Genomic DNA, 60,948 nt, shown 5'->3' on the forward strand with positions numbered 1-60,948 from the left:
TCACACCAGCTCTACACCCTCTTCGTCGTCTCTTAAGTTCCGTAGGAACTTCCATAGTAGGTACCGAAAACGTCGATGTATGCCGAAGTGCCAGGAGTTGCTCTCTTGAATAAATGACAGCGTCTGCATTTGCTGGACTAGTCACGGCATCCGACTTTCCAATTAAAAACGCCAGTATAAAAATAAATATGATCCAGTGCTTTCTGATGCTCTCAAACTGAAAATTGTGCAAGTACAAAGTCCTTAACCATTGCAAAAAATATTTAAAAAGTACAACAAGTACACAAAGTTAAAATCATCCAGAGCTGCTGCAACAGGCTGCCACAAGTACGGCGCCATCATGCCACAATAAATGATGTCAGCGCTTTCATTATGGCGAGGTCACATGTGGCACCGAAAAGACAATTATCAGTGCCTCGCCTCCAACTATGTGCAGCATTATCTGGAGCCAAGTTGGCAAAAACATTGAACACAGAACTCACGCTGCCTATCAGACACACTATCATGTGGTCAGATTCAATGACTGTTCTACATTGGATAAAATCCGAATCGTGCAACTACAAAGTATTCGTAGGCACACGAATTGCAGAGATTCAAGAGCTTATAATCCAGCTGACCATATAACCCGTGGAAAAACCCTCACGGAGCTAGCTCACCTTTGTAAATGGAACCAAGGTCCACAATTCCTACTCCAAACCCCAGATCACTGGCCAACTTACCCTGTCACACCCATTAACGAGTCAGATGAGCTGCGCAAATCTTCATTCTGCGGTAATGTGTCACTATGCCATGATAACCAACCTAACATAGATAACTGCAAATCATGGGACGACCTCATCATGATCACATACAATTTCTTACATGGGCCATCAGCGCCCTCTATGTCAGCTACAGATCGAATAGAGACAGAAATTGCTGTCCTCAAGCGTGCTCAAGCAGAAAGTTTCCCTGACGAAGTGCACGCTCTTAAAGCTAACAAAGCTGTGAATTGAAATAGTGGACTGAGTCCTCTTGCTCCAATGCTAGACCCTCACTCTAACTTTATTAGAGTTGGAGGCAGACTACGTAGAGTGGCGACACTACCCGAGGACACAATCCATCCTATCGTGCTAGCACCAGAACACCCAATAACCAAACTGCTAATTCAAGACTTTGATAATAAATTGATGCATTCAGGACCTGAACGGATCTTCGCTGAGATGAGACAAATCTACTGGGCTATCAAAGGTCGACAAACAGTAAAAGCCCATCAAAGACAATGTTCTGAATGCAGGAAATGGCGAGGCAAGCCTATTATACCAAAAAATGGCAGACATTCCTACTTTACGTCTGAGGATTAATCAACCCCCCTTCTGGTCAACAGGAATGGACTGCTTCGGGCCCTATACAATCAGACTTGGTAGAAGACACAAGAAAAGATGGGGTATCATCTTCAAGTGCTTCACCACAAGATGTGTTCATCTGGACTTACTATGAAGTATGGATTCAAACTCCTTCCTACTAGCCCTTAGACGCTTCATAGCAAAGAGAGGAAGGTCAGAAGGAGGGGAACGCTAATTTTCCGAAGCCTTCGCTGAAATGGAACAACCTCTTCATGAGCAACTGGCCAAACAGAAAATCTCCTTTAGATACAACCCACCTAATGCACCTCATTTCAGCGGAGCATGGGAGAGAGAAATAAAATCAGTAAAGGCTGCCTTACAAGTTGTCCTCCAAGACCAGGTTGTATCCGAAGAAGTTTTGAATACAGTGTTAATTGAAGTCGAGGGGATACTGAATTCAAAGCCACTTGGATACGTATCATCCGACATCGCAGATCCAGACCCTATTACCCCCAATTTGCTGCTCACGGGGCGGCGGGATGCCTCTCTGCCTCAAGTGATTTATGGGCCCAGTAGTCTGTTTGGATGGCGTCGTTATCGCCACAGTCAAGTAATTGCTGATCACTTCTGGACCTATTTCCTCAGGAACTATCTGCCTAGCTTGCAGCTAAGACAAAAGTGGCGTGATGTCACACCAAATCTAGCTGTTGATCAAGTAGTACTGATTGTGGATTCACAACTACCCAGAGCCCAATGGCCAGTGGGAAAAGTTACTAAAGTCATTCCCAGTGATAATGGAGCAATCAGGGTGGCTGAGGTGGACATCAAAGGAAACCGATACCTCCGTCCTGTGGCAAAACTAATTGCACTCCCAAAGGTCCCTGAAGGATAAATACAGAACTAGACACTGAGTTAGGACAATCTTTGGTTTACAAATTTCCATTTAAATTTGTGGGGCGGTTGTACAAAAACTGAACTTGAACCGAACTTGTTTCACTGAACTTGAAGAAGTACACTAAAAACATTAATTTTCACTAGTTTTATTATTTTTTTCAATGCTTTTAAAAATAAGTTAAATCTTTGTAGACTATATATATATATATATATATATATATATATATATGTACTAAATATCATTTATTTAAATATGTGGGCAACAAATTATAGATTCATTTTATTTAAAAATTATTATATTATTATTATTTTTTAATTCAACTATAGGGGTGCGGCCAGGCAGGGGGCCTAAAAAGACCATGTGCCCAGGGGCCCCTGAGTTCATAATCCGGGCCTGCAAGCAGCTCAAACTTGCTCATTTAGAGGTGGGAACTGGCAGACATGCTACAAATTTAACTATAAAATAAACAATTCATCAAAGTCGATCGGTACATGTAGAATTAGTTTAGTCTGTTGACTCAATTTAAGCAGCTATTGAGTATTGATGTTTTACAGTGTGAGACTATAATGAATATGTGTTTTTTTTACCAATATGTTGTGTGATATACTATACCTGGGAGATCTGATCAGAAATAAACATGCAGACAACAGAGTCAGAGCAGTTGAAAGACAACTGAAATCTGTACAGTAGACTCCAGACTGCACATTTTCCTATCCTACTTGTGTAGTGAAATGTTTTTAACCAATAAATGTGGTGCAGTGGTGGGACCAAGTCATTGTTTGGCAAGTCACTAGTAAATCTTAATTCATTGCCCTTAAGTCCCAAGTCAAGTCCCGAGACAAGACAGGCAAGTCCCGAGTCAAGTCCTGAGTCAAAGGCAACAAGTCTCAAGTCAAGTCCAAAGTCCTACAGTTTGATTTTTGAGTCTTTTAAACAGAAAAATAAAATATATACAGATTATGTGTGGTTGTAAGATCTGTATTAATTAAACAAACCTTTTTTTATGAAAGAACATTGCTCAGATATATAAAAACACAAATGCAATTTTCTGAAAAAGTGCTGAACAGTGCTGTCTCGTCTCCACAGCATAATGCACAAGAAGGAGTTCCACCAAAAAAAGACTCCATTTTGCCTCACATCACACAAAAATTGCAGGTCTACTGCTGTCTAATTCATTAAGTTTAGTTGTGCTATGTTATGTCTTCGGTGATCAACTTGTGATTCACCAAAATTACATAACCTCAATGTGGTAGCAGTAGACCAACAACTCATGTATGCTGCAAAGTTAAATTGAGTGAAATTGGTATTTTGTCAATTGAATCTCGTGTGTGCTGAAGAGATGGATTTGCAAATCCGTCTAGCAGCAATGTTAAATGGTAGCACATATTCTAAATGAAGTAGGTTACTTCATACAAACAATAACGTTGTTTTCTTCACATAAAGTTGAAGAGCTTTGCTCTCTACCTTGTGTGATGCTCGTGCACGGATTTCCTCTGTTTGTGGACAAAACTAATTGCGAGTTTTCAAATATATGCTCACGCCCAAATTTTCTCTCGCTCTCAAATATGCACTGCTTACACACAAATTTTCTTGCGCACTCTCAGAGATTATATGCAGACACAATTTGTGTCGTGTTCCCTCTTCCTTTTATGTTTTTGATATGATTTATATTGGTGCACTGTTTATTAACAATAACCAAAATACTAAAATAAACTTACATATAAAATTTTTAATCTAATAAACCATAAAATTTTTGGTTGTGTTATATGATGAGATATTTTCCATGTCATCCTCTTCGTTTTGAGGAAAGCTGTTCCACAGGGCCCTGAACACGTATATTGGCATGTACTGTGTTTTGAACAGTAGCCTACTACAGTAAAGTACTTCAATTGATCAGTTGTGGTAATACTATAGTTGCTATGGTAACACAAGTGTAATATAAACAAATTACCCAGTGCTGTATTATTTTACAATATAGGGTATTTTATACTACAATTCCACACACTTAACTGTAGTAAAACTACACTTTGTATTTTATTTTATCTGTTCACTATTGTTAATACTACTGTATGCTGAAGCATTCATTAACAAGTTGTAAATAATACTAGCCTAAAACATAGGCAGTATAACACTCAAAAACACTAGAATTTATTAAAGAATTTACCTTAACCTTATAGTTTTTCATGTATTGTTAATAAATAGTATAGCAAGAAAGAAACCATATCAAAATTCTTGGAATAACCGTTCACTAAGCCCCGCCCTCCTTAGTTACTGTTGCTTCGCCTGTCAAGCTTTCATGCCTGGCACATCTATTACAGTGTGTATGTGCTGGTGTCAGACATTCCCAGAGATATAATTAGTAATTTTTGGCGAACAGGTGAGATATCTGAGAAAGCCAGACAAAAGAGGACTGCAGTATACATTACAGGGGTATATTCACAACATAATAGCAACTGATTAGAGAATAATTTAATCAAAATTGAAGCAAGGTTAGCCTAGCCACCTCATACGCTGAACATTCAACAGCATAGTTCATGCACAGCAGGAGAGGTGAAATTTAGGGTTTAAACGGAGCAGTGCTTATAATATCGAGTGGGAAAAAAGAAAAAGACAGCTGGGAAGCATAACCTGCTTTGTTTTGTTTTTTTTATAAGAAACACAGTTTAGATCTGTTTAGGATAATAGGAATGTGAGTTATTGCCACCTATCACTGAATGTGAATATCGAAAACAAAACCTTAGCTTAACTCCTTTAGCGCCCCTCACACAGCTTGATCCATGCTGGCATTTCTCCTCTTGGGCTTTAGGTTTTGAAAAGGGAAAAAATCCCACCACCCAGTCCAAACTTTAAGGATAGTGGGTGTCAGATTTGAACAATCCAATAGGCTTTTTTACGGACGGTAGTAAACAGTAACAGTAAATAAACAGGGGGCTAATAATTCTGACTTCAACTATACACACACACACACTCATATATACACACACATATATATATATATATATATATATATATATATATATATATATATATATATATATATATATAAATATATATATATATATATAAATTTAATGTATTGTTTTCAAGATTCGTATCCTACATTACATGATATACATTTGTTGACATCCATACGTGAGCATATATATATATTGTAAGGCTTGAAGCTTACGCTGCTATTCTGAACTAATAGTCGGAAACAGAAAGCAGTTGAAGGATGGCGTGTTTAAATCCGTTATTTATCTGACTCCATTGTAATTAATCTGACTCCATTAAAGTTGTTATCATCATTGATAAAGAGAAAGAATATCTACGTCTTAAAGCAGGCAAAGTTGTTTATTGAGTTACATGATCAAATATACAGACATTAGAATGAAACAAACTAAGATACTGTATAAAGAAATTAGCTGTAACATATGCACTGCTGAGCAACAAAGACAGTGAAACTGCCTTTGTTAGCATATGAGGCTACACACTGGTGTGCGGGAGATGCAGAGTTAAAGCCATTCTCCCAGATCAACAGTTACCTTTCCCTATTATACCCTGAGCAAAGCATTGTCAAACATGAGTGAAAACCAACCCCCAAAACCAGCTGAACATGAGAACAAAGTTGAAGAGATGAAGTGGGGGAGAAGTACATTAACATACTCTCCTCAGGCCATGACCCAACAATAGTAAATATATTGTAGATTGAAATACAATTAATCAATGTCTCTGTTGATTTCATCACTACAACACTGAAGTCATAAACTGTCAAATGACACCAAACATGACAAAGATATCAGAAGGAAGAACACAAGCAGATGAATTGTGTATGGTGAAGAGCACATGGTTGCTGTAAGCAAATGGCAGAGATGTGTATCGGAGCTGTGAGGAACTCTGCCTCACCAGGAGGACCCATCCCATGCTTGGAATGTCTCAGTAGTCCTTCATTAGCATAGAAGGAAAAATATATAATATTTTCTCAGCTTACAGTCCCCTTTCAGGTTCATTGGACCTCAGAAATTATAAAAGGTCCACATGTGACCTCAAATAAAAGCTGAGAAGAGTAATCCAGTGTCTCCTTTGGCAGAGCAGTGCAGACTGATGATGATCATTGTCAATGACGCTCAGAAGATATACACACAGAACACCTTTTCCTGTCAGGTGTAGGCATAGTCAGATGATCACATGGGGACACTTGTCAGGAATTCTTGTCTGGATCCTAATGTCCATTTCACAAGATGTATGTCCGTCTCTGGCTTAGCAAGCCAAGTAATCTCTGTTAACTGTGGGATTTAGTATATCTTGTGGAGGGCGTCTTCAATTCTCCGCTGTTTGTGTTCCTCGTGGAAGCCTTTACCTTCATGCACAGAAAATTATTTGCAAAGGAGAGCAACCCATGAAAACTGAAAGAGGCATTCATTGACGATGTATAACTGGTGACAGAACAGCAAAAGAATAACCATGGCAATGAGAAGAAAAACATATCTGCAAAACTGGCATATGAGGTTATATGGCAATATAAGCATGTAGTAGTTCAAATATAAATATAATGGCATTTCAAATTAAAACTCAATGTCCGAAGACAAAATAAATGACACAATTGAATGTTTGCTCAGAATATAATGAAGGGAAAGTAACAACATGATAGGGATTATAATCTTTCTGATGTTTAGAAAGAAAGCAAATAAAAATAAAATAAAAACAATTTGGTTGATTATGAAGTGGCCAAATTAAATCGGTTTATGTTAAAAAGATAAAGTATATGCTTTGATATACCTGATTTCAAGAGTAACTGAAAAAGAAAAGTCATAAACTGTCAAATGACACCAAACATGACAAAGATATCAGAAGGAAGAACACAAGCAGATGAATTGTGTATGGTGAAGAGCACATGGTTGCTGTAAGCAAATGGCAGAGATGTGTATCGGAGCTGTGAGGAACTCTGCCTCAGGAGGACCCATCTCATGCTTGGAATGTCTCAGTAGTCCTTCATTAGCATAGAAGGAAAAATATATAATATTTTCTCAGCTTACAATATATATATATATATATATATATATATATATATATATATATATATATATATATATATATATAAATATATGCTCATGTATGGATGTCAACAAATGTATATCATGTAATGTAGGATATGAATCTTGAAAACAATATATTGAATAAAAAGCATGTACAAACAATTCCAGACTGACTTATTTCAGCAGTATTAACATGTTTCACATTTACACAGTGCATGAGGGAAATGAAGCCTGTTGCCCTCCCTTCAGATACTCATACATGTACGTACAGATATAGTAAACATCCAGGTTCCCTCTCATCAAATATTTATTATATCGCATATTTATTATACATTTACAAATTATACATGTGTTTAAACATGTATTACTATATACGTTAGCTCCCTTATATCTCTTATCCGTTTAAAACCAAGAGCATATGCTATGATAAAGGTACATTTCACACAAATGTAAACAGCCTTTCCTAAATCATGCTGACCTACAGTATGGACCGTCACCCACCTTCGTAAATAAAAACGCAATTTTTGTGGAAAAACGTATATCCTTTATTACGTTTAGAGTGTGGAGCGATAGATGTCGATCCACAAGACAATAAACAGCTGCTGTAAATGGTAAATGTTGGAAAAGTTTTAAAGTGGTAGTGAAAACCGCAGCGTCTCTGATGTTATTGCTCAGGCCGGAAGTAAGAATACGCAACTACCGATCAACCGGATGTGCGTGCTACCGTTCGTGAAAAAGGCCTATTGCGCAACGATTTGGCTTGTTTCCCTTGCTCGAAAGCTTGACAGAACCCCTGCACGTAGCTACGGTTGCTAAGCCGCGATTGGTGGGTGGCGGTTTTTGGGCGTGGCTTAGCGAAGGGTCAGTTTAACATGAGGATCTCTGGAGACCAAAAGCACTAAAGGTATGAGATGTCATCGTAAACAAAAGTCAAGCGAACGCAGAGACTGAATACACGCGCGAGCGCGAGAGAGAGAGAGAGAGACCGAGTATTGGCACGCGAGTATTGGCTCTTGTTCTCTCTGCGTTCACTTGACTTTTGTCCACTCCAGCGCCTCATAGTAGTCACGTTGGACGCTGTCAAATCAAAACAATCTACCGTGCTTTGATTGGATGTCATGCCGAAAGCGTGCATGCTGTCACACACACAAGCACACATATATATATATATATATATATATATATATAGAGAGAGAGAGAGAGAGAGAGAGAGAGAGAGAGAGCAGTCCATGTCAACATACTTTTTATCTTTTGCTTTTCATGGGAAGCAGCAAGTCTTTACAAGTCAATAAAGGCAAGTCCTAGTCAAAGTCCGAGTCATTCATGTTCAAGTCCAAGTTGAGTTGCAAGTCTTTTTATATTTTGTCAAGTCAAGTCTAAAGTCATCAAATTCATGACTCGAGTCTGACTTGAGTCCAAGTCACATGACTTGAGTCCACACCTCTGATGTGGTGTATCACTTCTCAAGCATTATATTTCTGTGCATTTATTGTGTTTAAATGTGTGCATGTCTGTATTTAACAACCTGTCCAAATATAAAAAGAGCCTCCATTCATTTCCTATAAATAAATAAACCAGCTGTCACTTTATTATGTCTTTATTAGGAAATACACATTAGTTTTGTTTTTCTTACATCATGTCATGTGCTTTGCTTTACACAATATTAAATGCTATAAATAAATAAATAAATAAATATACAGTGAAAAAAGCAACGCAGGATCATTCTGAAAATGTAGCCCTATATACATTTCTGGAGATCGCGAATTATGCAGCCAGAGGTAAAAGTATGGCTGCATTTCATCTTTAAAACAAACGCTACAGGCTGGTATGACACTGTTCCTTTTCGCGCTACAAGCTGAACGCTTATCTTCGTGTGGACTTAATTTTCGCTGTTATGTTTGTCCAGTGGCTTGACAAGTACGTCAGCGGACTTGAGATACAGAGCGAAGTTGACCACGACAACAGCGGTTAAGTCTGGTGAAGAACGGGTCCAGAAAGCAGGTAAGACTAAAACAAAAGCCAAAAAAATTAAATAAACAAATAAATAGCAGCGTGAGAATGTGGTAAAATCTATAAATGTGGTAAAAATAAGGCGAGGCTTTCTTTTTCACGATTGCTTTTTAAAATACTGCTGTTGGGTTAAGGGAAGGAGATGAATAGGTCAATTGGTGCTTTTGAAAACACTATCGGTTGGGTTTAGGGAAGGGGGAGGGTGGGTCAGTTGATCGGTCAGTCAGTAGACATCGACCCTTGCACAAATGGCACTCGCGAGAGAAATTTGACATCTGAAAAGCGTGCACAGCGGCCTTTGGTGGATTCACAACAAACAAAAGGGCAAAACAAATGTAGCTACTGGGACACATTTTGTCGATCTCCAGAAATGTATATAGAGGTACGTAATCAGAATGAGCTTAGATTGGAAAAAAGTGCAACAGTGCAAAAAAAGTGTCTATAGTATCTAAAATATCCTCTAGTCGTGATATTTACAAGTCAAATCATCTTTATTTACACAACACTTTCCACAATGTAGATTTTAACAAACACAGATAAAGAAAAACAACAATAATACAGATCAACAATGTCAGTTCAGTGTAATATAAAAGTCTCTGCTGAAGATCAGTTCAGTGTCAGTTCAGTGTGATGCTGATGGTCGATCCACTGAAGAACAGCTCCACCAGTCCAAGTCCAGCAATCCAGGGCTCTTGAGCTTTAGTTCTGGATCAGGAAAAGCTTCTTTATGGTGATTTTTGATAATTTTGTAGATTTTTTTGTAGGTTTTTTGATTTGTTTGTGAAGTTCCTAAATGAGGAAAAACAAAAGAAGGAAACATTAAGCCATATTAGCAGCACATTTAGACCAACACAACGGTCAAATCATCTGTGAGCGGCCTCTTAAAGCTCCATCAGTCAACTGATAAAACTGTTCATCCACGAGAATGTGCATCACAAACATGCAAATATCTGCTTATATGCAGTAGAGTTTAGTAACACACAGTCATATGTGTGTTCAGCTTTCATTGTCACAGTGACCATCTTCTAACATTGTGTTTCTTCTACATGAACTGTATTGCTGAAAATCTTTAACGCTTGTTTATTTTGATGAGTGTAAAGTGTACAATAGCATCCTCGCTTAACTGAAGATGATTAAGAAAACCAGCAAAACTAATCAGCTTTGTGTGTCTTGCTATCATAACTATAGTCTCCTACAGGATCAGTGGTGTGTTTACCTTCATCCCCTCTTCATCAACAGCTTCTTCATCCATTCGTGCTGTAAGATGTCCTCCAGTGTCCACAAGTTTTCCTCCAGACACTTTTCTATCAGATCACAGCACTCTGTACAAGGAGAGAGAGAGATGGTTAGTCGAGACTATAAAGGAGCCATTTATGAAGCTACTGCAGGGTTCTGGAGGGCCGGTGTCCTGCAGAGTTCTGCTCAAACCCTAATCAAACACTTCTGAAACAAGCTAATCAGTGTATATATCTGAAATTACCCCCCTGTACCCTTAAGTAGTGCACTGTTTGAAGGAGCAGCCATGTGTAGTGGTCTCCAACCATAGTGGACATTCTGAAGTGCACTCAATCAATCCCACAATAACGAGTCTACAACCCATGAACACTCAAAGACTAGTAAATACCCATAATGCACTGCGAGAGTTCAAACACCAAATTAATTTCTGTGTCTGAGCACAAGATTGTGTCCACAGCAGAATGCAACCAGTGTAAGTTTCTGAATAAATTATTATTTAATTGTTAAATTTACATTAGTAAACCTGATAGAAATTAAACTACTGGGATACTAATATGCAGCTTGTTATGTGCTCAATAAAATGCTTTTAGCTTAATTTTTGTCTTGTTTTCAGTTCAAATAACCCAATTGGGTCAGCAAATTAATCTAGTTTACCTTCTGACATATGGTTATTTGGCTGACCCCATTGGCAGATTGCTTAAAGATTTTCTTAAAGCAAGTCAATGTGTTGTGCTTGTCTAGAAAATGCTTCTTGATTTAAGAATTTGTAGGTATTTGGACTGAAAACAAGATAAAAAATGTAAGTAAAGTAAAAAGCATGTTTGCTGTGCTCTGAAGAGTTTATCAACCAGCAAAACCCAAACAAAACTGCTTCAGTTCACTTCATTAGTAGATTAATGAGGGAATAGTGAATGAGGGTATGGGGGGGTCAAATAACTTCAAGATCACATGAAGATCTTCAAGATTTGAGTTGGAGGTAAACTCTGAAGGACAGTGGCCCTCCAGGACCAAAGTTGCCCATTCCTGAGCTAATACAGATGGTGATGTTAGATTCTGTAGTGTCTCTCTAGGTTCTGTCCTGGTATGAGACAACAACATGTTGAGGTTTTAGCATGTGTATTTATCAGTGTCTGTTCACTCACCGCTGGATAAATTGGGGTTAAACATAAGTTGTCTTCTCTCTCCATGCCCGCTGTACAGTAGCGCTTTAGCATTCACCATGTAGTGCAGCAGGTAGCCTAGGTTCAAGATGCTGCCCCTGATTAAATTCTCATATTGGTCTTTCCTTATTATGGAAGCACATCCGAAGTCGATCAGCTTGAGGTCCAAAGTCTGCGTGTTCACCAGGATGTTTTCTTCATGCAGATCATTGTGAGAAATGCCATGGTCAATGCAGTGCATGACTGCCTGGACTAACTGGTGCAGCAGGTAACGTGCGACCTCTTCTGTCAGCTTGCCATGACTCTTTACATATTCCCGCAGGGATACGCAAGGTTTGGGGTACTCCATGACGAGTGAGATGAATCCTTCTTGATCAAACCACTCGTACAGTTCTGTCAGGTATATGCTCGGCATAGGATCTTTCAGCATGAGCATATACGCTGCTTCTTTAAACGCAGGTTTGGAACAACCAGGCTGAAGAGAAAAAGAGAACAAGGGTTAGTAGCTGTAGATCAGCGTGCATCATAAAGGCTGCATCCAGATACTATTGGAAATATCAGCATTATTTAAAGCATCAGTTCACCCAGAAATTCAAATACTGTTGTTGATTACTTTCCTTCATGTCGTTTCAAATAACTGAGACCTTCATTCATCTTCAGAACACAAATGAAGATGTTTTAGATTAAATCTGTGAGCTCCCTCATCCTCCACAGACAGTAACGATCATATGACACTCTAAGTACAGATAAGGAGACAAAAATATCCTCAAAGGAGTTCACATGTCTTCGGTGGTTCAACTGTAATCATACGATGCTCCAAGAACACTTTTGTGCACCAAAACAACTGAAAAAACCACTTTGTTAGCTCAAGTCTTCCACATCAGATTGGGGTGTGCATTTACTACAGGTAGTATGACACTTGTGTGTTGCACTGCTGACTCTGGCAATCCTTCCTGTAGTAAACATGCACCCTGACCTGATGCAGGAGAGGAAACATTGGCAAAATAATTTGCTTCTACAGTGTTTAAAGCACACACAACTGTTCTAGCAGCCTCGTATGAATACAGCTGAACCACTGAAGGCATGTGGACTGTTCTGTCCTAAAGCTTGAACATCTCAGGACCCTTGCTGTCTATGGAGAATGAGGGAGCTCTCAAATTTCTAAAATAAACTATCTAAAATATCTTAATTTGTGTTCTGATGATGAATAAAGGTCTCAAAGGACTTGAATCACGTGAGGGTGAGTAATCAATAATTGAATGTTTGGGTGAACTGATCATTTAAATGAGCTTTACGCTGCTTTAGTGTTTGTGTATATATGATCAACAACGCTGTCCAGCTCTTTTCTCTAACAGTGCTGCTATGAACTGCAGTAACTGTTTACATTAATCAAAGTTCAACATCAAAATGATTTTCTTCAGCTTAAACATGAGTAAAATTTTCATACAGATTCACATGACTGGATTTTGCTTTTTGAAATTCCACTACGCCTCATAGTTGCATCCAAACCAATAAAGAATTAAATACTGAGTGAAGTTTTGCCAACTTACGGCAGAGATGTGACGGTCGTCCTTTCTCCTGGGAATCCTCTTGATGGCAACCTGAAAAGCAAAAACACAATTATTAATTTTTCACATTGATCAATCTGTCATTTATTTAATAAATACACAAGTTTAGATCAAGTGAACAAGTTACATAAGAAGTCAAATGTACACTGAGAGTTTTACCTCCTTGCCATCAGATTTACGGACTGCTCTGTACGTTGTGCCGAAGCTCCCGGATCCCAGAACATTTCCAAAGCTGTAGAGACTGTGCAAAGGTGCTGAAAAAAGAAGAGATTGTTTAAGTGAGTTCAGTTCTCTCATTCTGACACTACCTCACATTAACAAACATGCTACAGCAGCATTTACAACAGCACTGACTGAATCAACATTGATTAAGAACATTTCATGAATGTGACTCCGCATTTATGTTTGGTACGTGACTTAAAGTGTTGTCAGCAGACTCACCTGTATTTGGATCAAACTCAGAAGATCCTAAGGCAGAGGACGACTTCACATCAGTCGTGTCCTGGAGCCCAGATGGTCCAGGAGCAGGCTCTGGTTCAGAATTGGCCATGTTCTGCACCTCAGGTTCTGGGACTTGATTTCCAGTGTACCTGCGACAAAAGGCCTCAAGGACAAACTCTGGCTCAGGATTCACAGTGTCCCAAAGCCAAGACGGCCCAGGAGCAGGATCTGAATCTGGGCCAAAAGTGTTCTGGAGCCCAGAAACTTCTGGGACAGGCTCTGGATCTGGAACAACAGAGTTCTGGAGCTCAGACACTCCAGGTATAGGCTCTGAATCTGAATCAACAGTGTTCCAAGGACCAAACACTCTAGAAACAGGCTCTGGGTCTGGATCAACAAAGTTCTGGACCACAGACACTCCAGGGACAGGCTCTGGGTCTGGATCAACAGAGTTCTGGATCACATACACTCCAGGGACAGACTCTGGATCTGGATCAACAGAGTTCTGGACCACAGGCACTCCAAGGACAGGCTCTGGATCTGGATTAACAGAGTTCTGGATCAAATACACTCCAGGGACAGGCTCTGGATTTGGATCAACAGAGTTCTGGACCACAGACACTCCAGGGGCAGGCCCTGGATTTGGATAAACAGAGTTCTGGACCACAGACACTCCAGGGACAGGCTCTGGATCTGGGTCAACAGAGTTCTGGACCACAGACACTCCAGAGACAGGTTCTGGATCTGGATCAACAGAGTTCTGGACCACATACACTCCAGGGACAGGCTCTGGGTCTGGATCAACAGAGTTCTGGATCACATACACTCCAGGGACAGACTCTGAATCTGGATCAACAGAGTTCCAGGAACCAGACACTCTAAAGAAAGGCTCTGAATCTGAATCAACAGAGTTCCAGGAACCAGACACTCTAAAGAAAGGCTCTGAATCTGGATCTGAATCAACAGAGCTCCAGGAACCAGATACTCTAAGGAAAGCTTCTGAATCAACAGAGTTCCAGGAACCAGACACTCCAGAGAAAGACTCTGAATCTAGATCTGAATCAACAGAGCTCCAGGAACCAGACACTCTAAGGAAATCTTCTGAATCATTAGAGTTCCAGGAACCAGACACTCCAGAGGCAGACTCAAGAGAGTTCCAGGGAACAGGCATTCCAGGGAAAGGGTCTATATCTGAATCAATCTCTAGGTCCACTATGTGTGGATCCTCTGGTGGTGTTTGGGGCTCCACTCTTGTCCTTCTGAGGAAAGGCTTCTTTATGGCCTTCCACACTCTCTTGAAGATAGAACGGACTCTGCTCCACCTGCTGCCTCGTGTTTCAGTTTCTTAATGGAAGAAAGACAACAAAGAACATATTTAAAACATGACAATCAGTTATTTTTTAAACCTCTCTGAAAATGTTTTCTCAGCTGTGGCAAAAGAAATAATACATTAAACTGCCTCTTTTACATGTCAACTTAAAATTGTATAAAACTCAAATATTACAGGAATAATAGTAAGCTGGAAACATATGTCTACAACATGTTTAAGATTTTTGCTTGTCAACTTGATTAAAATGAGTAAAAACAGACAGAGAGTGCTTTCTCTCTCTGTGTGTCTTCTGTCAAAATGACTGAAAAACATGTTGGAAAAAACAGACACAGACACGAGAGACACACCTGCATAATGCCTGAAATGTGCACTTTTAAATGGGCAAACGTCTTGAAAACAAATGTGTTCTGTAATACGTATGTAAAAATGCAATGCAGAATTCTCTCTCAGAGCTCATTAGCCGGCTGATTATTTCTCGCCTTACGCATTCAAAAACAAATCATGACGACAGCCACTTTGTAACGACTTTCAAGGTGGTAATGAAACTTGTTGTGTTACCTTGGGACATTTGGACTGAACAGGAGCAAAGTGTGCACACGACTCGAACATGATCAACAACATTTATATATATATATATATATTTTTTTTTTTTACTTAAGAGGTCAATTAGTCTGTTTCCATTAATAACATGTTTATATTCTACAGTCAAGTGGTTGCTGACAATCTCACCGGTCGTGTCTTCCTCCACAATGTTTTCAACATAAAGTGCTGTACTGGCATCTGAAAGCATCGTCCAGTCCTCGTCCAGCCACGGACAGAAGCCATGGCAGAAGCTGAGGGTCTCCACATCTAAGCATAAAAAAACAAATCAGAGTCAATTTTCACAAACAAAACATGTCAAAATGTCTTCATTGAACATGATCTCTACTTAATATTCTAATATTCTTAATATAACTAGGCAAGTGAGGATAATCAGGCAAGTCATTTGACAGCAGTGGTTTGTACTGTAGAAAATAATTAAAATAATTAAAATAAACTAAAACTGCTTTTATTGCAGCCAAACTAAAAGAAATAAGACTTTCCACAGCAGACAAAGCATTACAAGAAATTAGAGGAGTAACACATCACAAATCTCCAGGTTTGGATCACATTAGGGTTTTCTGAGTCACTGATCGGCCCATATTCAGATCAACGCAGATTTGCTTTCCATTTATTACAAGCACAGAACAGCAAGAAACATTTATTATCAACAAAATCAACTTTAGAACCGGTGATTTAATAAAAATAAGGTAAGAAATAAGCAGCTGAATCAATAAAATATACTCAGTTGTTAAAGTGGAAATGCTGTCAAACTTTCATTTGTCTGTTAAAGCAGGGTATATACAGGAATCAGAGGGTAAAATTCAGCACCTTTTAAGAGCTTTTTGAAGACTCAGTCGACACATTATTTAGACCTCATTGCCACTTTAGGTCTGAACAGGTAACACTGGTGACATTTTAAATATATTCACTAAATACTGACTGTAAGAAACTAATCCTAAACTAAAACATTACTCACTTTATAAAAATGTCAATCCAGAAGGTTTCACCTACAGAACAGCAAAAATAATGGTGCTGCCTTGGCTTCTGCAGTAAACAAAGCAGTGTGACATCAAATATAACAGGAATTTATTGAGTTCATAAACTACACAGCATCCCAAAACTTCTAACTTTAGCATACAACTATAATTATACAACTGTATAATCAAAGATTATGCCAAATTTAATATCTTGTAACAGCTTTTAAGACTATTTAAGGGCCTTAAAATTCTCTGAATTGATTTAGCAATGTTTTAAGACCCAGCGGACACCCTGTAAACATCACTTGGAAAATTTATTTAGATTTAGGAGGGCTATTCATTCACTTCAACTGTGTATATTTAACTGTATCTACATAATACAATTCATCTTGACTTGTACATATGCACCACACATGTACACTTGACATTACGGTCACATACATCTGCATACTACTGATTATTAATAGCAACCTGTACATATATTCAACTATCGTAAATCTCTGAACATAGTCAACACAACCTGTATATAATGTTCATAGATCATCCTTCTGTAAATATCACCACAGGTTTTCTATAACTGCACTTTATAACTTATTCCTGTCTCCTGCTCTTGCTGCTATTGCACTGGTGTTTAGACCTTAACTGCATTTCCTTGACTTGTACTTGTACATGTGTGATGACAATAAAGTTGAATCTATTCTAACACAAACACACACACACACACACACACACACACACACACACATGCACACACACACACACACACACACACACACACACACACACACACACACACACACACACACACACACACACATACACAGAGCTGAAGGCAAACAAGACTTTAGAGACATTAGAAAGCTGAAGATTTTCTAAATCTACTTGTACTGAGAGCAGATATATATCTGTAATTTACTTTATTATCTGCCGTTTCTCTTTCTCCATTTTAATATAACACATGCTGTGATTGTTTCGGATGTGCATGTGTTGTTTTGGCTAGGCTAAGTTAGTCTGACTTTAAGCCAATTTACCTCACAGGACAACTTGTCCTCATCCTGTCTAAAACCCACAACTGCTCATTTCTCATTAGTGTTTGATATGTCTTGTTCCTTCTTTCTTTTATAAGTTTATTTTTAGTCCCCCAATACTTTCCAGTATCTCTTTACCCTGTTTTATCTTTATTTTTAACTCAATAGATCAAGTAGCCTGTTTCCCATTAATATCATGTTTATATTCTACAGTGGAGTGGTGTCTGACAATCTCACCGGGTGTGTCGTCCTCCACAGTGTCTTCAGGAAGATGCTCATCTGATGCTGTTCCAGCATCTGAATCCACAGTCCAGTCCTCGTCCAGCCACGGACAGAAGTCACTGCAGAAGCTGATGGTATCCCGAAGTGTCCCTAAACAACACAATTAGCCATAAGAGTCAATTTCCACAATCTGAGATTCGTTTATTACAGGATGTCTTCATGGAAAATGATCACATAATATTCTGATGATTGTCGGCACAATAAGGAAATCTATAATGTTTTAGCTTTTCCTAAAATATTTGTTTTAAAGATAGTCTACAAGACACTTCTATACAGCTTAAAGCAACATTTAAAGGGTTAACTAGGGTAATTAGGGTAACTAGGCAGGTTAGGGTAATTAGGCAAGTTACTGTATAATGATGGTTTGTACTGTAGACTATCGAAAACAAATATAGCTTAAAAGGGCTAATAATTTTGATTAATTTTGGTGTTTAAAAAATTTAAAACTGCTTTTATTCTAGCTGAAATAAAACAAATAAGACTTTCTCCAGAAGAAAAAATATTATCAGACATACTGTGAAAATTTCCTGAATTTGTTCAACATCATTTGGGAAATGAGTACAGCCCTCACAACTAATATTTTCATGATTATGAGACATTCAGCTAGAAACGTACATTATCTGTCCCTGAAATAAGAACAAATTTAGTGAATTAAAAGTAAATTTCATCCCAAAAATGTCTCAAATGGACGGATGATTGATTTAATATGTCCTTCATTTTGGATCTCAGATTGTTTTTCTTTATTAAAACACTTCTCAAATGTAGAAACCCTGTCATTGTCCTCGTCCTAAACTGAACCTACAGCTTTAATAGTTCTGTTATGCTAAAATCTGTTATTTACAGAAAAAAAACTTCAGAAAGAGCAAGTTTAGGTTGTCTTCATTCACATCAACTGATTAAAAACATGAAATATTCTATAAATACTTCAAATATATAATAGAAATACATTTACAGCTGTCCTCATGTTTCTGTCAGTCCTGTCACACTTTATTAGATTTAACATACAATGTGTGCAATAGGCTGTGACTCAGAGGAAGTGACATCATGATCAAGGATGCATTCTGTTATTGATTTGTGTGATTTTATGCTTGTTTTGTATAATTTTTTGAGGACGACAAGCTTAAAGTTCAGGCCCTGTCACATTTTAATAAGTGTAAATGTACATTTCTGGTAGAGTGTCCCTTATACATTATATATGAACATATTTCCTCAATATACATCATATATTTGTGAATATACATTACATTAGTTGGGTGATTCTCACGAAAACGTAGTTAAAAATTTTCAAACATGAATTAAAAAAATGTTTAAATAAAATTTTGGTTTTGCAGATAATTGAAACAAAGTCTGGAGCATTTATCAACATCAATTTAAAAATATATACACATCATTTAGTACCTTTTTGAGCATAATTTCCAAAACAAGTAATAAAAAATCTCATTACAGTCTGCTAAATTGATTCTTACAAAAAAGCTAATTCATTTAGACATTTTTTAAAAAGGGATTATTAACAGTGATGTGGAGTTACTTGAGATTCTGCAATAACGTTTATTTTTAAATTAACAGGGTTCTTTATTTTTATTGTTTTTTCTCATTACCGAAACACTGTACATTTTTTACAACACTTTTTTTTAATGTATTTTGATAAAACCTGATGTGTTTTCAAAATAATGTGGCTAACCTGAAAGGACATAATTTGTAGATTATGCACATGCATTAAAAAGCAAACGATTAAAAAATATTAATAAAATACCACTTAAGGAACATTGGTTGCGGTAATGAGAAATAGGTTGCAGAATTTAGGTTAATCATATCAACATTCATTTTAAGTATATTATTAGATTTTGTTAAACATTTAATGTAGAATATTAGTGCTTTAAAACATAACTTTAATTTCAAAGAAAAATGTCCACTTGCTTGGATAAGCTGAAACAAATCATCATCCTCACTAGATAGTGTGGTCTCTAGTACAGCTTTAACCCTCTGGTGTCCCTTGTTTGGGAATCAAATTTGTGGGCTTAGCCAGTTAAAAAGGGATGAACAACTAAAGTACCCACAGATTTTTTAAGCTTATTATATTTAGCTAAAAGGATGTAGCAATCATTTTTATATAGTACATGGTTTCCGCTACATTCATTCTTCCATGGCGGGACGCCACGCCAAAATTCATCCCGCCACAGCTACATTACAGCTTCTCATTCAAAACATTTTATTGTTTTAATAGCAGGTGATACTCGCACCAAAACGTATTAAAATGTAAGTGAATTATAACAGTGCAAACTTTTTTGTAACCGTAGTAGTGCTGTGCATCATTTGTTTACCCTTAAGGTTATGTGCAGACTGTCTGACTGACAGGTGCATGATGCTTGCGGCCATCAAACACGATGTATAGCTGTTTCACTTTACTTCAGGACAAATTAATATCGCTATGTAGGTCTATTAGAGACATTCATAAATATTCCTAGAAAATCTAATAAATGCTAGAGAAATAAACGCACTAAATCGCACTTCAGCAGCGTTTATTTGAGAGTGCACAAGAAGATCTGCATGCTCTTGAAGCGGCTTATATTTGAGGGGGTGTGCAAGAAGAAGGGGATGTGCACGAGCAGAGGAAATCGGCGTGCAAGCAAAGAGATCCCCATGCTGTAGGCTATTACATAAATGCGATCTTGACTTCTAATACTGCGCTTATGACATTTGTCATTGAAATAACGCCACAGGTTGTTGATAGATTTGTGTAAAAGGCCTGCCACCACAGCTGGAAAAAATCCTAGAGGAAACACTGTAATATTTTTATTATTTTGAATTTGGTTTGGGGGGATTGTGGTAAAAATGTATATTTATGCAGTAATTAACATACATTTCCCCAATTGAAAAAAATTGAATTTTTGTAATTTTTATTTTTAATTAAGTTCAAATTAGTGCTGTATTTCCGAGTAGGGTCTGTCTGCGGACTGCAAGACAGGGGCATAACATAAAGGGGGCATAACTTGTAGTAGAGGCAGAATTTAAAGTCATGGAGACTCACATGTCACTCTATGTTGTCGGCATGATGGCGATGTACCCATCAATTAACATCTACACTTACTCCACACCTAAACCTAACCATCACAGTGATTAACGCCTATACCTACCACAACCCTAAACCCAACCGTATACTTCATACTTGTTGTGCTCAAAGTCGTAAACGAGTTGCTAAATGAAATTGAAAAATTGAAAAATCTATTATAGTTTCTCAACATAGCACCGCACCAGCAATGCTCCTCAGAACGCCTTCCTATTTAGAGCAGAAAAACTAAATTATTAACTTAAATGATTAGATTTCCTAACACTGTAGAGTGTTTCTTTTAGTAATTACACCTGCTACATCTCCAAATCTAACCTCTCTCTTTCTTTCCTGCTATACTCCTAAAGTAGTTCTGGGTTGCTGTACAATTTTTTCCAACCTGGCTTTTGCTAAAGATTTTATTTTTTTCATTGCTGACTGTTTAAAATGAAACAAATCAAAGCAAAATAAAAACAGTTAGTACATTTTAAAATTAACATTAAATTCAAAAGAGTTATTTGAATTTAGTATGCAATTTTACTTAAATTCTCATTTCCGAAACACATGTTCTCTCTGCCGTAACTGTCCCTAAATGGTTGCGGTATATGAGAAAAGAGTTGCGGAGAATGAGGTGCCTCAATATGTTTTGCAAATAATAGGGAAGCTATGATGATTTAAAAAAAAATTATCAGTGCATATAATTAAGACTTTAAAAAAGTTTGTTTTCATAAAAATTTGCAAATCTAACAATTATGTTATTGTAGAAAACTTCCTGTTTCGGTAATGATAATCAAAAAGTTGTGTAACCATTTTGACAGGAGAAAATTTTACATTGAACTGGAGAAATATAAAAGATTTTCTTTCCTGGCAGTCATCTTAAAACAACTGGCCCATGTGCTTCTATATACAAAATTAAACTTTATTTAAACTCTTTATGTGTGTTTAAACAGCACTTTAAAATGGTTGCGGAGGATGAGAATATCTGTCATGGGCACCTAATTTTTCATTTTTTTCTAATTGTCATTATACATGAAAATTCTGTAAACTATTTGTTTTGTCATGTAAGATAATCTATTAAAACAGCTCATTTGTTTTTATTCAAAAATGTTTATGCTAATTTGTTTATATTACAACATAACACACGTTCAAACTAGGGTTGTAACGGTATGAATTTTTCACGGTATGATAATCGTCTAAAACAATACCACGGTTTGACGGTTTCGCGGTATACGGTATGTTACAAATGTTACAAAATAATAGAACAGTGAAGCAAATTTGACTTTTTCCAAATAATATATTTTTAGTTACTATAAACAACACCACTTACAATGAACAAATAAAAATAAGAAAATAATAAATAATGTGTCAAAGTCCAAATAAAGTCCAAATAAACATGGTGCAAATCCTCAGTAAAAAATAGATATAAATATTTACTATACTATAAATAGTTACATAACGAAACTAGATTCAATATGGAACATCCTTAGGTTTTATGTGCCAGCATGGATATGGTTGTCAATCGATATGGATTTGGATATGGTTGTCTGCAATGCAGACAAACAGCTGCATCTTCATTTGCGTCTTTTGAAAACAGCAAGAGCAGCAGTTCGTCTTTGCTGTGTCACTGTTTTGTCATGTTTCTGTGCTGCTGTGCATGCAAAAGTACTTAGTATGAGAATTATTTCATGCAAAACTTTTTTTTTTGCGTTTTATTTAGCCGCGCATAAATGTATACCTATCTCTCATTCCGTGTTGTTCAAAAAGCTTGGTCCACAAACAAAAGCGAAACCTATGCTTATTGGTTGTGATATAGCGAGTTTGAACCAATCTGGGCATGGAGGAGGGATAATGCATCAATGTATCATGTCTGATTTGTCCGGAGACACAGTGACGAGCGTTTCTTTGTCAAATCAGCGTTGTCAAATGTTGATGAGTAACCGCACTGATTCCGGAGCCTCTGAAAGTCCGGAATGTTATGTGATACAGCACTGGAAAGCTGAGATTCTCTTCTTTATGCCAATCTTTGAATTGTATGAATCGGATCAGCGGATCAAAAGTTATTAAACATTTAAGAGCAATACTTATTTTTAGCCGCGGGCGGCTGTCTCGGTCTTTAAGGGTTAAAACCGTTGATATGCAATTGTTCATGGTATGATAATCGTGCACGTTGAAATCGTGGTAAACCGTCATACCGGTATATTGTTACAACCCTAGTTCAAACATGCATGGACACGTTTCGGTAATTAGAATTTCAGTAGAAAATGCAGTAAAATTATTAAAAATAAATATATTATGTTGAAATTACACATTGTGCTTCGTAGAGAACAGCGTTGTCTTTATTATAATGTTTTTTTGTTAACAAATTACTAAGTTTTATATTTAAAATCTTAAGTGCCACGTTGTTTTACTGGTTCGTGAGAATAACCCAGTTAGCACCAAAGCCCAAACTAGAGCTAATCTAACACAAAACACAATCACAGTCCAAGAGTTCACCCAAATGAATATGTTGGGGAAAATAATGAATAAATGTTTCATAAACAGGAGAAATCAAGAGAAACTCAAATAAACCGAGTTTAGCTGAAATTCTCTAGTGTGTATATATGTTTGTAGTATCTCATTTGGATTTAAATGTATTTTCTGTCAATTCCTGAACATGTTTGGTGACTAAACTCTTGTTTTAATGGATTTTACTGTTTATATGTGCTGTGACTTATTGTGAGGTAAATTGTCCTAAAGCAAGATTTGATTATGGAGGTGTCAGATGTGAAATTGGCACTTGTGTAACTTTAATAAATCAAATATTACTGTGTGAAAACACTGACAGAGACATTTCTGAGTATTTTACAGTACTAATAAACACAAGTCTACACAAAACACCTAGAAATTGTTTCTCTACTGTGGTGAAAACATCATTATTTATGTCAAGCTGGACATTAGCATGGGACAGCTCATACATATAGGCCAGGACAAAGTCTAAAATTTTCTCACACAACCTATTCTCATCCTAAAGTCTGTTAAAACCCTATTATTGATCATTTCTAATGTTTGTTTCATATACATATGTATATTACATGTAATGACATTTATACTTGTGTTTTAATTGCCCCATACAGTAATTCCATCACGTTTAAACCTCAGGAAGCTGTGGTGTTTGCTGACAGTCTTACCGTTTGAGTTTCCCTCCACATTAGTAGCAGTAGAGGGACCTTCAAGGGGTGAACCGTCCTCCAGCCTGGGACAGAGGCTGGAGAAATTGTCGAGTCTCTCCACGCAGAAACCCGCGTCTTCTTTCTTTCCTCCAACACACACAGATGTTGTTGCCGCCATCGCGTGGTCAAATGCAGGCAGTGTGAGTTCACTCAAGTTTTCACTCGTGTGTTCACTCATAACGGATTTATGTCGACAGATATCCATAGATTTAGTTAAACTCTGTAAACGCGAACAAACAATACTCTTTTCCAACTTCGAACTGAAGCGAGTGACGAGAGTGAGCGGTTATGTTCTACTGAGTGACGTCATTTATGGAATGGAGATTCTCTTGGCGGTTTATTTTCAAATGTCCAGTTTATTGCTCAAATCTCCAAACGGCAAAGATGTGTATAAATGAGCCAATAAGACTGTTTCTATACCTAATTTTGGGAGAAGGGTAATCCTGCACAACTGGAGTGGCTGCACTCTCAGGACCGCATTTTTAGGACCGCATCTTTAGGACCCTAGTTTTTTGTGACAGCGTACCTGTCGGATTGGATCATGGATGCGCTAATGGACGACACGGATGACAAGGAAAGTGTAAGTACCGATTTTTCTATTAAGTTTTATTTTAAACTGTTAAAGTATGTGTTTATTTTGTAATGCTGCTGTTTTATACTGTGAGTTTATGCAGAAATGCCAGATTAGCCTGCATGATTTACCCCACTTTTAAGGGTCTGGGACAAAAATGTTACGTGACGATTTTTTTTCCAGAAGAAGAATAAAATATTATAATAATAAATATGGATAATTTTACACAGCCAGAGTGAGAGCTGCTATAACTGTTAATAATTTTCTAGAGTTCGTTTTCTAGTTTGATTATACGTCGTTCGTAACTCGTGACCATGGTTTAATGAAACATTGTTGATTTAATGGCTTGTTGACTTAACGGCTAATGTGCTTAGTGACATGCATTAAACTAAGATGGTAAAAGCACGTTTGATGTAAGAGTTTTAGATTTATCTATATTTTACTTAATTCGTGTTATTCGTTGTATTACATTAGCACATTAAAAATTGTGCTGACTGCCTGTTTGCCCCACAATACTGTATGTGTTATTAGCCTGATGTTTTGTCATCGTTTTTCAGTGATGAATGAGATTCTGAAAGTTAGGCTTATTCTGCAGGTCTTAACCATATAGAGTCTCATATCTTTAATTTATATCAGGTATGTTTTACCTGGCGAAAAAGAAGTGATGGCCAATATGATTAGATTGCTTAGGCTCATTGTAGGAGGAAAAGAAAACAAACTACAGGAATATTTTCATTGAGGTTATCTCAAACTGTTGAGTAACACTTTATAACATCTGCATACTATAAATAAATAATTATTAAGCATTTAATAACTAGTTAATTTATTAATATTTTATTTGTTTAGCATCAACTCTACATTTAATAGACATTGATAAGCAGTTTATAAATACAGTTACAAATGCTAGCTGTGTTCTTGAGTTTATAGCATATCTATGATGAAGTGCAGATTATCTGTGGTGTTCATTTTCCAGAGGAATGTCTGGCCAAATAAGTATATAAACTGCATGCTGGGTGCTACTCATTTATGAATCCATGTAAAATGATTTGCTGTTCTGTGGTGGTATTTTAGTTCATATTTAATGATTTTTTTTTCAAAGGCCATCGTACATCCTCTGGGTGTCTTGAGGAGCTGGTCTTTGGATGATGCTGAGCAGGTCTTTCTTTCTGGTAAAGATTATCATTACAGGTCAGAATATGGTTAATTTTGCACAATGCTCAAAGAGCCTTTTTGTTACTGGTATATATGTTAACTCAACAGTGGATTTGCTTTTTTTAGTGTTTGGACTTTCAGCAGTGAATACTAAACCACACTGAACTGAACTGAATTTAATAAATGTTAAGCTGCTTTGACACAATCTACATTGTAAAAGTGCTTTAGAAATAAAGATAAAATTAATTGAAATTGAATTGAATATTCAACACATTTCCATTTTTCTCAGAAAACATATTTATAAAGGTGCTGTTGACTTGAAATTTTCACCAGATGTTGATAACAATTTGTAAAGTAATTAGATTTGTTTTCTATTCATATATATTTTTTTCTTTGGTTTTCAGGTCAATAGCACCTTTAGAAATATGTTTTCTGAGAAAAATGGGAACTTGTTGAATACTTATTTACCCCAGTGTGTATGTATATATATATATGTATGTATGTGTGTGTGTGTGTGTGTGTGTGTGTGTGTGTGTGTGTGTGTGTATTTATATGTATGTATTTATGTATGTATATATGTATGTATATGTGTGTATATATATATATACTTGAACTTTCTTCTTCACTCTCATTCACAGGAGCTAAAGTCTACAGCCAGTCTGAATGCAGCAACTGAATAAACAGTGGAGTCATTTTTGTGGTTGAATTGCATTAATAAAAATAAAAGTGTGGATATTTATATAAATGTACATTCTTGAATCTTCCTTGCGTCTTGTCTCTCTAAAACCTTTACAACCTGGTTTTAAATTAGTAACTGCAAATGCTGATCCCATTTGATTTCAATTTATTTTCCTTAATACTGAGCTAATTAGTTCAATGTAATGGGGTTCATCAAAATACAGTATTTTTCAAGGAATTTAAGACTTTTAAGGCACTCAACTCTATTTATTAATTTATATTTTAGGTGTAAATTCATTTGTTTCATTTTAAAATTTTTACTTAAAGCAGGCGTTTTACACTTTAACCTCTGAAATAAAAGTGCCTGAAAGTTTCCGCTATATAATCCAATTCGGTAGGTGGCGCAGTTACAAAACGGGTCCTAGAAATGCAGTTTCACTATGTCATCCAATCCGGTAGGTGGCGCTTTCGCAAAAAACTAGGGTCCTAAAAATGCGGTCCTAAACATGCGGTCCTGAGAGTGCAGCTACTCCAGTTGTGCAGGATCATACTATTGAAATTTTGGGTCAAAATCAATAAACAACAGCCCACCACATGTTCTGCAGCCTCAGAAATAATAAATAACAGCTAATCAATGTCAAAACGCTAGCCAATCAAATCAAAGAAGGCGGGCTTTACAGTTCGCGGCGAAGTTATTTATTTATTTATTTAATGTAAAAATAATTATAAATTAATTTTCATACCTATACAAAATATTAGTTTTAGAGTTGGGAAATAGATATAATTTAAGAATCAGTATGTTTTTAATACTGATTACTGACGCAACACTGAATACATATTAGTATTTCATAAAGAAGTATAAAAGGGCAATACATACAAATATTAAACAATTTATAGACAATCATTTTTATTTCTTTTATATAGATATTGTTCTTTTAGCTTTTTTTGAAAATTTTATTAAAAAATAAATAAATAATAAAAATAAATAAATAAATATAAATAAATAAATATCCGTTGGTGGTTCTCTAAATAAATCCTGCACTTCCTGTGAGGAAAACTGCCGTTGACGAGTCATATCTGTTGTAGCTCCACACACAAAGACTTAAAACATCGTTTAAAGTGAAATGTTGGACACAGACTGAAAAGTGTCGAATATTACAGACATCAAGTGATCTGTAGAGTGAGTTTTACTTTGATATTTGTGCTATTTTGATACCTTTATTTCTGTTTTTATATGCACTTCTCCACGGGCGCCATTTCCCCATGTCCTCGAAAGATTATGCGGTTAAGAAAGGTGGGAATATAACTGGACTTTACTTTGGTCTCCTACTGCAGGTAAACATTTCTTCATCATATATAACAGTGTTTAGGTCTTTACGCGAATTATATCAGGTTTATATTCGCGTTTTTGTCATTGTAACAGGGCTCGCACAAGGTGCCTGAATCTGGCTTGTAGAAAATCAAGTCCTGGAAAGTTGACTTGTTTTGTTTAAAGTGCGTAAAATGTACAAGTAGAATTAGTATGCAATTTTCACGCCGGAAAAATAAAATGTTTGTGATCTTTGGTGACAGTTTAATGCAAGATACGTTACCCGCGGTGATTTGACTGACGTAAAAATATCTAATCACACAGTCACCCTTGTCTAGTTTTGCGGAGATATATCCAGCTGCAGAACACCTGTAAATCAGGTAATTGCAAAATTTTGTGAAGATCAGGGGCGTTGCTAGGGTCGAAAGGGATAAGGGGCTTAGCCCCAAAGACCCCCCCCCCCCACCCCAACAAAAAAAAGACCCACTTTCATAAGTTGATCTACTCTAATCTTAATAATAGGATTAGAGATGGTTTAATGATAAATAAAGGGGTTTTGAGTTGACAGTCTATAACAATAAATTGTGAAACTTTGTGACTTGTAACACTAAGAAAGAAAAAAAAAATTGATAAATTAACGTTACCCACTTCTTATTTACTATTCTGTTATGAGCCATATTATTCCCCTTGAGCCTCCTATCTCCTCTCCTGATTTGTAGTTTCTGTTTGTTTTTTGAAAATTAAAATTTCTGCATGTCTTTAAATCTGAAAATATGTTTTATTTTATAGACCAAGTTGTTATCCAATGTAATACAAAGCTACACAGATGTTTATTTGGACAGAGTGATTAACTGAGGTGTAGTGTTGTCAAGATACTGGAATTACAAATTCAATACCTCGCAAAATATTGATAATCAATGGGCTTTTTTTTTTTTAAAACAATTGTATCAAAAATAGTACAAAAAAATAAAGATTTAAATGCTAGAAATGTGTTTACTTCAAATTTCTTTAGAGGGAGATTTATTTTTTTTTTTTTTTAGTTTTCCTCAAAATAGGTTGATGTGGGCATTGTAGCACTTTGAATGCATGTAATGCCTGTTTCATTCACACTTGAGCAGAAATTCCATGCCTCAAAAAAGTAGTAGAATATTCCAGGAAAACCCTAATATTATGGATGAAGGAATCCAGCTATTGCTAGTTGAATGAAAATAAGACCTGAATAAACATAAAAAAGGCTTAAACTGATCATTTACACGACTGTGACAATAAATGTAGATGAAGTCAGAACTATTTGCCCCCCTTATAATTTTTTTTCCTATTTTAAATATTTTCAAAATGATGTTTAACAGAGCAAGGAAATTTTCACAGTATGTCTGATAATACTTTTTCTTCTGGAGAAAGTCTTATTTGTTTTATTTAGGCTAGAATAAAAGCAGTTTTACATTTTTTAAAAACCATTTAAGGGTCAAAATAATTAGCCCCTTTAAGCTATATTTTTTCCGATAGTCTGCATAAAAACTATCGCTATACAATGACTTGCCAAATTACCCTAACCGCCTTTAAATGTCACTTTAAGCTGTATAGAAGTTTCTTTAAAAATGTCTAGTCAAGTATTACTTACTGTCATCATGGCAAAGAGAAAATAAATCAGTTATTAGAGATGAGTTATTAAAACTATTATGTTTAGAAATGTGTTAAAAAAATAAACAGGGGGGCCCGGGGGCATTAGGTATTTTCATAAGAAAGTCGATTTATAATCCGCTGCTAACTGACATAGCATGTAACTGTAGAATAAAGCCATAAAATAATATGCTAGATACATGAACTCACTGTGATTTAACTATTACAGAAACAGATGTGACTGGCTATATCATATTTAGCCACATAACATAACTATAGGTAAATCAATAAAATGTGCTGCACATTAATGTAAATACATGCGAATTAGTCAGAAAAATGTAAATTGTACTTGCTTTCTATATATATATATATATATATATATATATATATATATATATATATATATATATATATATATACATATATATATATATATATATATATATATCATATCTAGAAAGCAAGTACAATTTACATTTTTCTGACTAATTCGCATGTATTTACATTAATGTGCAGCACATTTTATTAATTTACCTACAGTCATGTTATTTCACCAAAACTACACACATTTTCTGCTGTAAAAACAAATATTAAGCTTCTTAAAGAAATAGAAACATGGAACAGACAAAAAAAAAATAACGCAGAACACACGTTTCAGTCACACACAATCTAGCACACACGATTTAGAGAAACCATATATAGTAACCAACTCCTTAGCATTATCGCCGCCTATTGAATTTCACAAATATGGTTTTCCGTTTTAGTCATTATTATATCATAACGATAATTTTAACATCTCTGCAGTGTCTGAACTCAAATTATATAAAGAAAAATAATTTGTAAGGGTGTCACGATCCTCCAAATCCTCGATTCGATTACATTTTCGATTCTAAAGGCACGATTCGATTTTCGATTATGAATAATTAATTAATTAATGACCAATTAATTATTTGTAGCCTACCGTTTAAACAACCTGACCTGCATGGTCTTTGTTTTACCCATAAACAAATCATACAGTAAATGAATAAAGGCAAGATACACACATAATTACCACCTGTCAATCACTTTTTCTGCGGGACTCGTGAATAGGCAGTGATCTGTGTCGTTATAATGGCGTCGGTAAAAAAGACGCAAAACCAACAGGAACCAGTCAACAGTATCTGAGGTGTTCGCTAAAATGACAAAGTACAAGTGAGTGAAAGATTGAAGCAGTCCTCTCACTGCCTGGAGTCTGCTGTCTCGAGCACAAGGCTGTATATGCGTCTGTGTCTGTGTGGTCATGTGATGTGCATTTTCAGAGGCAGAGAGGAAGGAGGGCTGCTCAGAAGTGCCACACGCCACTGTGGATGTCAAATCGTAGTCGTTCTAAAATGCCATTTAAAAACAAAGACAGTGTAAACAGGGCCTGAGTGTGTACTTTTCGCGAGCGGATTTGCAACGGGGGCGGGCGGAGGGTTGTCTATCGCAGGGGTTTTCAAACTGGGGTCCGCGGCCCCCTGGGGGGCCGCCAGATGGCGCTAGGGGGGCCGCAAAGAAATTTTAGATCAATGAGCCCACATGGATGAATTTTGTGTCCCGCATCATTCTGAAGGTTAATATATTTTTATTATAATTTGAGCTCAAAAGTACTGCAAAAATGAAGCTTTATACTTATGTCATTTAAATGCAGTTGACACTTTCGTGACGCAGGAAAAGAAGCGCAGCGGCCCGCCTCCGTGGACGGGGACTTTTATTGAATAAGCGCTTCTGGCCAGGCGCTTCCTGACTGTGATTTTTGGCGCTTGTCTGCTGCACCTGACGGCGTTTACATTTCACTTACGCTTACCTCTTTTACGCTAAACAACTAAATGAATGCTCAGGTTTGACTAACTATGTTTCAGTTAAAATATATGATCAATAAGAACATTATCGGTGGCTGAAAGCACTACCCTGTTTATGGCTTGCGTTCCTAAGTAACCGATCTGCTGGGTGCGGCTTCACTCATAAGGAACAAATAGCATTTTAAAACACGGCACAACATTGCACCTTGTCCACAGCGCGACAGGCTTTTACACTTTGCATTGTACAAATATCAGACTTTGCAGCATGGTAAACAAACATATTAAAATTGTAAAGCAAAAAGTGCTGCAATAACAATGAATGGAGCTGTCATCACATCAGCGAGTGCTCAGTTTCACTCCTGTTACACTAATGACAGCTGGATGAGCTCTGCAGTGGACCTCTTACTCACATTGGTTCATAACTGGATGATTAAAAAAACTAAATTGTATACACACTGAGTAAAACCACTATAGCCTATAAAAATTATAATGTATCTGTTTGTGTTATGTTATAGGGCTAATAATTATTAAATATTAAAATGTATTAGTGCTCTGTATTTAATGGAGCTCAACATACCTGATCAAATTTTAATACTCTGAATATAAATGCATTTTTGTTCCACTTTTTCCCATATTTGTTTGTGTAACTAATTTAAATGTAATGTTCAGTATTATTTTTAATAGAACACACTGGTATGAACATTTTAAAGTCAGCAAAGCTTCTAAAATTATGCAAAGTAAAACTTGTGGCTCTTTGAACTTGAATACCCAATTCTAGATTGCATTTAGGAAATTATTTTTTTATCAGTGTAAGTCAGGATTGTTGACCTGAGTAAATTATGATATGCACAAAAAAAAGGACACACTGAACCACTACAGCCTCTATTATAGTATTGCTAGTTACAACAGTTAACTGTTAACAGGCTGATAAATGACAAAACTCTTTAAAACTTTAAAGCTTTAAATTTTTAGATACATTTAGACTCTCAGCTGTAAGGGTAAATACAGAAGAGTCTAGCTGTGCATAGGCTGAAAAAAGCATAAAAATGGCATAAAAACTGTGTAAAGTGATGATATAATATGTCTTGATGGAATCATCCAGTGAGAGCAGACCACAATGAGTACTGCGCATCAAGATTTGATCAATAGATTGAAGCACTAAACCATGTCAACTCAACTAACATCTTACAAAAATGAATCCAGATAATGAATAATATAAATTTATTGAATAATATATAATAATATAAATGTATTGAATAATACAAATAAAAAAATTAAGTACAGTTGTTAATTTGAGGGGGTGGCGTCATTTTTATTTTTGGGGGGTCCCCAAAAGAATTCGCCCTACACAAAGGGGCCCTCAGCTGAAAAAGTTTGAAAACCCCTGGTCTATCGGACGAACCGTACATAATACTTACATAGCAGAGCTTGCAAAACTGTGTTGAACGTTGTCAACATAACTCACTGGAAATCCAAAATGCTTAAACACCGGCGACTTCATTGAAAGAGGATAGGGTTTAAGTTCTGTCGACGGGTCTCCTGCTTCTGCAGTTTAACAAGCACTTCAACAAGCCTGTTTTTTTCCCGCTTGGCAAGCCAAGCTGACATGAGGGCGTGGCAGCATCGACGATTTTATTTTTTGATTCGATAATCGAAATTGGGCATAAATTTCGATCGATTTCGATTTAAAATCAAAATCGTTTCACCCCTAATAATTTGTTAAAGACACTTTTAACTTTATACATGTATCCACATATACAAAGAAAACATAATAGACCATCTAATTGTAGGATAAGTCATAATAAACTAATTCAGGATCCTGATATTATCATACTTGGTTAAAATCACCTAGTTGTAAAATATAAAAAGCAAACAATAATGTGTCACATTAAAATGAATTACTATAGTTAATCATGTAAACAATATATAATATAGTTATAAACTGATTGACTTAACTGATTATCTGAATAATATATATCTTCGTAAAAACTACTCAAATTACAAATTACTTTTTTAGCTTGGCGATATTGGTGGAATTATCCATGAATGCGGAGTCAGACAAGATTCAGGCTGTAAAACACATTTTACATAACACATCTAAAGATACTATAAACACTTTTAAAACTGTGTAAACAGCATTAATAATAGATTATAATTATAGAGCACCTATAGAGGAAACCCATGCCAACATGGGGAGAACATGCGAACTCCACACAGAAACACCAACTGACTCAGCCAGGGCTTGAACTAACAAACTTTTTGCTTTGAGGAGATATCAATACCCACTGCGCACCATGATTATTTTACAAAAACAATGTTTTGCTATTTTGAGTATAAAGATAACAGAAATATGCACAAATGCACAACTTTTTATCATTTCAAATGATGCCTCTTTTATCTGTACGATCAATAGATTATTTAATTAGAAAAAAACACTTGCAAATTATGGAGAAACTTTGTTAAATACCTAATTCGCAAACTGAACCGTCAGAAACCACAGAACAACACTGCCTAGTGCCTAAACATATTATTAATAAATTAAATATCACACAAATTAAGTTATGTCTTCTTACCATAATGTATTTTTTTTTCAGATTATAGACTGAAGTCTTGTAAAAAAAAAAAAAAAGGGTTTCTGCAGATGACAATGTCAAATGTAACACTTTTTAAGACTACGTCATATCTTTAATATTGTTCAAGATTTTAAAAATAATTATTTTTCATTATTTTATAATTTATTATGATTACAAAGTTGGGTAACGGGTGGGGCAGTGGGTAGCGCTCTCGACTCAAGGCAAAAAGGTCGCTGGTTCAAGCCTTGGCAGGGTCAGTTGGCATTTCTGTGTGGAGTTTGCATGTTCTCCCCGTGTTGCGTGGGTTTGCTCAAGATGCTCCGGTTTTCCCCACAGTCCAAACACATGCATTTTAGGTGAATTAGGTAAGCTAAGTTGTCTGTTGTTGTAAATGAGAATGGGTTGCAGCTGGAAGGGCATCCGCTGTGTAAAACATTTGCTGGATAAATTGGCGGTTCATTCCGCTGTGGCGACCCCAGATTAATAAAGGAACTAAGCCAAAAAGAAAATTAATGAATATAAAGTTTTATAACTATTCAAGATTTTTTTTAATTAAATTTCAATGACAACAGAACATGGGTTACTCTACAATAAATTTTTTTTATTCTGTCAAGAATAATATCAAAAAAAAAAAAAAAAATTTTTGCCCACTCAACAATTGACACATTATTGTCTGGCTAGTTTCTGTCCTCTACTAATGAGCTGAAAAGGCAATAATGGTCCAACATTCCTGTCCATCATCACCAATAAAGCCTAGAAATTGGGCATCAGTTTACTGTAAGTCGATGGGTTCATATATTATTGTCCAGTTATTAAATACCTAATTTGTTACTTAATTTTCTTAATTTTTGTTACATTGCTTTAACTTCAAAATGATACATCAGTGTAAAACCTATAAATGGTGAAAAAACATATTCTGTAATCTTAAAACCACCTGGGTCTCCACTTTTGCCATGGCCTCTTTTTTGTTGTAACAAACTTATCCCCCTGGTTTTTCCAAACTTTAACAAAACACTTCCTTTCCATGGCTGTTGCAATTTCTAGCCAAGAATTATTGGCCATCTAGTTATCTCTATGCTGATCACGCATGGTCGGATCGTTAAGATGTCTGTACAGTCGTACTGTTACAGACAAAATCTCTTCAAAGCGATTCAAATTCAACTCAAATCAAGCGCGGCGCCGCGCAAACTGTTCACCCGAAATCATGTCGCGCGCATCCAAAGTGAACCTCTGCAAACACTGCGATGACGTCACATTCGCCGCGCGCACTGAGCTATTGCATGCTGGTATTATTTGTAGTTTTAATACTGCAAATCACAATAGGACTAGTGAAATAAAGAACTACACCACCACGAAACCAAGCAACAACAAAAAAATAATTTAAATGAGCATTAGGAGTAGCGATACATGTACATCGGAAAAATAAGACCTGTGCAAACATATTTCAGACCTAGAACAGCGAATTTAAGACTTTTTAAGGCCTAAAATTTAGATGTTTATATTTTAGACATTTTAAGACCCCACGGAAACCCTGTGTAAGCCGGATGGCACAGCAGAGGGCAGGTTTCATCCACTTATTTTTTTGCGCTTTTTGGATATGCACATAAAACGGTTGATGGAAACGCTATAATGCGCATATATTTTGAAAATGTATGTGAATGGACAAACCAGCAGGCTAAGCACATTGTAAAACATCTTAAGTGTTGTTTTGGTCATTCTAAACCGCCTCAACCATTTCAGTATTATATTATATTAATGAGCTCCAGAATTGTCCAGAGTTTCTGCACTCCGTGTCTCGCACCTTCAAACGCCAGCGCGCGTTCACTGCGTGCAGGATTGCCTTCTGATGCGCAAGTCATTTATTAAATGAAGACAATATACTCACGCAGCTGCTCCTACTGATGCAAATTCTGTTTTTACTTTTGATATTTGTCGCCAGTTAATCAGAAGGTGACAATTTTGTTCTCTTTGACTTGATGGACAGAAAAGCTGCTTTATTTGCAGTCTTTTATACAATATTCCAGTTTTGGGCATACATTTAATTAGCATTTTAGATGATAACATAGCTATTCACATCAGCGCATCTGTCCCCTTTCTTCCCTATATACCTGTAGGTGAACAGCTCCTCCGGATGTGGCCATGCATTCATCCTCTGCTATTTCTTCCTCATTTCTTCTGTCTTAAATCTCCATGTCAATTGATAACTTTGTGACTGTATGATGACGGTCACGTAAATCTGCAGTAGCCTGAACTTGTTTTTCGGTTCAAATAATGTACCAGGCTTTTCATTGGTCCGTTAAGATCAGCTTTTTTTATTGGCTACCGAAATGCTGGTCAGTGCGTGGCTGAAATATTAAATTATTTACAGTACTCTGTAACGAATTGTGATTTTAAAAGTAACGAAGTAGATTACTCAGCTTAATTTGTACTCAAGTACAAGTAAAATTACAGGCTTAAAATTCTACTTATGAAAGTACAATTACACCAAAAATGTACTTACAATAACGTGAGTAGTTGTAATTCGTTACTCCCACCACTGTATATATATATATATATATATATATATATATATATATATATATATATATATATATATATATTAGGGATGCAACAATACAGTAAGCCCACGGTTCAATACATACCTCAGTTTTTTAACAAGGTTTTCGGTTCGATTCTCATGGCTTGTTTTTTTTTATTCTATAGACAATAGGAACAGTAAGAGGTTAAGAAGAAAAAAAATAAAAATGATTTATTGCAATACTCATTTTGTTTTACTTAAAAGCCAAGAAAAGTACACTACACACGCACACCAGAATAACTATAGCAGCGGCCGTTCCCATATCACGTCTTTTCTGCTTGCAAGTTTGTTATTTCTAATGTAAGAATGACAATATGCGCGCACGAGCGGACCAACGCGCTTGCCTCTGTCCGGGCCCACGCAGTAGAAATCTTCACATGGTGAGAGTTTTGCGTGGCTTTCAGTGCAATGTCAAGCGCCCTCTAACTTTATAGCATAGTGATTGGATATTTACTCGCGGGGAGGAGTTTCCTTATCTCAGCTCATGGATTTAGAGGCACACACAGTCAATTCGGGGAGATATAAAATGCACAAATTATTTAAACGCGAAACCGTGAAAACCGCAATTCACAAGCGTGTATTAAAACATAAACATACGCTGGATAAGTTGGCGGTTCATTCCGCTGTGGCCACCCCAGATTAATAAAGGGACTAAGCCGAACAGAAAATGAATAAATGAGTAATTTATAAATGCAGGAATTTATAGGTTTATTTACTTATTTATTTCTATATTTGTTTGTTTATTTATTACTGTTTTTTGCAGGTTTCGTTCTCCATACCTCTGACTTGTCACTCTTCTAAATACAGTCTGAATGGCAGCGCGGGAACGCAGGTATTGTGCATTTCCCGTGGGTCCTTAAAAAGTCTTAATGTCTTAAATTAAAATCCGGGAAATTAAGGTCTTAAATTGTCTTAAATTTTACCGTAAAGTGGCTGTAGGTATTAAATTTTCAGCCGGTGTGCTTAATGACGATAGGGAAGCACAGTGGTCCACAGTAAAACATCTAATAGTTGATTTATTTAGTATGTTTGAAACAGGAGAGAAATGACAGTCTGCATGATTTATTAGCTTATTACGGTAGGTCGGCTACAGAGTACAGACGCTTACATTGGTCTGCACCTGCATGCTGTCATTACCTGGTTGTTGATGTGAGGTTCAAAATGCAAGGATAGGAAAGTGTAAATTTAACGACGTGGCAATGAAGCAATGTGTAAATTCAGCAAAAATACCTTTTCGTTAGGGACCATGGGGCTCAAAGCCGTCGAGTCGCACATGGAAGGAGGAAAGCAGCAGCTAGTCATAGCGGGTCCAGGTTAATCCTTGCATTGTTTGCAGCTCAACCTAACAATGTTACTAGTTCAGACTAGAGCTGAAGATCTTTGCTGGGTTCAGACTTTATTTCTATCATTTTAGACGGGGTCGTGCCGGGCTTGGGCTTGCGCAGTAAATGAACAGTCATGTGATGCATTTTGATTAGCGCGAGGAAGTAATCAAATTGTTTGTTACAACATTGAAATCTATCCCTGCAAAGGTATAACAAATGATGACAGAGATGTCAAAAAGAGTGAATTTTGTCAGCGGTCCGGCCAGCCGCCAGTTTAATTCGAACAGTCATTCTAGTCGTCAAAGTATTCCAGCAGTTGCTTATATACTGCGAATTACGGTAGAGCACTAAGGAGCAGTGTCCAGCGAGCTGACAGGGAAGATGACGAGGTCACTCGCTGCATTGAAACCGCTGTCATGGAAAATAAAATGAATGTTCCTGACTGGTAGAAGATGAACAAACAATCCTACCCAAAACATGCTAAATTAGCCAGATCAGTAGTGCATCCCGGCCAGTAGCAGCAGCAGAGAAAGGGTGTTCAGTGCTGCTCAGTAAAGAGCAGGACTGCACTAAAGGCATTTTCAGTGGATTAAATAATGTTCCCCCACAAAAAACACATAGCCTAATCTTGATAAGTAAAGAATTTCAAATTATAACTAAATATTAATAAAACCATAAAATCATAATGTAGTCAAAGTATACAGGCTAATGCTGACATTATTCTTTTATTGTTTAGCTTCACCATCGCCTTATTGTCAGGAGAAGTGGCAAAACAAATCCCACAGAGCCTTTGGGCTCTATTTTGACGGTCCATGTGCCTTGGCGCAAAACGCAGGGTGCAAACGCTTTCAGGGCGTGCCAGAACGCATTTTTGCTAATTTACGGATGGGAAAATGCACTTTGCGCCAAGGCGCATGGGCTAAAAGGGTTGAGTTTATTTTCTTAATGAGTTATTGGTGTGTTTTGAGAATAAATCAATTAGAGTCTCATCTCCCATTTCCTTTAAGACCCAGCTGTATCGCGCCAAGAGCGCATTCGCTATTTACAGGACGCAAAGTAAGTCTAAGTGGAAAAAATTAGCATTTCACAAGCAAACAGTTAACAGTTTTTTTTAACAGAAAACTGTTAAACACAGCTTCTACTGCATGAGAATAAGAGATAATGGATCACTTTCACTTTCGCTCTTGGATAGGGAAACCTTTACGCACAGACATCAATTAGCCTATAAATAATTAATTTTGTTTGTTAAGCGCAAATATTTGTTTCAAAACTATTTCTAAATTCAGTTCTAATTTCTAGCAAACGAATAAATGAACAATAATTACCAAGTGTGATCAAAATACTGAGTTATTTCCAAATACACATGCCATGCTCCATATGGTCCAAAACCTGACAGGTGGGCAAAACTAAGCTTGTTTTTAATAAAACAAATATAAATATGGATATATTAAATAATACTGCTAATAATAATAACATTATACAAAAGCAAATTGTTATGAATGAACTGAAAAAGCCTCCCGAGATGAAGAAGACATAAAACCAGTAATTTTTCGTATTTATGTAGGCTAAAAAATATGTTTTGTAATATTTTAATCCTTTATATTTTTATCCTATATCTATTCTTATTATATCCTATATATATCCTTAATATTAAAATTTTTTCATATGTAAAGATATTTGCCTATTGCTCTCTTGTGTGTATTAAGCAGTGCGTAAGCGAGGCGCAACTCTGCGCCGGAGTTTAGACCGGGTTAGTTTTGGTCTAATGAAAAATCTATTATAGTTTCTCAAAATAGCAAGAAGCCAGCGGTCTGCCTCAGAACGCCTTCCTTTTTAGACCAGAACGCCTATGGGCGCACAAATGAGCGCTAATGTATTTGCTATTTAAACAGCGTAGCGCAACACCTCAAAACGACTCTTGCGCCAAGCTGAAACTACCAAAAGACTATTGCGTCGCGTCTTGTGCCACACTGCGCCGGGTGTATGATAGGCCCCTTTATCTTAATTTCTTTATTGCCAAATACCTGTCATCATTTATCATTCAAATCATTCATTTTCTTGTCGGCTTAGTCCCTTTATTTATCCGGGGTCGCCACAGCGGAATGAACCGCCAACTTATCCTGCAAGTTTTTACGTAGCGGATGCCCTTTCAGCAACCTATCTCTGGGAAACATCCACACACACATTCACTCACACACTCATACACTACAGACAATTTAGCCTACCCAATTCACCTGTACCGCATGTGTTTGGACTGTGGAGGAAACCGGAGCACCCGGAGGAAACCCACACGAACGCAGGGAGAACATGCAAACTCCATACGGAAACGCCAACTGAGCCGAGGCTCGCACCAGCCACAAAGCGACCTTCTTGCTGTGAGGTGACAGCACTACCTAGTACGCCTTATTTTTATTGGTGCGTTGGCCAATTTAAAGGTTAAGTGTATGTACCCAGGCCTATTTAGAGTGTTGAGATGTTAAGATGTTACAGAGGGCTTATTTTATTTTTATGTTCCAACTTGGCCTGTAGTCTATGTTATGTATAAGTATGTTAACGCATATAAACGACTCATTCATGAAAAAAAGACAAAAGAGCTATGTGTATGTGCACATTTGGATAATGTCGAGCTATAAATGAGTTCGGGCTTTTAAAAAGCTGTCAATTAAAATGTACTTGTCGGGTTTGGGCTCTATCGAGCCTAACTTTTATAGCCTGATTACAGCTCTAGTTCAGACGCCTTCTTACAGTCAGCTATAACAGTTTCATTTCACCACCAGACACCCAAAAGGCAGGTACTGTGGGTTATCCATACTGTGACGAGGCACAATTTATTTAAATCTAACGAGAACATTAAAATGAGTAGCCTATTCCAAAGAAATTATAAAATTTTTGGGTCTTAAATTATATTTGTTGAGGTCTTAAAAAGGTCTTAAAAAGCATTAAATTTTTCTTTTAAAATGATGCAAGAACCCTGATTTACTCAAATTGTTTAGTAAAGGATTTAACTCATGGTTTTAACTGAGAAACTCTTCATGCTGTAAACTGTACATGGGTATTGTGTGTTTATTATTCTATATTCAGTGCTTATATTCAGACTATTCCTGCTTGATTTAAAATCACATATAGACAGAGAAAAATGTGATATCGAATTGTTAAAACATCTGTTTAATTATCAAGGAGAAGCATATTTCTGTTTAACATCATCATGTTTCAGGTTTACTGTTTATACCAGCAGAGCTTTAACTCGACTTTACATGTTTCTCCTGCTGCTTTGTGTGCAGGCATCAAATAAACCCTCATCATCATCATCATCATCATCATCATCATCCATGTGCTGAGTGTGTGTGTGTTGATGGAGAGAAGATGAACTGGGTCAGAAGAGTCCAAACTAAGGTCACACACACACACACACACACACACACACACACACACACACACACAGAGCACAGTGTTTCCTCTAAGATTTTTTCCCGCTGTGGCGGCAGGCCTTTTTTTTTTTTTTTTTTTTTTTTTTTTTACACAGATCTACCGACTACCTGTGGCGTTATTATTTGAGAGTTCTTTCACACCTGTGAATCGATTCAGTTGTTCCGAAACAGAGATTACAATTGTTACATTGTTGCTCTTTGCTCTTGGAGAGGTTCGCTTTCACACTGCAAAGTTTCTAATTGGACCAAAAGAGCTAAAACAAGTCAAGTGCGAGTAAACTCTCCTTACATTGGTCAGAGTGTCAGGGTTTATTTTGCAGCGTCCCGCTAAACTGTCAGGAGAGGTGGTGGTTTGGTGGTGATTGACAGGGTGCGCGTGACGTGTCTGAGGAGAGACGCGGTAGGGAGGGGTGAGAAGGGTGTGGGACGATGCCTATTTAAGGACCTAGAAACTTCCCACCCTACTCATAATTCTCTCTTCATATAGCCATAAGCCTATTACATATCCATAAATCACTGTGATATAACCGCACTCGGATTGGATCGCTTTCTCACTGCAATCGAACCGCTCCAGGGTTCGTTTCAATTGAGCCGAGACCACCTCATTCAAGCTATCTCGGAGCGATTACTTTGGCGCGGAACAGAGCGTCATTGCCCTGTTACATATGCCAAACGAACCGCGCTAACTGGGCAAACGAGATGCGTTCCGAAACAAAAATGTAGGTGTGAAAGCACCCTCAATGACAAATGTCGTGAGCGCAGTATTAGAAGTCGGGATCGCATTTATGTAATAGCCTACAGCATACAAATCTCTGTGCTTGCCCGCCGATTTCCTCTGCTCGTGCAAAAAAATTCTTGCGCGCCCCCTTAAATATAAGCCGCTTCAAGAATGCGCAGACCTTCATGTTCGCTCTCAAAAAAAGCTGCTGGGTGCGATTTAGTGCGTTTATGTAACGAGTATGTCTCGAGCATTTATTAGATTTGCTAGGAATGTTTATGAATGTCTCCAATAGTCCTACAGAGTAGCATTAATGCGGCCTGAAGTAAAGTGAATCGGCCATACGTCGGGTTTGCTGGCCTCACGCATCCTGCACCTGTCAGTCAGTCAGCACATCACCTTAAAGGGTAAACAAATGACGCACAGCAATACTTCGATTACAGAAAAGTTTAGGCTTTGTGTAGCTGTACTGTTGGTTAAAATGCTAAATGTAGTATAGACTTGGAATGGTGGACTTGAACAGACTTTAGATTTGTCCTTGTCATTAATGCTGATGATAAGTCTGATGTTGTATTACTGTGTTTGAGACATATGCTTACAATCTGTCATTTTCTGCTTAAAATCTGTCACTGACGTGATTTTTGTGAATGCAGAAAACTGGGTTGGTATTTTTGCATTTCGGCAGGTTTTGGATACTTTTTGGGCTGGAATCAGTTAGCTACATCTTGCAACACTGTGTGCACTTTCGGTTTCATTTTCACTGCTAAGAGTGGACACCCTCGGCAAGGAGTTGCTGCAGCGGAAGGGGCAGTGGGAGGAGCAGTTTTCTGAGCCCGCTAATCAATGACTTCACCCATCGCCTTGGACTGCTCTTTCACCGCGGAGAATTCCTGGGTGAACCCCCCCAACGATGTCACCAAACAGGCCAGCCTGGGATATAGGAGCATTAAGAAAGCGAGCTGTCAACGACACTCATATTCAATTCAATTAAAAATTCAGTTCATTATTTGTATAGCACTTATACAATGTATATTGTGTCAAAGCAGTTTCACATAAATGGTCATACAGGGTTCAACGCTAAGGATTTTTTGTACTGGTCTGATCGGGCCAGTGGTTCAGATTTTTACCTGCCCTGGCAAAATTTTCAATGACCCCACCAAAAAAAAAGAACTTAATAGCTATATTTTAGCCGCATATTTTAAATAATGTTTCAAAAATAAAGTTTGTGAATCTACAATTTTAATACTTAAAAAAATTTATTAAAGTGTTATGCAAGCAAAAAGAGTAGTATGGAAAATGTGGAGGTGTTTTATTACTGTTCGAAATTATTTAACAAAAGGTGGGCTGACTTGTCAAACTGACGGCAAACTGTGCCAAACATCACTTCATTTTTTTTGTCACGTTGTTCACATGTAAATGTCTGCTTCCAAGACATTAGAAACAGACATTTTCTTTTAGCCTTATATTTTGATATTGCCGCCATGTTGCTGTTTCTTCCCTGTTCTGGTTGTTACCAGGTTATGGAAAAAAATTGCATGCTCAAAAAATCAAATCAGAGGAGAGGAACCTTAAAGAAATATGGTGTTTACTACATCACAGACAAGGTAGTGTTTAAAGACTTAAAAGCACAAACTGCACGCAAGTGACAAATAGTCGCAGACAAATTAAATGTTAGTGACAAGGCAGTACTGTCCCAATCGGGCCAGTAATGATCCTGTCTACTGTCCCAAGCGTCTCTCACGCTGGCCCTGGGCCACCGGGCAGTCCTTATTGTTGAGCCCTGTCATAGTAACTGGATCAGGGTAGTTCAGTTTTTAGTGTTTAAGTTCAGTTTAGTTTAGCTCAGTTCAGTGTGGTTTAAAGTCATTACTGAGAGTCCAAGCACTGAAGAGCAAATCCATCAATGTGTAGCTCTACAGATCCTGAACCATGCAAGCCAGTGGCGACAGCGGAGAGGGGGAAAAAAAACTTCACCAATAGGAGAGTGAAGAAAAAAAAAAAACCTTGAAAGAAACCAGACTCAGTTCGGCACAACCATTTTAATTTCTCCGCTGGCCAAAAGTCTTGTGTAGAGCTGCAGTCTCAGCGGTGAAGGCTGGAAGCTAGCCTCAGCGAAGACTCGTCTGTCCCTGGAGCGTCACTGGAATCAGTCTCATGCTCTCCACTCCCTCATGACCACCAGCGCAGCAGCAGCTCCGGATACGGCCTGGTCCCGTATATGGACACCTTGGGATCATCTCGTCGCTGGTCTTGGATCCAATCAGTGACTCCGCTTAATCTGGGGACCTCGGGATGAGTATCCCCAGGTGGTAATGGAGAAAAAAAGAGAATAATTAGCGTAGCTGCTGTCCATAGTGTATATAAACAAGATGTAGAAACTTGTGTGGAAACCCACTAAGTGATGCACTGAGTGTATGCTTTACCAAACAGATAGGTCTTTGATCTAGTTTTGAACTGAGAGCGTGTCTGAGCTTCGAATGTTATTAGGAAGGTTATTCCAGAGTGTAGGAGCCATAAATAAGGCTCGACCTCCTTTACTCGATTTTTCTATTCTAGGTATTACCAGAAGCCCTGAGTTTTGAGATCTTAAAGAGCGAGTTGGATTGTAGCGAGACAGAAGGTTGGTTAGATAAACAGGAGCTAGATTAATTAGAGCTTTATAGGTGAGAAGTAATATTTTATATTTAATACAAAACTTAACAGGCAGCCAGTGTAAGGAGGATAAAATTGGGATGATATGATCATATTTTCTAGACCTGGTAAGAACTCTTACAGCTGCATTTTGTACTAATTGAAGTTTGTTAATAGAGGATGCTGGGTAGCCAGCAAATAGAGCATTACAGTAATCCAGCCTAGAAGTCATAAAAGCATGGACTAGCTTTTCTGCATCAGAGATTGATAGCATACTCGTAATTTAGCGATATTTCTCAGATGAAAGAAGGCAGTTTTTGTGACATGGGATTTATGATTTTTAATAGTTAAATTGCTGTCTAATATGACACCCAGGTCTTTTATAGTAGAGCTAACGCTAACTTTGTATCCCTCTAATTGTAGATTGAGCTGTGAGATCTGCTGTGTACAGGATTTAGGCCCAATAAGTAATAATTCAGTTTTTTCTGAGTTTAAGAGAAGAAAATTGTTGGTCATCTATACTTTAACATCTCTAATACACTCAGTTAGCTTAGACCAGGGGTTTTCAAAGTCTTAGACAATGGGCCTCCCTTTTGACACAACTTATCCATTGGTGCCCTCCTCCTCCCAAACACGCACACACACACACATACACACACACACATACATATATATATATATATATATATATATATATATATATATATATATATATATATATATATATATATATATATATATATATATATATAGTATATATATATATATATATATATATATATATATATATATATATATATATATACTATATATATATATATATATAGTATATATATATATATATATATATATATATATATATATATATATATATATACTATATATATATATATATATACAGTATATATAAAGACACATACAGATGTAAGACTATTAACTCACTTTTATCATCATTTGCATGAAAGTGCGATTATTTACAGAGTAATAACAAGTATTTTAATATAATGTTTTAAACTAGGATGATGGTTAATATGAATAGAACAGATCCAAGAACTGTTAATCCCAGTCAAAACAGTCAAAGTTTAGCGGGTCTCATGCTGTCATTAGCCAAAATATCTTGACAAACCACACTTAAAGGTCGTGGTTCATCAGCTGGTCCTGTCCACGTAAATCCTAAACTCAAATACTGATCATCATATCGTTGTCTTTTGGGTTTAAGCCCTGAACTTGAAGGCTTTGAATCGGGGGGTCTCAGAAACCGATCCATTGCAGGCACGTTCACACATATTGCTCAACCTGTGCAGTGCACATGCCCTTTTTAGTCCTGGATAGAAAGTGCCCTTCCAAAATGATCAAAAGTGCCCCCGCGATGCGGCACACCCTCGGTCCCGCCCTTCAGTAGGCGCGCGACAACACCGCTCGTGAGCACGCACGCGACAGACCCCTCCCCCTGTATTGGCAGGCTTGCCAAACAGAAGCGAATTTACAGCTATGGCCTTCTGGGTAAAAAAGGTTTTCTTATTTTTGATGTATTATTTTTTTTTAGCTTTGTTTAATTAAAACGCTTAAATATAATAAAAAATACATATAATAATTAAACTTAATAATTATATTTTTATTATATATTTTTCCCGCGCCTCCCCTGACATGCTCTGGCGCCCCCCAGGGGAGGCGCGCCTCACACTTTGAAAACCCCTGGCTTAGACAGTTCAGACATCTCATCAGGTTTAGTTGAAATATATAATTGAGTATCATCTGCATAGCAGTGAAAGCTGATCCCATGTCTTCTAATAATGTCTCCCAGTAGCAGCATGTAAATTGTAAACAGCAAAGGGCCTAAAACTGATCCTTGAGGCACCCCATACTTAACTGGGCTGACTTGTGAAGGCTGTCCATTAATTTTCACAAACTGGTAACGGTCAGTTAAGTATGACTTAAACCAGGGGTTTTCAAAGTCTAAGACAGTGGGCCTCCCTTTTGACACAACTTATCCATTGGCGCCCCCCTCCTCCCAAACACGCACACACACACACACATACATATATATATATATATATATATATATATATATATATATATATATATATATATATATATATATACATACATACATACATACATACATACATATATATATATATATATATATATATATATATATATATATATATATATATATATATATATACAGTATATATAAAGACACAGACAGATGTCAGACTGTTAACTCACTTTTATCATCATTTGCATGAAAGTGCAATTATTTACAGAGTAATAACAAGTATTTTAATATAACGTTTTTAAAACTAGGATGATGGCTCAATATGAATAGAACAGATCCAAGAACTGTTCATCCCAGTCAAAACAGTCGAAGTTTAGCGGGTCTCATGCTGTCATTAGCCAAAATATCTTGACAAACCACACATAAAGGTCGTGGTTCATCAGCTGGTCCTGTCCACGTAAATCCTAAACTCAAATACTGATCATCATATCGTCGTCTTTTGGGTTTAAGCCCTGAACTTGAAGGCTTTGAATCGGGGGGGTCCCAGAAACCGATCCATTGTATTAGCAGGCATATACCTGTATTGGCAGGCCAAACAAAAGCGAATTCACAGCTATGGCCTTCTGGGTAAAAAAAGGTTTTCTTATTTTTGACGTATTATTTTTTTTAGTTTTGTTTAATTATAACGTTTAAATATAATAAAAATACATATAATAATTAAACTTAATAATTATATTTTTATTATATAATATTTTTCCCGCGCCTCCCCTGACATGCTCTGGCGCCCCCCAGGGGAGGCGCGCCTCACACTTTGAAAACCCCTGACTTAAACCATTGTAGCTCTTGTCCCTGGACATCTGTATACTTTAAGTGATTTATGAGGATATTGTGGTCAATGGTGTCAAATGCCGCACTAAGATAGAGTAGAACTAATAGCGAGATGGTCACCCTTGGTCAGCAGCTAAGAGTAAATGAATGGTTATTTTCACTAATGCGGTTTCTGTACTGTGATGAGCCCTGAAACCTGACTGAAAGACTTCAAAAATATTGTTTGTCTGCAGAAAGGAGCATAATTGAGTAGAAACAACTTTTTCTAGTATTTTAGACACAAATGGAAGATTTGAAATAGGCCTATAATTAGCTACTGTAAGTTGTTGGGGTCCAGTTGAGGTTTCTTAATAATAAGCTTAATAACAGCTAGCTTGTAAGAGTTTGGAACATGGCCTATAGATAAAGAAGAGTTGATAATGTTAAGCAGAGGTTCTCCTATAGCAGGCAGCAATTCTTTCAGTAATTTTGTTGGAATTGAGTCCAGCATACACGTAGCTGGTTTAGAGCCATTTATAATTTTATCTAGCTCTTCCTGTTCTATGATTTTGAAGCACTGTAGGTTGTTGTTATGATTCAGTGAAACATTTACAGGATTTGGAGTATAAGCTGGTGTAGAAAGTTTAGCATCTCCTATTTTTTGTCTAAAACCTTCAATTTTATCACTGAAAAAATTAATGAAGTCATCACTACTACTTTGCGGTGGAACATTTTGTTTGACCGAATATTTGCTAATTTAGCGATAGTGTTAAATAAAAATCTAGGATTGTTATGATTATTTTCTATCAGTTTGCGCAGGTGCTCGGCCCTGGCAGATTTTAGAGCCCTCCTATAGCTGGACATACTGTCTTTGTACGCAATTCTAAAGACCTCTAAATTAGTTTTTTTCCATTTACGTTCCAGGGTACGTTGCTGTTTTAGAGCGCGAGTATGACTATTATACTATGGTGTAGTTTTATTCTCTCTAGCCTTTTTTAATTTGATGGGTGCCACAGTATTTAGTGTGCTAGTAAAGATGGCATCCACACTGCTGGTTACTACATCAAGTTCATTTGAGTTTGCGGGTGCATTACGAAATAGAGAAAGATCAGGTAAGTTATTTATAAATTCATCTTTGGTTGACGGAATGATAGCTTTACTTGGGCGAAATATTGCAGCGGGTTTGCTAATTTCAAGTAAAGAGCTTATATAGTAAGAGGTAGTGGTTTGTAATATTATCACTTTGTGTTATAATATTTACATCAATGACCTCATTTCCATAAGACAGAATTATATCTAATGCATGATTTAAGCGATGGGTTGGACCCACAACATTTTGCTGTTTCCCAAGCGAGTGTAGTAAATTCATAAACGCGAGCCCTAATGTATCATTAGCGTCATCTATGTGGATGTTAAGTTCACCGACAATTAGTATTTTATCAGTTTTGACTAGTAAGTCAAAAATAAAATTAGAAACCTCAAGAAAATTGACATAGGGTCCTGGGGGTCTATATATGGTGATTAAAGCAAGAGATAACAGGTTTTTGTAAAGTATCTGGAAGCTGAACACTAAGCGCTAATACTTCAAAGGAGCTAAACATAAGTCCGTTTCTCTGATTAACATTAAGGAAAACACTAAAGATTGATGCAACTCCACCACCACGACCAGTTTGACGAGCCTCATGTCTATATAAGTATCCTGGAGGAGTTGCTTCATTTAAGCTAATATAGTTATTTTGTTTTAGCCAGGTTTCAGTGAGACAGAGTGCATTAAGATTGTTTTCTGTTATTATTTAATTTATGATAAGTGCTTTAGGTGCTAGTTACCTGATGTTTAGGAGACTGAGCTTTACGAAATTTGTATTTTCACTTTTTACCAGTTTTTCTGGTTTGATTTTTAATAGATCATTTCTGGAGCACACAGTACGTTTGTTTCTTGATTTAATAATACGAGAAACAGACACATTCTCTATGGGATTAGCCAGATATGCATTACTGATGTTTAAGTGGGACGAACAAGATTCTATGTGTTTATAATGTGAACTTTGTGGATTTTTACTTACTAGTCAGATGGAGCTAAGTAATCTGGAGATGTTGTCAAACAGGAGTTCAGCTCCAGCTCGACTGGGGTGCAGGCCGTCAGCATGGAAAAGCCTAAGACGCTCCCAGAAAAGATTCCAGTTATTAGCAAAGAGCAATTTCTGTTCTTTACACCTACGATAGGTAGGAAGTGGCCCAGAAACAATGATCTGCGTGGCGGGCAAGATGCGTCGAACTGCCTCGATCAGGTTCCTGAAGTCCTTCTTCAGGATCTCTGACTGCCTGAGTCGGTGTCGTTCATCCCCACGAGGAGGACGACGGCACCAGGGCTCTCGGCAGCACCCAGGATCATTGTATTCTGTGTAGAAATGTTCTTAACTCGGGCACCAGGAAAGCAGAAAGTACGTACTTTTTTACCTTTGGACATACATACATACATACATACATAAACATGCACACACATATATATATATATATATATATATATATATATATATATATATATATATATATATATATATATATATATATATATATATATACTAGGAATGTGCGGAGCAGCCAGTATTTGTATCTGTATTTGAATTTGTTGAGGGGGGAAAAGTATTTGTATTTGTATTCGAGTAAAATTCAAAATGGCGCAAAAATATATATTTTTCTATTACACTTCTAATTTACGTTATAGTGATAGTATTGTTTAATTATACCCATTATATGAATTATAGACATGCAATATCTCTTAGGGAATTCTGCTCTTTCAGTAAACTGCTCTTTTAGATCACCAGCGAAACGCCAAGTGAATGGAAAACCAAGCTCGACCGCCGCTAACACGTCTTCTCCGACACTGGTAAAGGTAAGGCTTCTTCAAGTTGAAAGTCAGCTCAGCAGACGGGTTCTTTAGTCTCAGATTGGGTCTGAAGCAACAATTCTAACAAGCTAACTCACACAGCCGACTGATATAGCCCTAATTGGCTCATCAGTTTCAATTCTATTGGCGTTTCATTGGCCCAATTTTATATCTTCAGAAATTATTGGTCGTCTAAACCACTCCCAAAGTCTGTGTACCCAGGTGAAAAAAATATATAATTAAATGCAATTAAAATATACTTAAATACCCGCAAATACATTTTTAGTATATTGTTATTTTTTGTGTTAAATAAAAGTTTGATGGTTTTACACTTTAAATATACTAATTAAAAGTATGTTTATACTTCAGTAGGACTTTAGTACACTTGACAAAAGTATATTAAATACCAGTAATACTAATTTTTTAGTGTACTACAATAAAGTACACTACAAAAAAAAAAAACATCCAAAAGAGTTTTATTAGTGTTTTTTTCAAAAGCGTGCTTTAAATGCTTTAAACATTAGTTGATTTTTAGTACACTGTTTACATCTTAATCATAAGTTTAAAATAAGTTAATATATATAAAAAATCTATTAGTAATGTATTGTAGTAGAAGTACATTTTCCCAAAATTTCTTTACATTTCATATATGTGCTGTAATGTTGCATCTTACTTATATTTTTGTGTTCTCAGTTTTTGCTAAGTTTTTGTTCCCTCCCATAAGGTATTTTTGGACTTCTGGTTTATTGAACAAAAAGATTAAAGTGTTTTGATGAAGCACATATGCTGTTTTCTTTGTACACACAGTATCCCAGGTAAAAAAAAAAAAAAGTGCACCAAAATGCACTTTAAGTATACTTAGAGCACTTTTAGTACATTACTGAAAAGTGTACTATTTTCACACACTAATTTTGTACTTAATGTACTAAAAGATAGTATTAAGTACATTTTAAGATAAACTTAAGTACATCTAAGTGTACTCAACTGTGGTATTATGAGACACCATGAAGCTGATATAAAATGTGCTTTTAACATATTAAACATTTATTTAATGAATATATTTTGAAGGGATACTGTGTGTACAAAAAAACAGCATATGTGTTTCATCAAAACACTTTAATCTTTTTGTGCAATCTCAGCTAGAAGGGAACGTTCTCTTAACTTTGGCTAACATTCCCTACAGGTTGTGTTAATGTTTTAAAGAAAACATTTTAATGTATTATCCAATAAATATTCAAAAAATGTTTTTCCCAAAATAATGAACAAGAACATTCTAGCAATGTTTTGTAAATGTTGGTAAGGTACCAGATTAAACAACGTTCTCTTAGAAAATGTTTTCACAATGTTTCATAAAACCAAAAAAGAACATTCTCACAGTCACATGAGAGAAATGTCTTAAGAACATCATTAAGGTGTGAGATGTGGAATGTTCTTTGAAGAATGTTCTAGCAATAAGACATCTGAACAAAGCTAGCACATTTTATCTGCAACATTTTAAAAACATTTTAGGAGTATTGAAATGGCATCAGATTAAACATTGTTCTCTTCGAAAACGTTTTCACAATGTTTCATAAAACCAAAGTAAGAACATTCTCACAGTCACATTAGAGAAATGTTATAAGAACATGATTTCTTTTCAATATCAAGACAGAAAGACAATTAACATACTAATTTTAACCTGTACTTATTAAAATGTACAAAATGCTATGTTCAAACACTTATTGCAGGCCAATAAGTAAAACCTAGTGATTTAAAAAAATAGTGGCAAAGCACAGATTTAAAGTGACAATTAATTAGCATTTTATACAATTATTAAAATAAGTATTATGTGTCAGCAAATTATTCTTGTTTAATATACCAGATTTTTAAAAATCTTTTCTTTTTTTTTTTTTATTTGTTACACATGTTATACAATGAGCACTAGAATATAAGAAAATGCAGTGCTTTAAACTTTTTTCCACATTGCTACAGTAAAATTAAATATGTTAAATGGCTATAGAGAGTGTTTTATTTTTGGAAACAAAAAAGCAAACAAATAATCTTATTAACAGACATGTAGAATATTTAGAGAATATCTCAGGTAGTAGGCGTAGTCGCAACCTTGCGCAACGTTCCCTAAAAGTTCCCTAAAGGTAACAAAAGTCTCGGACCTTTACAAAACATTAAGGATGTTCTTAAAACGTTCTATTTTAGTCATAAAATAACGTTCCCAGTATGACTTTAGGAGAATGTTCTGTTTTGGTCATTCTATGGTCACATAATAACATTACAAAGAGAACCTTTCTAACATTAACAACGTTTTCACATGGTTCTCCTTTAGTCATACAATAACGTTTTGAATATGACTTTAAGAGGATGTTCTGTTTTGGTCATTCTATGGTCACATAATAACGTTACAAAGAGAAACTTTCTGACATTGCTGACTAAAATGCAAAAAAGGTGTGTTTTTATGGCCATTTGAAAGTGAAAGCAAACTTTGTCCCGCAGCACTAATAGACTGATTTCACGCGGCCGCCGTTATTAAAAGCAAAATCGAGGCTGTGGTGGGAAGAAACCCGGAAGTATCGTTGGGAGTTACATAGGAACGTTGTGTACCTGGCTGTATATCTTATCAGAGAAGAGAAAGTGACACAAATTTATAGTTTCATCGCCTTCCGAGTGACCCGAAGGTCCGTTCTGAATAAATGGTGAAAATAAAAAGGCATATCAGAGCTAATTTTCAGCTAAGTTAAGGGAAATGGCATTAGTAGTTTTAGATGCCATTTATTAAACTCAAGTTAATGAACTGATTCTTTCACTATATTTTTCACGAAACTATACTTTTCACTAGAGCTGTGAACCTACACTAGTCTCACGGTTCGGTTTGGTTACGATTATCATGCCATCGATTCGGGTGAATTCCATATTTCGGTGCATTGACGGTGCTTTTCATACACAGTTTTATATTTTCTTCACAGCAGCAGTTCTTGTATTAAATGTATGAATATATTTATATATTATTTGTAATACAATTTTGTCATTTAATACAAACAGTATATAAACTGTAACTTTAAACAAAACGAGCAATAAGCAAATAATATAAACAAATATAAATATCCAGCTCAATTTCTGATCCTTGTCTAGTTCTCTTACACCTCTTTGATTGGTCACACCCTCAACAAAAATGGTTGCGATTGGTTCTTGCGCGCTGCGCTCTTCACAGATGAGTGATAAGTGGCAGGCGGCAGCGGCGATCTCACAGCTGATGTATGATAGACACGGTGGAGAAAACTGTAGACACGCGCTCGTTTCTTTGTCCAGAAGTAACGCTGTAAAACAGCCGGGAGGAGAAGAAAAGCCACGCCAGCAGGTCAAAATGGGCCACTGTGTGTGTGTGTGTGTGTGTGTGTGTGTGTGTGTGTGTGTGTGTGTGTGTGTGTGTGTGTGTGTGTGTGAGAGAGAGAGAGAGCGAGAAAAAGAGAGACATTGAGTATTTTCATTCTCTCGATCTCAGTGAGATAGGGGCTTTTGTTGTATATGTCAGTGAAAGACTACTCCAGCAAACAGTTTATGAGTTTTAAGTAGTTAAAGCGTTGTAAATACTCGCGATCGCCTCCCTCGCGACAGAGCGCATATGAAGTAAATGACGTCAGTAATAACCGGTTATGATTATTACTGAACCAATATCGAATTGTCTGCGTCTGCAACCAGGTGCACCGAAGAAACGATTAATTTTGACACCCCTACTTTTTACGATATTGAATTTAAAGAAAAACCGTCAAAAGCATCCCCACGGTGTTTAACTGGTGCCATGAGCTGAAACCTAGGAGGATACTTAAGTGTATTACTCTTACAGAGACTGTGATGTTGTTCAATGCTAATTTGCTTTTAATTGTTTATATTAAACTGACTGAATGATATTAAAGTGATGTTTACACCATTTCTGCATTTTGAAATCTCGGCAACAGCCGGAGGTTTGTAGTGCACAGCATGTTACTACAGTGCTGGTCCTATACTTCCAGGTTTCTTCCCACTGAAGCCTCGCTTTGGTTTTTTAAAATGGCGGCCGCGTGAAATAAGCGTATTCTAATAGCTAGGGATGGCTGACGTGAAACTGACGTTTCGACACAGTGTCAAGGTCTCGAAGCGCAAGTGTTTCTAAACAATGCACCGAAGCATGATTCGAAACACCCAGGTCAGGTTACCAAAGTGTTTCGAAACACCTGGTCACGTGAGTAAAGCGATTCAAAGCATTGATCAGTTCAGAAGCATTTCAAGACCTGGAGAATCTGCATTTGACTCACAGGGTCTGTAAATACTTCTGTCATATGGCCTAGTGAACCGTGCGAGTGCACCTTGATACTATAGTTGAAATCACTTTTGGGTTCGAATCCCGACTTGTACAAATACTTTAAAATCATGATTTAGGTATTTTAATAATGTTACTGTTTTATGGTGTAGTCTAGATAGGATACAGCTGCTGATACGCCATCAATTTACCATAATTTTTGTAACACTGTAAAACAATGATTATTATTTTTACAGTAAAGTGATGGGTTTAGGTTTTGGGTAGACGTTAATAAAATACAATGGGATTTTTCATTAATAATATAAATAATTATTGTTACCTTCTGGCCACACCTGTGTCTGATCTAGCAACAACCCTGTTTTTTGATCAAAACAAGACATTTATTCACACAGTGTTTATTTAGTGTCAGACCAATATTAAAACAAAACGATACAAGAACAGAGCTTTTCAAACTGATATTAAAACATTTCAAAATTGCTGTAACAGGCCAAATTCAAACCTACTATCCCCGCATGGTAGTCAAGAACCCTAACCGCTCCACTAAATCATTTGAAGGGTTAAGGCTAAAAAGTGGGGTTTAATAGCTCAATTTGCTCAACTGTTCTTCGCTGAAGCTGTTCCAGAGCAATACATAAAAAATGACTACTAGGTGCCACCGTAGAGTGGGTTTCAAAACATTTTGAAGCTTAAACACATTTGCTTTCCCTGGTGACAAAAAAGTATACTAAATTGTATTGCAAATATAAAGTATACCTAATTTAAATATATTAAAAATGTATTATTACCATACTTTTATATATAGCTTTTAACACTTAAAAATAATTGTAATTTAATATATTTTTTAAAAATATATTTTAGATTTTTTTTATTTCTATCTATCTATCTATCTATCTATCTATCTATCTATCTATCTATCTATCTATCTATCTATCTATCTATCTATCTATCTATCTATCTATCTATCTATCTATCTATCTATCTATCTATCTATCTATCTATCTATCTATCTACCCATTTAAAACATTTGTAAATAGTGTGCAAACATACACTGTTAAAACAATTGCCAGAAACTCACAGCGTTATTGTATCCTTTTACTGGATTCAACTGTAAAAAATCACAGTAATATTATGTAGGCCTACTTAAAATTTTATTGTGACATTACGGTTGGCAGCAAAGGGCAATATGTATTGCACATTAGTTATAGGGATTCAAATTCTTTTTATTTTTGCATAAAAATTGATACAGTAGAGCAAGCTCTATATATGAAAGATATGTTTTTCATATCTTTAAATTTGGCTACCAACATCTTATAAGGTAACATGTAAATATGATTTTTTTTATGAACATAATTTTGTGCTTAGCCAAAACGTAATAAATTGTAACAAAAATAATTGATTCATGAAACCAAAAAAGTGTTAAACACACCCTGAGGTTAGGAATCTGCCCTACCGACTAATTTAAAATGACACAATCTTAATAAATAAACCAAAAACCGATTCATAGAACTGAGCCGATTCGACTAGACCGCAAACAAGCACAGTCACCACAAGCAATGCCTCATTTAAACCATACCCATACCCGTCGATGACTTAACAGATTTATCCACGGTAAGCGTTGAAATGTCCAGTTCAGTTAAATGATTAATTTGTGTATATTTTTGTACGGTGCATGTCATTTAACAGAATTAACCAAGTAAGTTAGCTTTAGTTGTAACGTTAGGTTGATATGCCATGATGTTAACAGACGGGTTAAGCGCCATTTTTAAACAAGAAATTAACAGACCACACTTGTAAGTTAAGGTTAGTGCTTGTCAGGTAACACTATTAGAGGTTTTTAGCATAATGTCAGTTACCAAAAAAAGAAAGGTGGTTTTCAGTTAACTTTAACTGTTAACTGCCCTCTCTATTTCAGCACAACATTGAACTGAAGGTGAGGTACTTCACATGACCATGAGGGATAAGTTAAGGTAAGTGTCATTATGAAAACAAGAAATTTCTCTTAACTTTAATTGAATTAGTGTTAACTGCATTCTCTATTTCAGCACAAAATTGAAGTGACCATGTGGAATACAGTTAAGGTAAGCTGGCCTTCACATAGTCATTATGACCATCTTCAACCAATAAAATGTTATTGTCATAGATTATGGCAAATGCAAAGTAAATTAACCACATAACAGTGGTCAGTTGTTTTTGTAACATAACAGTAGGTAATATACAGTGAATAATTATTTAGCATTTAAAGAGTCTTTTAAGATTATTCAGATTTTCATGTTGGCAGTGATGAGCTAAAGCTGTCTGACTGAAAATTAAGTCTGTTTGCATATACCCCATTCAGTTGTATTTTTAAGCTAACATTAGCATAGTACATGTTAATTGTCTATTTCTTAGGGGTAATTTTAATGCATTACTAACTTTTATTAATGAGAACTTACTGTATAGAGTCACTGATTATATATTTTATTTTATTTTTGTGGTTTAGGTGTACATAATGGCTAAAGTGCATGGTGAGTGTATATCATAATCATTCAGATTGGTATGGTGGTACTATAGATTTAGATTATCAAATGTTGAGTCTTATTTGACCTCTTATATCCATCAGTTTTTGCAGCCTTGCGCCAGACCCATGGATGTTGAAAAAGTGTGATGCCACCCCTCGCCTGAAGGTAATGTTGATGTCTTCTTCGTTTTCATTAGATTTTTAAATGTCCAGTTGTTTACAGATTTGTTGTGAGCAGTTTCATGTACAAACTCATTTTCTTCTTGCAATAGTTCCAACATTAAAAAAATCTGGTGTTAAAAACAACCACAGCTAGGCTAGTTGGCTACCAAGTGCTGAGTAAATATTAGCCAAAGATTTTTTTTAAATATAGTTTTTGTGTTTTCTTAGCAATTTTAACCAGCCATTTTAGTAGGCAGTGTATGGAAGGTGAATGTCAACTTATTTGTACAAACAAATTTAATTATTCACAAACTCAGTCTTTCTTTTCCCAGCAATACTACAACATTAAACAACAGTTTTATTCCTTGGGTCAAGTGATCATGGGATCTCATCTGGATTTAATATGGTCTGAATTTGAAGTATGCTGAAGATGCCTTTTGCACTGTGGAACTTAAGGTAAAGTCTACATTTAATATTGTACTTGAGGGTTTGTTTTAGGGGTTAAACAAGGAATGTATAGGAGCACAAGCAGTCATCTTTAATACGATGTGTGTTGCAGACTTAATTTGTGTGTATGTGCTGGAGACCAGAGAGGATGCTGTCCTTAAAAGGATGGAGCTGTTATGCTGGATTGAGACCAAATGTGAACTACAGTATTCAGGTGAGTGTAATAGGTACAAGTCATTGCAAATAGATTAAAAAGAGGGGAATTTGTACTGGACAGCAAAAATGAAGTAAAATGCAAAACACGATTGTGAATGTGTGATATTCACTTCATCTCTGTTTTTTCACTTTTTTTTAATGTGAAACATATGTATAACATTGTTTCCAACCAACTGAATGTGTTCTCTTACTATCGTCAAGTAGTGTTAGGGTGCTTTCACACCTACACTTTTGTTTCGGAACGTATCTCGTTTGCCCAGTTAGCGCGGTTCGATTGGCATATGTGAACAGGGCAATCGCGCTCTGTTCCGCGCCAAAGTAATCGCTCCGAGATCGCTTGAATGAGGTGGTCTCGGCTCGATTGAAACGAACCCTGGAGCGGTTCGATTGCAGTGAGAAAGCGATCCGATCCGAGCGCGGTTATATCACAGTGTTTTATGGATATGTAATAGGCTTACGGCTATATGAAGAGAGAATTATGAGTAGGGCGGGAATTTTCGCGAGTCTCCGGATGCCCGCAAACGAGTGATGATCTCCCGGTAATCTCGCGTCTCTCTCCCAGTCCTCAAATAGGCATCGTCGCGCACCCTTCTCACCCCTCCCCACCGTGTCTCTCCTTAGACACGTCACGCGCGCGCATCCTGTCAATCACCACCAAACCACCACCTCTCCTGACAGCTGAGCGGGACACTGCAAAATAAACCCTGACACTCTGACCAATGTAAGGAGAGTTTACTCGCACGTGACTTGTTTTAGCTCTTTTGGTCCGATTAGAAACTTTGCAGTGTGAAAGCGAACCGCTCCAAGAAGAGCAACAATGTAACAATTTTAATCTCTGTTTCGGAACAACTGAATCGATTGACAGGTGTGAAAGCACCCTAAATGTTATAACAACTCTTTATTTGGTACCTTATATCCAGGTTTGTTTGTAATGTAAGGGTGAGAAAATAACAAAATTATAATTTTAAGGTGAATTACCCAATTAATTAGTTAAAATAATTTAAATAATAATTCAATCCAATCTGACAATTCTATATCTTTTTTAAATGAATGTGTATTTGTAAATACAGATGTGTACACATATCTGATATTTGTTACATTCACACTTCGTTGCAAACCTGTATTTCTTAATTTCACTAGATAAGTCATATTTTAGCTCAAGAAAAATGTAAGGATTACTGTATGAAAATATATTTAAACAGTTTGTTTTTGCTGCCTTTTTGTGTAATCTTGACCACCAAATGAGCTTTAGTTGCATAGTGATTGCTTTTTATGTTGTGTTAAACATTATAATTTATAATAATTTAGCTTATTTCTCATTTGTTCCTGATTTCTCTGGCTGATTCTCATGTTACTGTCCCTAAATGTATAAAAGGGTAAAATGTCATAAGTTTCTCTTTTTGCCTTAGCAACTCCGGCAAGATGCACACTCACAGAGACATCTGCCATTGAATCCTCAAAGGACAAGATGGACCCTCACAGGCAAGGTCAACGAGCTCATATATTCTGTACATCATTACCTTTTAAATTAATTTAGTTAAATTATTCATTTTGTATTTCCTTTATCTACCTACATGTCAGGGAGTACTGAATAAAAAATAAAATTATTGCTAAAAATAATACAGTTAAGCTGTTCTACATTATTATAGAGTGATTGTAGTCTTTAATTTGATCTTTTTTATTTAAAAAAGTTCATTTTTGTCTTTATAATGCTATTATAATGCTATAAATGTGACATATGCTACCATCACTGACATACTGTATGCTGTCAATGTCTAATGTATCCAGAGCAGATGCTGTGATGATCATGGATGAGGCAAGAGCATGACCGTGACAGACAAGTTTCTGCATTGATTCCATGGGCTATTCTGAACACCTGCCGTTGACCGTCTCAAACCAGCACCTTCTCCATGACGGACACTCATCGTTCTCAAGCCTTCCAGAGTCTTTTAGACCACAGCTCTACCTTTATGTTTGACCAGAAGAGAATTGGTCCCTGAGCCTGGTTTCTTTAAAGTTTGTTCTTTATTTCCATCAACCAGTGGAGTTCTGTTTCTGTCCACTGTCCCTTTGGCTTGCTTGATCAGAGCTGGACCTTCCTTTAACAGTGACAGTTGTATTAAACTGAAGTGAATCAGTTTTGATTAAACTTTTAATTATAACTACACTACCATTTTACCACTACTCTCTCATCCCTGCCTGATATGCTGGAATGTTACACAATTTTAAATATTATGACTTTTTGTCTTTATATATGTAAACTATTTTTGCAAAATTATTTTCAAAACCACAGAAATCTAAAATTTACCCCTACACCATCAAGCTAATAAAGAGAATTGGGACACTGGACCTCTTCGTGTGAATGCATGAACCTTAGCCCTTCTAAGGTGTAGAATTGGGATTGGGCCTTAATCAAAGGCTCCACTATAGGGATATGGTGAGATTTGATGTTTGTTATGCACTTGTTTGTTGAAGCACAGTACATTTTGTACACATGAGCAGACTTTGCACATTCATGGACTTTCTGCAATGTCATGGCATTTTAAAAGATCTGTTCTTAAATTGTCATGTTTTGTACTGAAGGACATTTTCTGCAATATTTTGTACTATTTTTAATAGACTAAAAATATATTTTTTAATGATTCTGTAAAACATTTAAACCCTTTTGAGGTTTTAATAAAAACAATTTGAATTGTTCCTTGTGTGTATTTGCCTTTTATTGAAGTTGCATTTAACATATATTTTGTAATAAAATAATATATTTATGGTATATTGTGTGTGTGTTTTAAATGCGCTAATTCATTTCTAATGTACTTATAATACATAAAAAATACACTTTAATATCACTAAGCAAGCATGAAATTAGCATACATGTCATGCTTATTTAAAGTGTACTAAATATACTTAAAGTTGTTCCAATTTAGCACACAAAAGTACACTAAATACACTTAAATGTGTACTTTAGTGCAATTTTTTTTCAACTAAAATATACTTAGCACAAAATTAATATGTCCAAAATGTCACACTTTAAGTTAACTAATCATTAATATACTTAAAATATACTGACAATTAGTACGGATCAAAGTATACTAAGCATATTTATTTTTCACTAGGGCTGGGAAGTGAAATAAAACAATA

General features: G+C 36.3%; 1 protein-coding gene and 2 long non-coding RNA genes across 36 annotated transcripts; 2 read left to right on the top strand and 1 right to left on the bottom strand.

The window, feature by feature from the left end:
• Positions 1-9,714: 9,714 nt before the first annotated feature.
• On the bottom strand, positions 9,715-24,617 carry LOC137488956 (uncharacterized). The gene is made up of 9 exons (XM_087304434.1): positions 24,060-24,617; positions 17,802-17,936; positions 15,707-15,826; positions 13,648-14,991; positions 13,366-13,460; positions 13,189-13,239; positions 11,621-12,113; positions 10,459-10,564; positions 9,715-10,031 (listed from the first exon to the last, which is right to left on the bottom strand). Exons 1-8 carry the CDS (start codon positions 24,304-24,306, stop codon positions 10,461-10,463), a joined length of 2,589 nt encoding a protein of 862 aa, XP_087160560.1. The 5' UTR covers positions 24,307-24,617; the 3' UTR covers positions 9,715-10,031; positions 10,459-10,460.
• A 20-nt stretch (positions 24,618-24,637) lies between these two features.
• On the top strand, positions 24,638-26,569 carry LOC141380297 (uncharacterized). The gene is made up of 3 exons (XR_015522136.1): positions 24,638-24,681; positions 25,772-25,860; positions 26,463-26,569. It is a non-coding gene; the product is annotated as an uncharacterized LOC141380297 (long non-coding RNA).
• Positions 26,570-27,542: 973 nt separating this feature from the next.
• LOC101885358 (uncharacterized) lies at positions 27,543-60,507 on the top strand. Of its 34 annotated transcripts, none has more exons than XR_015522107.1 (13): positions 27,543-27,837; positions 37,166-37,234; positions 41,009-41,120; positions 49,380-49,754; positions 50,115-50,206; positions 56,401-56,455; positions 56,531-56,566; positions 56,968-56,992; positions 57,088-57,151; positions 57,480-57,603; positions 57,707-57,808; positions 59,220-59,297; positions 59,604-60,507. It is a non-coding gene; the product is annotated as an uncharacterized LOC101885358 (long non-coding RNA). The 34 variants fall into 34 exon arrangements; XR_015522098.1 differs by having other exon boundaries at positions 50,131-50,206; positions 59,599-60,507; XR_015522101.1 differs by having other exon boundaries at positions 50,131-50,206.
• The last annotated feature ends 441 nt before the right edge of the window (positions 60,508-60,948 follow it).

Source organism: Danio rerio, chromosome 22 (genome assembly GCF_052040795.2).
Source record: "Danio rerio strain M-AB ecotype USA chromosome 22, GRCz13ab, whole genome shotgun sequence".
NCBI lineage: Eukaryota > Metazoa > Chordata > Actinopteri > Cypriniformes > Danionidae > Danio > Danio rerio.

Excerpts from the sequence above, each read along its gene's own strand:
- LOC137488956 (XM_087304434.1), bottom strand. The coding sequence starts at position 24,306 with ATGGATATCTGTCGACATAAATCCGTTATGAGTGAACACACGAGTGAA. Across the intron at positions 13,240-13,365 it reads GTAAATCTGATGGCAAGGAG|GTTGCCATCAAGAGGATTCC; the intron begins GTAAAACTCTCA and ends TTTGCTTTTCAG. Across the intron at positions 10,565-11,620 it reads TAACCCCAATTTATCCAGCG|AGTGCTGTGATCTGATAGAA; the intron begins GTGAGTGAACAG and ends CTCCTTGTACAG.